Source organism: Salmo salar, chromosome 07 (assembly GCF_965601325.2).
Source record: "Salmo salar chromosome 07, fSalSal1, whole genome shotgun sequence".
In the NCBI taxonomy this organism is placed as follows: domain Eukaryota; kingdom Metazoa; phylum Chordata; class Actinopteri; order Salmoniformes; family Salmonidae; genus Salmo; species Salmo salar.
In genome coordinates, this window is record NC_138297.1 from 13,087,277 (window position 1) to 13,150,000 (window position 62,724).

Consider the following 62,724-nt stretch of genomic DNA (forward strand, 5'->3'; position numbering starts at 1 on the left):
AGACAACAGGAGAGACAACAGGAGAGACAACAGGAGAGACAACAGGGGAGAGACAACAGGGGAGAGACAACAGGGGAGAGACAACAGGGGAGAGACAACAGGGGAGAGACAACAGGGGAGACAACAGGGGAGACAACAGGGGAGACAACAGGAGAGACAACAGGAGAGACAACAGGGGAGAGACAACAGGGGAGACAACAGGGGAGACAACAGGGGAGACAACAGGAGAGACAACAGGGGAGAGACAACAGGGGAGAGACAACAGGGGAGAGACAACAGGAGAGACAACAGGGGAGAGACAACAGGAGAGACAACAGGGGAGAGACAACAGGGGAGAGACAACAGGAGAGACAACAGGAGAGACAACAGGGGAGACAACAGGGGAGAGACAACAGGGGAGAGACAACAGGGGAGAGACAACAGGAGAGACAACAGGAGAGACAACAGGAGAGAGACAACAGGGGAGAGACAACAGGGGAGAGACAACAGGGGAGAGACAACAGGGGAGACAACAGGAGAGACAACAGGGGAGAGACAACAGGAGAGACAACAGGGGAGAGACAACAGGGGAGACAACAGGGGAGAGACAACAGGGGAGACAACAGGAGAGACAACAGGGGAGAGACAACAGGAGAGACAACAGGGGAGAGACAACAGGAGAGACAACAGGGGAGACAACAGGGGAGACAACAGGGGAGACAACAGGAGAGACAACAGGAGAGAGACAACAGGGGAGAGACAACAGGAGAGACATCAGGAGAGACAACAGGAGAGAGACAACAGGGGAGGCAACAGGGGAGAGACAACAGGGGAGACAACAGGGGAGACAACAGGAGATACAACAGGAGAGACAACAGGGGAGACAACAGGAGAGACAACAGGGGAGACAACAGGGGAGACAACAGGACAGAGACAACAGGAGAGACAACAGGGGAGACAACAGGGGAGAGACAACAGGGGAGACAACAGGGGAGACAACAGGAGAGACAACAGGAGAGACAACAGGGGAGACAAAAGGGGAGACACAAAAGGGGAGACAACAGGGGAGAGAGACAACAGGGGAGAAAACAGGGGAGACAACAGGAGAGACAACAGGGGAGACAACAGGGGAGAGACAACAGGGGAGCCAACAGGGGAGACAACAGGAGAGACAACATGGGAGAGACAACAGGGGAGACAACAGGAGAGACAGCAGGGGAGAGACAAAAGGGGAGAGACAACAGGGGAGAGACAACAGGGGAGACAACAGGGGAGACAACAGGAGATACAACAGGAGAGACAACAGGGGAGACAACAGGAGAGACAACAGGGGAGACAACAGGGGAGACAACAGGACAGAGACAACAGGAGAGACAACAGGGGAGACAACAGGGGAGAGACAACAGGGGAGACAACAGGGGAGACAACAGGAGAGACAACAGGAGAGACAACAGGGGAGACAACAGGGGAGACACAAAAGGGGAGACAACAGGGGAGAGAGACAACAGGGGAGAAAACAGGGGAGACAACAGGAGAGACAACAGGGGAGACAACAGGGGAGAGACAACAGGGGAGCCAACAGGGGAGACAACAGGAGAGACAACATGGGAGAGACAACAGGGGAGACAACAGGAGAGACAGCAGGGGAGAGACAAAAGGGGAGAGACAACAGGGGAGAGACAACAGGGGAGACAACAGGAGAGACAACAGGGGAGAGACAACAGGGGAGAGACAACAGGGGAGACAACAGGAGAGACAACAGGGGAGAGACAACAGGGGAGACAACAGGAGAGACAGCAGGGGAGAGACAAAAGGGGAGAGACAACAGGGGAGAGACAACAGGAGAGACAACAGGGGAGAGACAACAGGAGAGACAACAGGGGAGAGACAACAGGGGAGACAACAGGAGAGACAACAGGAGAGACAACAGGGGAGAGAAAACAGGGGAGACAACAGGAGAGACAACAGGGGAGACAACAGGAGAGAGACAACAGGGGAGACAACAGGAGAGACAACAGGGGAGAGACAACAGGGGAGACAACAGGGGAGACAACAGGAGAGACAACAGGGGAGAGACAACAGGGGAGACAACAGGAGAGACAACAGGGGAGACAACAGGAGAGAGACAACAGGGGAGACAACAGGGGAGACAACAGGGGAGACAACAGGAGAGACAAGAGGGGAGAGACAACAGGGGAGAGACAACAGGGGAGAGACAACAGGGGACAGACAACAGGAGAGACAACAGGAGAGACAACAGGAGAGAGACAACAGGGGAGAGACAACAGGGGAGAGACAACAGGGGAAGGACAACAGGGGAGACAACAGGAGAGACAACAGGGGAGAGACAACAGGAGAGACAACAGGGGAGAGACAACAGGGGAGACAACAGGAGAGACAACAGGGGAGACAACAGGAGAGACAACAGGGGAGACAACAGGGGAGACAGCAGGGGAGAGACAAAAGGGGAGAGACAACAGGGGAGAGACAACAGGGGAGACAACAGGAGAGACAACAGGGGAGAGACAACAGGGGAGAGACAACAGGGGAGACAACAGGAGAGACAACAGGGGAGAGACAACAGGGGAGACAACAGGAGAGACAGCAGGGGAGAGACAAAAGGGGAGAGACAACAGGGGAGAGACAACAGGAGAGACAACAGGGGAGAGACAACAGGAGAGACAACAGGGGAGAGACAACAGGGGAGACAACAGGAGAGACAACAGGAGAGACAACAGGGGAGAGAAAACAGGGGAGACAACAGGAGAGACAACAGGGGAGACAACAGGAGAGAGACAACAGGGGAGACAACAGGAGAGACAACAGGGGAGAGACAACAGGGGAGACAACAGGGGAGACAACAGGAGAGACAACAGGGGAGAGACAACAGGGGAGACAACAGGAGAGACAACAGGGGAGACAACAGGAGAGAGACAACAGGGGAGACAACAGGGGAGACAACAGGGGAGACAACAGGAGAGACAAGAGGGGAGAGACAACAGGGGAGAGACAACAGGGGAGAGACAACAGGGGACAGACAACAGGAGAGACAACAGGAGAGACAACAGGAGAGAGACAACAGGGGAGAGACAACAGGGGAGAGACAACAGGGGAAGGACAACAGGGGAGACAACAGGAGAGACAACAGGGGAGAGACAACAGGAGAGACAACAGGGGAGAGACAACAGGGGAGACAACAGGAGAGACAACAGGGGAGACAACAGGAGAGACAACAGGGGAGACAACAGGGGAGACAGCAGGGGAGAGACAAAAGGGGAGAGACAACAGGGGAGAGACAACAGGGGAGACAACAGGAGAGACAACAGGGGAGAGACAACAGGGGAGAGACAACAGGGGAGACAACAGGAGAGACAACAGGGGAGAGACAACAGGGGAGACAACAGGAGAGACAGCAGGGGAGAGACAAAAGGGGAGAGACAACAGGGGAGAGACAACAGGAGAGACAACAGGGGAGAGACAACAGGAGAGACAACAGGGGAGAGACAACAGGGGAGACAACAGGAGAGACAACAGGAGAGACAACAGGGGAGAGAAAACAGGGGAGACAACAGGAGAGACAACAGGGGAGACAACAGGAGAGAGACAACAGGGGAGACAACAGGAGAGACAACAGGGGAGAGACAACAGGGGAGACAACAGGGGAGACAACAGGAGAGACAACAGGGGAGAGACAACAGGGGAGACAACAGGAGAGACAACAGGGGAGACAACAGGAGAGAGACAACAGGGGAGACAACAGGGGAGACAACAGGAGAGACAAGAGGGGAGAGACAACAGGGGAGAGACAACAGGGGAGAGACAACAGGGGACAGACAACAGGAGAGACAACAGGAGAGACAACAGGAGAGAGACAACAGGGGAGAGACAACAGGGGAGAGACAACAGGGGAAGGACAACAGGGGAGACAACAGGAGAGACAACAGGGGAGAGACAACAGGAGAGACAACAGGGGAGAGACAACAGGGGAGACAACAGGAGAGACAACAGGGGAGACAACAGGAGAGACAACAGGGGAGAGACAACAGGGGAGACAACAGGAGAGACAACAGGGGAGACAACAGGAGAGACAACATGGGAGACAACAGGAGAGACAACAGGAGAGACAACAGGAGAGACAACAGGGGAGAGACAACAGGGGAGAGACAACAGGGGAGAGACAACAGGGGAGAGACAACAGGGGAGACAACAGGGGAGACAACAGGGGAGACAACAGGAGAGACAACAGGGGAGAGACAACAGGGGAGAGACAACAGGGGAGACAACAGGGGAGACAACAGGGGAGACAACAGGAGAGACAACAGGGGAGAGACAACAGGGGAGAGACAACAGGGAGAGACAACAGGAGAGACAACAGGGGAGAGACAACAGGAGAGACAACAGGGGAGAGACAACAGGGGAGAGACAACAGGAGAGACAACAGGAGAGACAACAGGGGAGACAACAGGGGAGAGACAACAGGGGAGAGACAACAGGGGAGAGACAACAGGAGAGACAACAGGAGAGACAACAGGAGAGAGACAACAGGGGAGAGACAACAGGGGAGAGACAACAGGAGAGACAACAGGGGAGACAACAGGGGAGACAACAGGGGAGACAACAGGAGAGACAACAGGAGAGAGACAACAGGGGAGAGACAACAGGAGAGACAACAGGAGAGACAACAGGAGAGAGACAACAGGGGAGGCAACAGGGGAGAGACAACAGGGGAGACAACAGGGGAGACAACAGGAGATACAACAGGAGAGACAACAGGGGAGACAACAGGAGAGACAACAGGGGAGACAACAGGGGAGACAACAGGACAGAGACAACAGGAGAGACAACAGGGGAGACAACAGGGGAGAGACAACAGGGGAGACAACAGGGGAGACAACAGGAGAGACAACAGGAGAGACAACAGGGGAGACAACAGGGGAGACACAAAAGGGGAGACAACAGGGGAGAGAGACAACAGGGGAGAAAACAGGGGAGACAACAGGAGAGACAACAGGGGAGACAACAGGGGAGAGACAACAGGGGAGCCAACAGGGGAGACAACAGGAGAGACAACATGGGAGAGACAACAGGGGAGACAACAGGAGAGACAGCAGGGGAGAGACAAAAGGGGAGAGACAACAGGGGAGAGACAACAGGGGAGACAACAGGGGAGACAACAGGAGATACAACAGGAGAGACAACAGGGGAGACAACAGGAGAGACAACAGGGGAGACAACAGGGGAGACAACAGGACAGAGACAACAGGAGAGACAACAGGGGAGACAACAGGGGAGAGACAACAGGGGAGACAACAGGGGAGACAACAGGAGAGACAACAGGAGAGACAACAGGGGAGACAACAGGGGAGACACAAAAGGGGAGACAACAGGGGAGAGAGACAACAGGGGAGAAAACAGGGGAGACAACAGGAGAGACAACAGGGGAGACAACAGGGGAGAGACAACAGGGGAGCCAACAGGGGAGACAACAGGAGAGACAACATGGGAGAGACAACAGGGGAGACAACAGGAGAGACAGCAGGGGAGAGACAAAAGGGGAGAGACAACAGGGGAGAGACAACAGGGGAGACAACAGGAGAGACAACAGGGGAGAGACAACAGGAGAGACAACAGGGGAGAGACAACAGGAGAGACAACAGGGGAGACAACAGGGGAGAGACAACAGGGGAGACAACAGGGGAGAGACAACAGGGGAGAGACAACAGGGGAGACAACAGGGGAGAGACAACAGGAGAGACAACAGGAGAGACAACAGGAGAGACACAACAGGGGAGAGACAACAGGAGAGACAACAGGAGAGACAACAGGGGAGAGACAACAGGAGAGACAACAGGGGAGACAACAGGGGAGACAACAGGGGAGAGACAACAGGGGAGACAACAGGAGAGACAACAGGGGAGACAACAGGAGAGAGACAACAGGGGAGAGACAACAGGGGAGAGACAACAGGAGAGACAACAGGGGAGACAACAGGGGAGAGACAACAGGAGAGACAACAGGGGAGACAACAGGGAGAGACAACAGGGGAGACAACAGGAAAGACAACAGGGGAGAGACAACAGGGGAGACAACAGGGGAGAGACAACAGGGGAGAGACAACAGGGGAGAGACAACAGGAGAGACAACAGGAGAGACAACAGGAGAGACAACAGGGGAGACAACAGGGGAGACAACAGGAGAGACAACAGGGGAGACAACAGGAGAGACAACAGGGGAGAGACAACAGGGGAGACAACAGGGGAGAGACAACAGGGGAGAGACAACAGGGGAGAGACAACAGGAGAGACAACAGGAGAGACAACAGGAGAGACAACAGGGGAGACAACAGGGGAGACAACAGGAGAGACACAACAGGGGAGACAACAGGAGAGACAACAGGGGAGACAACAGGAGAGACAACAGGGGAGACAACAGGGGAGACAACAGGAGAGACACAACAGGGGAGACAACAGGAGAGACAACAGGGGAGACAACAGGGGAGACAACAGGAGAGAGACAACAGGGGAGAGACAACAGGAGAGACAACAGGGGAGACAACAGGGAGAGACAACAGGGGAGAGACAACAGGGGAGAGACAACAGGGGAGAGACAACAGGGAGAGACAACAGGAGAGACAACAGGAGAGACAACAGGGGAGACAACAGGGGAGACAACAGGAGAGACAACAGGGGAGACAACAGGGGAGAGACAACAGGGGAGACAACAGGGGAGAGACAACAGGGGAGACAACAGGGGAGAGACAACAGGGGAGACAACAGGAGAGACAACAGGAGAGACAACAGGGGAGAGACAACAGGAGAGACAACAGGGGAGAGACAACAGGGGAGAGACAACAGGGGAGACAACAGGAGAGACAACAGGGGAGACAACAGGAGAGAGACAACAGGGGAGAGACAACAGGGGAGACAACAGGGGAGAGACAACAGGAGAGACAACAGGGGAGACAACAGGGGAGAGACAACAGGGGAGAGACAACAGGAGAGAACAACAGGAGAGACAACAGGAGAGACAACAGGGAGAGACAACAGGAGAGACAACAGGAGAGACAACAGGGGAGACAACAGGAGAGAGACAACAGGGGAGAGACAACAGGGGAGAGACAACAGGAGAGACAACAGGGGAGACAACAGGGGAGAGACAACAGGAGAGACAACAGGGGAGACAACAGGAGAGACAACAGGGGAGACAACAGGAGAGACAACAGGGGAGAGACAACAGGGGAGACAACAGGGGAGAGACAACAGGGGAGAGACAACAGGGAGAGACAACAGGAGAGACAACAGGAGAGACAACAGGAGAGACAACAGGGGAGACAACAGGGGAGACAACAGGAGAGACAACAGGGGAGACAACAGGAGAGACAACAGGGGAGAGACAACAGGGGAGACAACAGGGGAGAGACAACAGGGGAGAGACAACAGGGGAGAGACAACAGGAGAGACAACAGGAGAGACAACAGGAGAGACAACAGGGGAGACAACAGGGGAGACAACAGGAGAGACACAACAGGGGAGACAACAGGAGAGACAACAGGGGAGACAACAGGAGAGACAACAGGGAGAGACAACAGGGGAGACAACAGGAGAGACAACAGGGGAGACAACAGGAGAGACAACAGGGGAGACAACAGGAGAGAGACAACAGGGAGAGACAACAGGAGAGACAACAGGGGAGACAACAGGGAGAGACAACAGGGGAGAGACAACAGGGAGAGACAACAGGGGAGAGACAACAGGAGAGACAACAGGAGAGACAACAGGGGAGACAACAGGGGAGACAACAGGAGAGACAACAGGGGAGACAACAGGGGAGAGACAACAGGGGAGACAACAGGGGAGAGACAACAGGGGAGACAACAGGGGAGAGACAACAGGGAGACAACAGGAGAGACAACAGGAGAGACAACAGGGGAGAGACAACAGGAGAGACAACAGGGGAGAGACAACAGGGGAGAGACAACAGGGGAGACAACAGGAGAGACAACAGGGGAGACAACAGGGGAGACAACAGGGGAGAGACAACAGGGGAGAGACAACAGGAGAGACAACAGGAGAGACAACAGGGGAGACAACAGGAGAGACAACAGGAGAGACAACAGGGGAGACAACAGGAGAGACAACAGGGGAGACACAACAGGGGAGACCACAGGAGAGACAACAGGGGAGACAACAGGAGAGACAACAGGGGAGACAACAGGAGAGACAACAGGAGAGACAACAGGAGAGACAACAGGGGAGAGACAACAGGGGAGACAACAGGGAGAGACAACAGGGGAGAGACAACAGGGGAGAGACAACAGGAGAGACAACAGGAGAGACAACAGGGGAGACAACAGGAGAGACAACAGGAGAGACACAACAGGGGAGACAACAGGAGAGACAACAGGGGAGACACAACAGGGGAGACAACAGGAGAGACAACAGGGGAGACAACAGGGGAGACAACAGGGGAGACACAACAGGGGAGACAACAGGAGAGACAACAGGGGAGACAACAGGAGAGACAACAGGGGAGACAACAGGGGAGACAACAGGAGAGACAACAGGGGAGACAACAGGAGAGACAACAGGGGAGAGACAACAGGGGAGACAACAGGGAGAGACAACAGGGGAGAGACAACAGGGGAGAGACAACAGGAGAGACAACAGGAGAGACAACAGGGAGAGACAACAGGGGAGACAACAGGGTAGACAACAGGGAGACACAACAGGGGAGACAACAGGAGAGACAACAGGGGAGACAACAGGGAGAGACAACAGGGGAGACAACAGGGGAGACAACAGGGGAGAGACAACAGGGGAGACAACAGGAGAGACAACAGGGAGAGACAACAGGGGAGACAACAGGGGAGAGACAACAGGGGAGAGACAACAGGAGAGACAACAGGAGAGACAACAGGAGAGACAACAGGGAGAGACAACAGGGGAGAGACAACAGGGGAGAGACAACAGGGGAGAGACAACAGGAGAGACAACAGGAGAGACAACAGGGGAGACAACAGGAGAGACAACAGGAGAGACAACAGGGGAGACAACAGGGGAGAGACAACAGGAGAGACAACAGGGAGAGACAACAGGGGAGACAACAGGGGAGAGACAACAGGAGAGACAACAGGAGAGACAACAGGGAGAGACAACAGGGGAGAGACAACAGGAGAGACAACAGGGGAGAGACAACAGGGGAGAGACAACAGGGGAGACAACAGGAGAGACAACAGGGGAGACAACAGGAGAGAGACAACAGGGGAGCCAACAGGGGAGACAACAGGGGAGAGACAACAGGGGAGACAACAGGAGAGACAACAGGGGAGAGACAACAGGGGAGAGACAACAGGAGAGACAACAGGAGAGACAACAGGAGAGACAACAGGGGAGACAACAGGGGAGACAACAGGGAGAGACAACAGGGGAGACAACAGGGAGAGACAACAGGGGAGAGACAACAGGGGAGACAACAGGAGAGACAACAGGGGAGACAACAGGAGAGACAACAGGGGAGACAACAGGAGAGACAACAGGGGAAAGACAACAGGGGAGAGACAACAGGGGAGAGACAACAGGGAGAGACAACAGGGGAGAGACAACAGGGAGAGACAACAGGGGAGAGACAACAGGGGAGAGACAACAGGAGAGACAACAGGGGAGACAACAGGGGACACAACAGGGGAGAGACAACAGGAGAGACAACAGTGGAGACAACAGGGGAGAGACAACAGGGGAGACCACAGGAGAGACAACGGGGGAGACAACAGGGGAGACAACAGGGGAGACACAACAGGGGAGACAACAGGAGAGACAACAGGGGAGACAACAGGGGAGACAACAGGGAGAGACAACAGGGGAGACAACAGGAGAGACAACAGGGGAGACAACAGGGGAGAGACAACAGGGGAGAGACAACAGGGGAGAGACAACAGAGACAACAGGAGAGACAACAGGGGAGAGACAACAGGAGAGACAACAGGGGAGAGACAACAGGAGAGACAACAGGGGAGACAACAGGGGAGAGACAACAGGGGAGACAACAGGGGAGACAACAGGGGAGACACAACAGGGGAGACAACAGGGGAGAGACAACAGGGGAGACAACAGGGGAGACAACAGGAGAGACAACAGGGGAGACAACAGGGGAGAGACAACAGGGGAGACAACAGGGGAGACAACAGGGGAGACACAACAGGGGAGACAACAGGGGAGAGACAACAGGGGAGACAACAGGGGAGACAACAGGAGAGACAACAGGAGAGACAACAGGGGAGACAACAGGGGAGACACAACAGGGGAGACAACAGGGGAGACAACAGGGGAGACACAACAGGGGAGACAACAGGGAGAGACAACAGGGGAGACAACAGGGGAGACAACAGGGGAGACAACAGGAGAGACAACAAGGGAGACAACAGGAGAGACAACAGGGGAGAGACAACAGGGGAGACAACAGGGGAGAGACAACAGGGGAGAGACAACAGGGGAGAGACAACAGGGGAGACAACAGGAGAGACAACAGGGGAGACAACAGGAGAGACAACAGGGGAGACACAACAGGGGAGACAACAGGAGAGACAACAGGGGAGACACAACAGGGGAGACAACAGGGAGAGACAACAGGGGAGACAACAGGAGAGACAACAGGGGAGACACAACAGGGGAGACAACAGGAGAGACAACAGGGGAGACAACAGGAGAGACAACAGGGGAGACACAACAGGGGAGACAACAGGAGAGACAACAGGGGGAGACAACAGGGGAGACAACAGGGGAGACACAACAGGGGAGACAACAGGAGAGACAACAGGGAGACAACAGGGAGACAACAGGAGAGACAACAGGGGAGACAACAGGAGAGACAACAGGGGAGACAACAGGAGAGACAACAGGGGAGAGACAACAGGGGAGACAACAGGGAGAGACAACAGGGGAGAGACAACAGGGAGAGACAACAGGAGAGACAACAGGAGAGACAACAGGAGAGACAACAGGGGAGACAACAGGGTAGACAACAGGAGAGACACAACAGGGGAGACAACAGGAGAGACAACAGGGGAGACAACAGGAGAGACAACAGGGGAGACAACAGGAGAGACAACAGGGGAGAGACAACAGGAGAGACAACAGGGGAGAGACAACAGGGGAGAGACAACAGGGGAGAGACAACAGGGGAGACAGGCCTATAATTGTCCTCTTCTTTTGTCAAAAGTGAATTATAGTATAACTATAATTGTGCAATAGGCTCACACAGCATTTACCATGCAATCCAAACATACATTCCAGATGTCTGGAGTGGACAAGACAACACTATAGAAGGACTCCAGAGGACACAAACACAAGCTCCATGTTCTTCTAAACCTCTCCTCTCTTACAAGAAAAGCCCAAACTATCTGATCCATCCATCTAAAAACATTCAAACAAATGGTAAATGGGATATAAAACAGTGAATACTTTTCCAACCATACAATCATTCATACACACACGTGCATGCACACATACACTGCTACTGTTCTCTGCAGCTTGCCACCCCTCCAATCTCTTGAAGATATAATCTGTAACACACACACACACACACACACACACACACACACCACACACACACACACACACACACACACACACACACACACACACACACACACACACCACACACACACACACACACAGCCCCAGCCCCAGCGAGCTCAAAGGCAATACCGAGCACCCCCAACACAGGCAGACTGCCGCATACCAAACCAAACCAGCAATGCCATCATACCTCACTCTCCTCCTTCCTATCCACACCATTGTTCTTCAAACAATGGGCCCTGTCCAACATCCACCGTTAGCCTCTCTATCCGCCTGTAATTACAGGGCAATCTCAACCATGCCAGGAGGCAGAGAGAGGCAGACGGAGGCAGAGAGAACTCCACTTCTGGTATGGTCCCCTGCCCGTCTGGGTTTCTACACAGAAATATGTGGTTAGTGTTTCTTTCTCTGAATGTAGGGGAGGAGAAGGACGAGGGAAGGGAAGGAGGGAGGGAGGTAGAGAACATAGAGCACTCGGGTACAGAGGAAGATGGCTTGAATGTTCAGGTGGGATGTTTCACTTCTATTCAGTGAGGAAAACTCCTCTTCTGCAATGGCACCAGTACAGTTAGTATCCTCTATATGGTACGGCTTCACACTTTGTGAATGCTTCTATAGAAGGGGATAATGATGCATAGCGAATGAAGTTAACAACACTTCATTACTGTATTGTAACGTCACTTCATAGATCATGTCTGTTGCTCTACCGACTGAACTATCCTGGCTCTTTGACATAACTGGTTACAAAAGCCAGAAACAATGCTTTGAGAGGATGTCAGAAGCTGTTTTAAAAACAGTTGTTAAATGTAAACGAGTCATTATGCTGGGTCAGATTGTTCTGGTCTGGAAGCCTAACTAAACCCAGCACTGTGGCCGCTCCACCAGTATGCACAAAGAGAAGGACAGGCCAGGCCAAGAGCAGACAGCCTGTGTTCCATCAACAGTTCCAAAATTACATTATTTTCCCAGAATCCTCAGTCCAAGCCAAGTCATATATTCTGTTGTCATCCACAGGGCTCGAATGAAAACCCATGAGAAATAGAAAATGTGTGTGTGTGTGTGTGTGTTTGTGTGGTTTAGGCTTGGTGGCTTCGATAGAAACAGATACCGTTATATGATTCACGATAATTCATCATCGATATTAAAACATCCATTAGCTTGTTTCATTTTGTTCTGTCAGTGGTATGTAAAACAGCGTGGTTGGAGTTATTGAATTAGCCAGTAATCTGTGCTTATCACTAATAATAGGGTACATTGTTGGACAAGACAGACCTGCGTACCAGAGACCTGCGCACCAGACACCTGCGTACCAGACACCTGCGCACCAGAGACCTGTGTACTGCGCACCAGAGACCTGCGCACCAGAGACCTGTGTACTGCGCACCAGAGACCTGCGCACCAGAGACCTGCGCACCAGAGACCTGCGTACTGCGCACCAGAGACCTGCGCACCAGAGACCTGCGCACCAGAGACCTGCGTACTGCGCACCAGAGACCTGCGCACCAGAGACCTGCGTACCAGAGACCTGCGTACTGCGCACCAGAGACCTGCGCACCAGAGACCTGCACACCAGAGACCTGCACCCCAGAGACCTGCGCACCAGAGACCTGCGCCCCAGAGACCTGCGCCCCAGAGACCTGCGCCCCAGAGACCTGCGCCCCAGAGACCTGCGCCCCAGAGACCTGCACACCAGAGACCTGCGCCCCAGAGACCTGCGCACCAGACACCTGCGCACCAGAGACCTGCGTACCAGAGACCTGCGTACTGCGCACCAGAGACCTGCGCACCAGAGACCTGCGCACCAGACACCTGCGCACCAGAGACCTGCGCACCAGAGACCTGCGCACCAGAGACCTGCGTACTGCGCACCAGAGACCTGCGCACCAGAGACCTGCGCACCAGACACCTGCGCACCAGAGACCTGCGCACCAGACACCTGCGTACCAGACACCTGCGCACCGAGACCTGCGCACCAGAGACCTGCGCACCAGAGACCTGGGAACCAGAGACCTGCGCACCAGAGACCTGCGCACCAAAGACCTGCGCACCAGAGACCTGCGCACCAGAGACCTGCGCACCAGAGACCTGCGCACCATAGACCTGGCAACCAGAGCCCTGCGTACCAGAGACCTGCGCACCAGAGACCTGCGCACCAGAGACCTGCGCACCAGAGACCTGCGCACCAGAGACCTGCGTACCAGAGACCTGCGCACCAGAGACCTGCATACCAGACACCTGCGCACCAGAGACCTGCGTACCAGAGACCTGCGCACCAGAGACCTGCATACCAGACACCTGCGCACCAGAGACCTGCGCACCAGAGACCTGCGCACCAGAGACATGTTTACCATGACTGGTTCAGTCCAATTCAAACAAAGTGTTCAGTAACATACTATCTAAAACAGTGGAGGCTGGTGAGTTAAAATTAAGGAGGATGGGAGACCCACGGTATAGGCGCGTAACACACGGAGACGACAAATTGTGTTTCAAAATTGTCAAAGACTAATTCTTTTAACCTAAAGCATATAATAAAGACATTTAAAGTGCAATATTATGGGGAATGGGAATGAGGGGGCTACTTACACCGTGTTGGAAAGGGATCACAGCAGTGATTAAATGAGGGTATGAGGCGTGAGATGAGGTGTTCAGAGGCTTGACAAGTGCAGGACAGGATTTGACTGGGAAGACAAAAACAATAACACAACACACTAAACAGTTAGACAAAAGAGGTAAGAATGAGTTAGTCCAAACAAGTAGTAAAATCATTGATGTGTAATAATGTGTTTGTGTTTGTGATTGACTCTACATACAGTAATGAGAGAAAATGTATAGGGGTACTCACAGTGCTTGGAGGGGAAACATGCAATGTGCCAGGGGATGAGCGGGCACATGAGACATGGCTTCAGTTCATGTCAGGAGAAAGTTGACAATGGTAGGGGAGTAGTCATCACCTCTTAAATCAGGGAACTAAGCTGTAAATACAAACAGCAGATCTATTCCATTACAGCTGCACCATCATAGGTTTGGACAACACGTTTCTCTATGAAGATAAACTCAGATATCTCAAAATTCATAAAGTCAAACACAGACTGCGCATCTTGCCCACTTGAAACAAAGTATCCCAAGAAATGTTCCTGACTAAAGTCCTGATCATCCACATACAAGACGATAACTGACAACTGCAAGCAGACTGGTGGCACCATAGGTCCCAGAGCAGTCAGACTGGTGACACCATAGGTCCCAGAGCAGTCAGACTGGTGGCACCATAGGTCCCAGAACAGTCAGACTGGTGGCACCATAGGTCCCAGAGCAGTCAGACTGGTGACACCATAGGTCCCGGCGCAGACGGGGCACCATAGGTCCCAGAGCAGTCGACGGGGCACCTGGTCCCGCGCGACGGGGCATAGGTCCCGCGCAGACGGGCACCATAGGTCCCAGAGCAGTCGACGGGGCACTGGTCCCGGCCCAGGCCCGAGCGTCGACGGGGCCGGTCCCAGAGCAGTCAGACTGGTGGCACCATAGGTCCCAGAACAGTCAGACTGGTGGTACCATAGGTCCCAGAACAGTCAGACTGGTGACACCATAGGTCCCAGAGCAGTCAGACTGGTGGCACCATAGGTCCCAGAGCACCATAGGTCCCAGAGCAGTCAGACTGGTGGCACCATAGGTCCCAGAGCAGTCAGACTGGTGGCACCAAAGGTCCCAGAACAGTCAGACTGGTGGCACCATAGGTCCCAGAGCAGTCAGACTGGTGACACCATAGGTCCCAGAGCAGTCAGACTGGTGGTACCATAGGTCCCAGAGCAGTCAGACTGGTGGTACCATAGGTCCCAGAACAGTCAGACTGGTGGTACCATAGGTCCCAGAACAGTCAGACTGGTGGTACCATAGGTCCCAGAGCAGTCAGACTGGTGGCACCATAGGTCCCAGAGCGGTCAGACTGGGGACACCATAGGTCCCAGAGCACCATAGGTCCCAGAGCTGTCAGACTGGTGGCACCATAGGTCCCAGAGCAGTCAGACTGGTGGCACCATAGGTCCCAGAGCAGTCAGACTGGTGGCACCATAGGTCCCAGAGTGGTCAGACTGGTGGTACCATAGGTCCCAGAGCGGTCAGACTGGTGGCACCATAGGTCCCAGAGCAGTCAGACTGGTGGTACCATAGGTCTCAGAGCAGTCAGACTGGTGGCACCAAAGGTCCCAGAACAGTCAGACTGGTGGTACCATAGGTCCCAGAGCAGTCAGACTGGTGGTACCATAGGTCCCAGAGCAGTCAGACTGGTGGCACCATAGGTCCCAGAGCACCATAGGTCCCAGAGCAGTCAGACTGGTGGCACCATAGGTCCCAGAGCAGTCAGACTGGTGGTACCATAGGTCCCAGAGCAGTCAGACTGGTGGTACCATAGGTCCCAGAGTGGTCAGACTGGTGGCACCATAGGTCCCAGAACAGTCAGACTGGTGGTACCATAGGTCCCAGAGCAGTCAGACTGGTGGCACCATAGGTCCCAGAGCGGTCAGACTGGGGACACCATAGGTCCCAGAGCACCATAGGTCCCAGAGCAGTCAGACTGGTGGTACCATAGGTCCCAGAGCAGTCAGACTGGTGGTACCATAGGTCCCAGAGCAGTCAGACTGGTGGTACCATAGGTCCCAGAGTGGTCAGACTGGTGGCACCATAGGTCCCAGAACAGTCAGACTGGTGGTACCATAGGTCCCAGAGCAGTCAGACTGGTGGCACCATAGGTCCCAGAGCGGTCAGACTGGGGACACCATAGGTCCCAGAGCACCATAGGTCCCAGAGCAGTCAGACTGGTGGTACCATAGGTCCCAGAGCAGTCAGACTGGTGGCACCATAGGTCCCAGAGCGGTCAGACTGGGGACACCATAGGTCCCAGAGCAGTCAGACTGGTGGTACCATAGGTCCCAGAGTAGTCAGACTGGTGGCACCATAGGTCCCAGAGTAGTCAGACTGGTGGCACCATAGGTCCCAGAGCAGTCAGACTGGTGGCACCAGTTAATCATTATGGATTAAAAACGGTTAGGCAGCCTAGCCAGACCAATTTTGAATATAAACTGAATTTGATCACGTTCACATTTTTTCCTGACACACAAATGGACCATAAATACATAACGTTACCAATGAGTTTACCCTGACCAAATGGACAGCGAACATAGGTTGTATGCATCTGCTCTTGTTAGTAGCCTACAGTCGTGGCCAAAAGTTTTGAGAATGACACAAATATTAATTTCCACAAAGTCTGCTGCTTCAGTGTCTTTAGATATTTTTGTCAGATGTTACCATGGAATACTGAAGTATAATTACAAGCATTTCATAAGTGTCAAAGGCTTTTATTGACAATTACATGAAGTTGATGCAGAGTCAATATTTGCAGTGTTGGCAGCCCATTTTTGTTTGTCCACCTGCCTCTTGAGGATTGACCACAAGTTCTCAATGGGATTAAGGTCTGGGGAGTTTCCTGGCCATGGACCCAAAATATCGATGTGTTGTTCCCCGAGCCACTTAAGTTATCACATTTGCCTTATGGCAAGGTGCTCCATCATGCTGGAAAAGGCATTGTTCCTCACCAAACTGTTCCTGGATGGTTGGTAGAAGTTGCTCTCAGAGGATGTGTTGGTACCATTCTTTATTCATGGCTGTGTTCTTAGGCAAAATTGTGAGTGAGCCCACTCCCTTGGCTGAGAAGCAACCCCACACATGAATGGTCTCAGGATGCTTGGCATGACACAGGACTGATGGTAGCGCTCACCTTGTCTTCTTCGGACAAGCTTTTTTCCGGATGCCCCAAACAATCGGAAAGGGGATTCATCAGAGAAAATGACTTTACCCCAGTCCTCAGCAGTCCAATCCCTGTACCTTTTGCAGAATATCAGTCTGTCCCTGATGTTTTTCCTGGAGAGAAGTGGCTTCTTTGCTGCCCTTCTTGATACCAGGCCATCCTCCAAAAGTCTTCACCTCACTGTGCGTTCAGATCCACTCACACCTGCCTGCTGCCATTCCTGAGCAAGCTCTGTACTGGTGGTGCCCCGATCCCGCAGCGGAATCAACTTTAGGAGACGGTCCTGGCGCTTGCTGGACTTTCTTGGGTGCCCTGAAGCCTTCTTCACAAGAATTGAACCGCTCTACTTGAAGTTCTGGATGATCCGATAAATGGTTGATTTAGGTGCAATCTTACTGGCAGCAATATCCTTGCCTGTGAAGCCCTTTTTGTGCAAAGCAATGATGACGGCACGTATTTCCTTGCAGGTAACCATGATTGACAGAGGAAGAACAATGATTCCAAGCACCACCCTCCTTTTGAAGTTTCCGGTCTGTTATTCGAAATCAATCAGCATGACAGAGTGATCTCCAGCCTTGTCCTTCTCAACACTCACACCTGTGTTAACGAGAGAAACACTGACATGATGTCAGCTGGTCCTTTTGTGGCAGGGCTGAAATGCAGTGGAAATGTTTTTTGGGGGATTCAGTTCATTTGCATGGCAAAGAGGGACAATTAATTGCAATTCATCTGATCACTCTTCATAACATTCTGGAGTATATACAAATTGCCATCATACAAACTGAGGCAGCAGACTTTGTGAAAATGTATATTTGTGTCATTCTCAAAACTTCTGGCCACGACTGTACAGTTGATCATACTGAAAAATTGTCTAGTTTCATCCCATACAGCATGTCAGATTTCTAATGTCGAGGTGTAGCCTAGGCTGCTGCACCATTTATATAATGAGTTTTTGCTTGTGTCTGTCCGGAGTGATTATGTGTTATCATCTTTGCTAAATAAATACCGGAGGAAAGTGGAAAGCCTACTTGAGTGCACACGGAAAAATGCGCTGCATCAACCTCCCTCTTTAATCTAACTTTTAATGGATGATGCGATGGAAGCTATCAAATCATTCGGAATTGTTTTCAACATCCCAGAAAAGACAGTTGAAAGTTTGATATGTTCAGCAAGTAAAGCATTGTTACGTGCAATTACCTCTGCAACCTCATTGTAGTTTTCCTTGACGGTAGAACGTTCCCTCTCGTAGTGTCCTCTAAAAGCAAATTCTTGCATACCCAAAAACGCAGGCAAGGCCAGCAATACAGTAGACTTGATGAAAGGCTCCCTGTTAACCAGCTATACTTTTGATACCAGGTGGTACTGAACGCCCTCACCTTTCATCTTTCTTCATGAAAGTGATCTCAGGCAAAGGTCAACGCTCGCTTTTAATTCACACCTTTTCTGTGTATCCCAGAGAATGAAAGGGGTTCTTCAACAAAAAGTCAACAACAATTTCGGCAGCGTAGACCATTCTGGCGCAGAAAACTGCACACTCGTGCTGGTAGCTAGCTACTTAAGTGAGCAAGAACAATTTAAATAAATTGCACTAACAGGACACAAAAATAAAGTTCTAAAACCAAGAAAACTATTTATAATATACCTCCTCAGTATCCTATAATTTGAAAAAACTAATTTGAAATTAATAATATTGTAAGGACCCTGGGTTTATAAGCGCGGATATCGAATCTGGCGCTCGAGTATGCTTTTGCGGCACAGTCGATAGCGCGCTGGACTTCGGGCTAGAAGGTCGAGGGTTTGAGGCCTGCTCTCTGCTGTTTCATTACAATATCAAAAAATTGCTCAACTATCACTTTTCACTCTTAATGTCACCAAGCTTCTCAACACATAGTGCTCTGTGGCATAATGCTCTGTGGCACGATCCCAATACAACTCAATAGGTCCGTAATCTGATCCTAATTCTATGATTGGATGGACAACATGTCAGTTCATACTGCAAAAGCTTTCATTGGTTGGAGGATGATCATAATTACCATGTAGGTCTATGGAAGGGGGTGAGGCCTACGAGCCTCCTATGTTTTGTATTAAGATCAATGTAGCCAGAGGAGGACGGGGGCTAGCTGTCCTCCGGCTGCATTGTGGTGCTAGCCCAGACAGTGCTGTTGAAGTTACTGTAGACCTTCATTGCAAAAAAAGTGTTATTTAATCAATTATTTGGTGACATATGAATATATTTAATATAGTTTTATCTAAAAAGGATAACTTTTTTAATGTTTCACAATTTTTATTTGTATGAAATTTCACTGAGGAGGATGATCCTCCACTGATCCAAAAGCACCGTCTAGAGGCTTTGCTATCAATTTTTATTTAGTTCCTGTGACTTCTGAAAAAACGCCCTTGCCAGGAAATATGAATACAAATCAGCTGAGCGCGTGTAAAGTCGCTTTTATTAAAGAGCTTTCCACAACAAGTAATGTGGGCGATCGCTTTGATTACGACGTGGAATTACTTTCACAAATTAAAGTGTGAAGTCTTAATGCTCCTAGTAAATCACAACTCATTTTCTTACCTTTATTGAGAACGTTCATGAAAGTTCAGGAATGCTGCTAAATGTATGATGGATATAAAGATTCTAATGGAACTGTATTAAAATGGAACTGTGTAGAGCAGTTTGAGTGACAGCCAAGCCGCACCTAGCCTGATACATCAGTGCTGCAATGGTGTGTATTGGACAAGAGACAGAACTACTTCAATCAGCTATGTTCTGACAGAATATGTTAATGCAGAAAAACTACAGACACAGATTTAGTATATTGTAAAACAGTAATATTCTGTGGCGATGTGGAAAATAGTTAGGTAAATACACGTTATCAACAAAAGAAATTGTGTTGACACTGAGACATTGTTGACACGTTTCAAAACACTTGGCAGCGTTCAAGACCTCAACTCCCTTTTCACCTCCGTCTTAAGTCTCATTCACCAGCTATATGGTGTCACAAGCGTCGTATTGAATAGACCAAGGCGTAGCGTGGATAGTGCTCATTCTTAATTCTTTAATGAATAACACTTTACAAAATAACAAAAACGACCAACAGTTCCGTCAGGTACAACAACTAAACGGAAAATAACCACCCACAAAACCCAAAGGAAAACAGGCTGCCTAAATATGGCTTCCAATCAGAGACAACGAAAGACACCTGCCTCTGATTGGAAACCATACTCGGCCAAACATGGAAAATGAAACATAGAAATAGAAAACTATAACAAATTACCCTAGAAACAAAAAACACCAAAACACACAAAACAACCCCCCTGCCACGCCCTGACCATTCTACTATGGCAAATTACCCTTTTCACTGGTCAGGACGTGACATATGGAGAGCCTAGGAGCCTACCTTCCTCCCACTTACGTCTATACAATGTAGCCTTAAAACGTGCCATCAACTTCCTTTAAGAACCCTTCTGAGCTTAACCCATATAATTCCATAGAATGGCGAAGGAGAACCTGTTTTACATGAGTAAGAGGTTGCTGAGTGTTGTTTCTCTCACATTTGTCTGATTTTTGAAATCAGGGTGAAAGAGAGAAATAGTTATTCTGTGTGGAGGGTGGTTGTTATTGTGTAGGTGACACACTTACGAAGCTAATGGGCCGGACAGGTCAGGAGGTCAGTTGTTGGGACTAGAAGAGAGTGAAAAATCACCTTTTATTGTGCTCACACAAATGTGCTCGGGCGCATGACACATGTACACACACGAACAAACACACACACACAGAAAACGTAGGTACAGACACACACACACACACACACACACACACACACACACACACACACACACACACACACACACACACACACACACACACACACACACACACACACACACACACACACACACACACAAGAACACACACATAGACTCTTCCATGATGTTTCCACGGACCTCAGCATGTGTCTAATCATTTCAAAAAGACCTCAAAACACAAACAAACACAAACAGTAAGAAAAGGGAGAGCATCAATACGTCAGTCACATTTCAAAGTCTCTGCCCATGCACATGGCTTCCATTAAAGATTTGCTGAAATAAACAAATTACAGATCTCCACAAACAGAGCAGCAGAGATGGAACCCAACACTGACCATAATTATGTATTGCGGTTCTTCGCAGAATTTTTTTTAACATTGTTCAACACAAGCACACACACAGGACAACCATGATGGCCTTCCAGTAAGTCTAACATTATTGTTTAGTTTAGAGTTTCTGTTGTCATCCACAGTGCTCTGATTAAAACCCAGGAGAAACAGAAAATGTATGTGCGTGTTTGTGGGAGGTGTGTGTGTGTGGTGTGTACGTGCGTGAATGTGTGTTCCAAGATGCTTCTTTCTATTTTTCTGCCAGTGAGATTAAGTAATGTTATGTAGCTGTTAGCTCGTCCAGGACCACACTGTCACTTGACCTGTTAGACTGCTTGCTAGGATGTGCTTTTTCCAGACATTGTTAAATACTTACGGTATCAGTTTCCACAGCGTTTAGGCCTGGTAACCCAAGGATGTGGCCCAGCGCTACGGTACATTGTTTTTGAGGGCAAGGACCATGGACCATGGTTAATTGGCCGTGTGTGAAATGGAGAGTGTGAGAGAGAGCGAAAGCTCAGGCGAGAGAGAGTGAGATAGCAAGAGAGCGAGAGAGAGCGAGAGTGTGTGTGTGCATGTGTGTGATAATGAATGGAGATGTGGTGTGTGTGTGTGTGTGCATGTGTGCGTGCGTGTGTACGGACGTGTGCATGCCTGTGTTTTGTGACAAAAAAAACATGTCGACACAAATGTCCTCACAATAACCGAAACTTGGATACACGTGTTCCATTGATCCAAAGGATCCTCCAAAGTGACAGTTGACAACAAAGTGTTCACAGACTGTAGAGCTGTAAAAGTCATCCCAATTTGATTGGAAAACTTCCCCAACAACAGAAGCAACATGCCTCAAAGCTCGCTCTGTCTTTCATTAGCGACTGTTAGAACTCTTTACAGTTGTTTGGTTTGTTTATTCTCATTCCCTGTATCCACTAATTTCACTCTGTCAGTTCATCTCCATTCATCTCCATGCATCTCCATGCATCTCCATTCATCTCCATTCATCTCCATGCATCTCCATGCATCTCCATGCATCTCCATTCATCTCCATGCATCTCCATGCATCTCCATGCATCTCCATGCATCTCCATTCATCTCCATTCATCTCCATGCATCTCCATTCATCTCCATGCATCTCCATGCATCTCCATTCATCTCCATGCATCTCCATGCATCTCCATTCATCATCATTCAGGGTGTAATTGTGTTAGTCTTGGTCAGGATGTGGCAGGGGGTTTGTGTTTGTTAAATGTTGTGTGGGTGATTGGACTCCCAATTGAAGGCAGGTGTGTTGAGTTGCCTTTGATTGGGAGTCCTATATAGGAGTGTGTGTTTTTCTTTGGGGTTGTGGGTAGTTGTTTGTGAGCACTGCTTGTTTAGCCTGTCACACTGTTGCCGTCGTGAGTATTGTTTTTGTTGGTTTTCATGTGGATGTTTTACTTGTTTCTCATCAATAAACATGAGTATCCACATTCCCGCTGCGCCTTGGTCCATTCCTAATGACGGATGTTACAGAACTACCCACCACCAAAGGACCAAGCAGCGGAAGAGGAAGGAGCATCGGGTGGAGGAATGGACATGGGAGGACATCCTGGATGGCAAGGGATGCTACACCTGGGAGGAGATCCTGGCCGGAAGGGATCGCCTCCCATGGGAACAGGTGGAGGCACTGAGAAGAGCGAAGGCAGCAGGAGAAGGGAGCGAACGTTATGCTGGAACACGGCTGGGTAGGAAACCCGAGAGGCACCCCCAATACATTTTTTTGGGGGGGCACACGGGTAGTTTGGCTAGGCCAAGGAAGTGCCGTAAGCCAGCTACCCGTGATTACAGGGAGGTGCGTATGAGGTGGAGGGCGCCATGTTACGCTGAGGTACGCACCATCTCGCCTATACGTAAGCACAGGCCAGTCCGCCCTGTACCAGCGCCCCGCATGTGCCAGGGTGAGGTGAGCATCGAGCCGGAAGGGGTGATGCCAACCCTGCGCTCAAGACCGCCAGTGCTCCTCGACGGTCCGGTGTTTCCCGCTATACGCACTAGCATGGTGGTGCATGTCTCCAGGCTGGCACGTCCAGTACCAGCCCCCCAGAGCCGCCCGCCAGTCAAGAGTCACCAGAGCCGCCCGCCAGTCAAGAGTCACCAGAGCCGCCCGCCAGTCAAGAGTCACCAGAGCCGTCCGCCAGTCAAGAGTCACCAGAGCCGCCCGACTGTCCTCCGGGTCTGCCAGAGCCGCCCGACTGTCCTCCGGGTCTGCCAGAGCGGCCCGACTGTCCTCCGGGTCTGCAAGAGCGGCCCGACTGTCCTCCGGGTCTGCCAGAGCGGCCCGACTGTCCTGTCCTCCGGGTCTGCCAGAGCGGCCCGACTGTCCTGTCCTCCGGGTCTGCCAGAGCGGCCCGACTGTCCTCCAGGTCTGCCAGAGCGGCCCGACTGTCCTGTCCTCCGGGTCTGCCAGAGCGGCCCGACTGTCCTGTCCTCCGGGTCTGCCAGAGCGGCCCGACTGTCCTCCGGGTCTGCCAGAGCCGCCCGCCTGTCCTCCGGGTCTGCCAGAGCTGCCCGCCTGTCCTCCGGCCCGCCCGAGGGCCCGAGGGCCCGCCGCCTCCGGCCCGCCCGAGTGGCCCGCCGCCCCGGCCCGCCGGTGGCCCGCCCCTCCGGCCCGCCCGGTGGCCCGCCGCCCCGCCCAGCCCGAGTGGCCCGCCTGTCCTCCGGCCCGCCCGAGGGCCCGCCGCCCCGGCCCGCCCGAGTGGCCCGCCTTTCCTCCGGCCCAGCCCGAGTGGCCCGCCTGTCCTCCGGCCCAGCCCGAGTGGCCCGCATGTCTTCCGGCCCAGCCAGAGTGGTCCGTCTGCCAGGGTCAGCCCGAGTGGCCCGTCTGCCCGGTGCAGCTATCGGCGCCACCGAAGTGGGCGACGCCGAAGGTGGAGCGAGGTCCACGTCCTGCACCTGAGCCACCTCCAGGATAGGTGGGTTGGGGAGGGAGGGTGTAGCACAGTGCCGTCGGTGACGGCAGCCACCCTCCCTTCCCTCCCTTATTGTTTAGGGGTTATTGTTTATTGGTTTTGTTGGGGTATTGGGGATTTTTTTTGTGTTTTCTTTTTTTTAGGTGCATTCCGGGGTCTGCACCTTGAGGGGGGGGGGGGGTACTGTCACGTCCTGACCAGCAGAGGGCGTAATTGTGTTAGTCTTGGTCAGGGTGTGGCAGGGGGTTTGTGTTTGTTAAATGTTGTGTGGGTGATTGGACTCCCAATTGAAGGCAGGTGTGTTGAGTTGCCTTTGATTGGGAGTCCTATATAGGAGTGTGTGTTTTTCTTTGGGGTTGTGGGTAGTTGTTTGTGAGCACTGCTTGTTTAGCCTGTCACACTGTTGCCATCGTGAGTATTGTTTTTGTTGGTTTTCATGTGGATGCTTTACTTGTTTCTCATCAATAAACATGAATATCCACATTCCCGCTGCGCCTTGGTTCATTCCTAACGACGGATGTTACAATTACCAACATATTAAAATGATTGCTAGATTTTCATAAAAACATGTATTTTGATGAATTTATTCATACTATTTCACCCTACCAAAATATAGTCCCGCAATGACGTGTCTTTCTGTTCAGTGTGCGTGGAGGTGACGCGTACTCCGCAAGAATGTGGTTCTCTTCCTCTCGCAGCACTGATTTCCCCTCTGTCGTATTACTTCACTCACACATGCCGGGAGCTGTCATTGGAAGAATCTGGAAAACACCAGCAGGGAATGAGAGTAATTTCGCCTTTCCTTTTTCTTCCTTTCTCTCCGCTCTTTATTTGGAAGTGGCTGCGCTCACTGGGCTCTTTGCGTTTTCCTTTGTTTCTGAAAGCAGACGAACAATAACAACATCTCATAAACAATGGGGCTTGTTAATTGGGGGGGGTTTGAGAGGGTGAGTGTAAGGCCTTGGCACTGGGTTTTGTTGGCAGAAGGCCCCAACTGAAAGTTTTAGACGTAGGCTACATTGTAGTGTGGACTGGACTGCTTATAACTTAGAAATGTGCCATCTCTTTAGGGGGGTAATCAAATCCCATAATTTATCCAGACCTCTTTTATTTCTCAAAGATTCTGCAGGACTGTTCTGGGTCCTGCATTCTGATGGGAAAGTTAGGGTCAGTCACAGTGAAACATCACAAGGCAAAGCCAACATTTTTCAGATTAGTGCCTTTCTTAGATCGCATGGGCCATGATGTTTTTGTGCATGAGATAGAGTTGAAGTCAGAAGTTTACATACACCTTAGCCAAATACATTTAAACTCCGTTTCTCACAATTCCTAACATTAAATCCTAGTAAAAATTCCCAGTCTTAGGTCAGTTAGGATCAACACTTTATTTTAAGAATGTGAAATGTCAGAATAATAGTAGAGAGAATGATTTATTTCAGCTTTTATTTCTTTCATCACATTCCCCGTGGGTCAGATGTTTACATACACTCAATTAGTATTTGGTAGCATTGCCTTTAAATTGTTTAACTTGGGTCAAATGTTTCTGGTAGCCTTCCACAAGCTTCCCAACATAAGTTGGGTGAATTTTGGCCCATTCCTCCTGACACAGCTGGTGTAACTGAGTCAGGTTTGTAGGCCTCCTTGCTCACACACACTTTTTCAGTTCTGCCCACAAATGTTCTACAGGATTGAGGTCAGGGCTTTGTGATGGCCACTCCAATACCTTGACTTTGTTGTCCGTAAGCCATTTTGCCACAACTTTGGAAGTATGATTGTGGTCATTGTCCATTTGGAAGACCCATTTGCGACCAAGCTTTTAACTTCCTGACTGATGTCTTGAGATGTTGCATCAATATATCCACATTATTTTCTTACCCCATGATGCCATCTATTTTGTGAAGTGCACCAGTCCTTCCTGCAGCAGAGCACTCCCACAACATGATGCTGCCACCCCCGTGCTTCAAGGTTGGGATGGTGTTCTTCGGCTTGCAAGCCTCCCCCTTTTTCCTCCAAACATAACGATGGTCATTATGGCCAAACAGTTCTATTTTTGTTTCATCAGACCAGAGGACATTTCTCCAAAAAGTACGATCTTTGTCCCCATGTGCAGTTGCAAACCGTAGTCTGGCTTTTTTATGGTGGTTTTGGAGCAGTGGCGTCTTCCTTGCTGAGCGGCCTTTCAGGTTATGTCGATATAGGACTCATTTTACTGTGGATATAGACACTTTTGTACCTGTTTCCTCCAGCATCTTCACAAGGTCCTTTGTTGTTGTTCATCTCTAGGAGACAGAATGCATCTCCTTCCTGAGCGGTATGACGGCTGCGTGGTCCCATGGTGTTTATAATTGCGTACTATTGTTTGTACAGATGAACGTGGTACCTTTGGAAATTGCTCCCAAGGATGAACCAGACTTGTGGAGGTCTACAATCTTTTTTCTGAGGTCTTGGCTGATTTCTTTTGATTTTCCCACAATGTCATGCAAAGAGGCACTGAGCTTGAAGGTAGGCCTTGAAATACATCCACAGGTATACCTCCAATTGACTCAAATTATGTCAATTAGCCTATCATAAGCTTCTAAAGCCATGACATAATTTTCTGGAATTTTCCAAGCTGTTTAAAGGCACAGTCAACTTAGTGTATGTAAACTTCTGACCCACTGGAATAGCGATACAGTGAATTATAAGTGATATAATCTGTCTGTAAACAATTGTTGGAAAAATTACTTGTGTCATGCACAAAGTAGATGTCCTAACCGACTTGCCAAAACTATAGTTTGTAAACAAGAAATTTGTGGAGTGTTAATGACTCTAACCTAAGTGTATGTAAACTTCTGACTTCAACTGTATCTCACTAATCTCATTATCACACAATTTCCATTTGTGAAGCAAAAGTATCCGATTCCGCAAACTGGGCCTTCTACCAACTACGGAATGGTTGAGTGTGCGAGAGTTTGAAGTGGGCGGAGGTTTTGAAAGATCTGCAGGTGTTCCAAGTGTTGGTGCATTCCCGTTGTCGTGGATACAGTGCTTGCCTCTAGCAGCACTTGTCTAGATGAGCTTGGCTCAAGTTTAATTAAATCATTTGCCTTTTAGTTGGTTCTAAAGCATGTGCACCTCTGTCTAAAACATTGTTCATGTGAAGTGGACATCTGTCAATACAAATGTATTGACAAATATAAACTGGGTGGTTCTCTGAATGCTGATTGGCTGACAGCCATGGTATATCAGATTGTATACCACAGGTCTGACAAAACTATTTTTACTGCTCTAATTACATTGGTAACCAGTTTATAATAGCAATAAGGCACCTCTGGGTTTGTGATATACGGCCAATATACCACGGCTAAGGCTGTTCTAATCCACGACGCAACTCTTCGTGCCTGGATACAGCCCTTAGCTGTGGTATATTGGCCATATGCCACACCTCCTAAGGCCTTATTGCTTAAATATACCCAAAAGAATAAAAAACTAATTGGTTTTCTTTGAAAGCAATACATCTAGGATATAGGCCTACTGAGCACATAATGTACAAAACTGCCTCTCTGCCACTGTCTGAGCAAATAGTGACACCTTGTGGTCATGTGTATCACATCCAATGCACTTCAAGTAGCCTAAAGAAATTAAGTGGCCAATTTAATTCCCAAATACATAGGCCCAAACAGTTCCAAAAACAAAGAAAAAAACACATTGGTCTTTAAACTTTATTCATAGGATAAAGTGGTAAGCATCCATCCACCACACCTAAGCATCCACTCATACAAACACACTCCAATTGGGATTCAGCATCATCTTCAGTGGACAGTCTTCATCAGCATAGCGTCTTCTTTTCCATACCAGGGACAGTTGTCTCAGGCATCACTTTGGCTTGTAGGGATCAGACCATACTTTGACACCTGAAAATACACCAAATTATAACTGATTTATATATGGTTAGTGAAAAATTCAAGTCTGCTGACAGGACAGGGGATGGAACAATACACTATGGCAACAACAAAGAAGAACCATTGCATGACAGAAGTTAGTAGGCTACTTACCCACTGGTTGCACGTCTGCTTGATTGATTCCTGCTCGGTTTGCTCTCTGGACTTGATCTGCAGAGAAGTGAGTGGGGTTTTCAATTGTGTTGCGGGGGACTGGGGTGGGTTTGAACCAGGATCCTTATAGACAAGGCAAGTGCACTACCACAGGCATTGTCCACTGGTGCAATCAGACCACTGTTTGACAGAACTTGTAGTATGATCACAATTGTACAGCATTAAAATAACAGTGTATATTTAAAAACAGAAAACTGTTATACTGAGACCATGGTGCTACGTTATCGCATGGGTTTTTAGAAGACACGGCTACAGCTACAAACAAATGGCATAGCTAATTTGTCAATGCAATTTTTACGGTCCGACTGGCCAGGGCAAAATTGTGTCCACATTAGGATAATAGCAGCTAGTTTAAAAAAAAAGTAACCTAACAAGACTTCCTAGCTAGCATGTCGTTGTATAACAAGACATGGATGCGCTCTTGTGACAGAGTCGACTAGTACATTCCTCGAGTAACGATCGTTACTTACTGTAGTCAGCTGTGTGAGTGAGTGGATGGAAAAATATAGGGTAAAATGCAGCAGCAATTGCTGTTATAAATCCTCCAAATATTAACGTGATTCTTCTGTTTCTTGACATCTTTGTTGCGCATTCACCTCCAAATGCACAATATGTGTGTTTTCCTGAATGTTTTCCGGGGTAAAGTTTACCAGTGAACTTTGTTCACGATCACGAAGTTCTGCGCTGTTTAAAATGGTTGGTTTTAATTTGCGGTTTCACATGATTTTTTTACCTCTGTGCTCACCGTACCTCCAGGGGCGGGGCGCCGCGTGATTGTCACATGCTGCAAAACCATAATAAGGACGTGGGCTAGCGTGAACTTGTAGAACAGCTCATGTTTTGACAGAGATGGGGTTTTTAATTTTCACACTGTTTTTATTTTTCACGGTTATCTGTGCAGAGAGAAATGGACCAATTCAGACGTTTGTTATCCCGCACAGTCACATGGATGTTGGCTGGGTATATACCATTCAGGTTTGTTACTAGCTTACCGAGCTAACGTTAACTCCTGTACTATTGTATTATGTTGGTTTCTTGGACGTTAGAACTAGGGATATTATATTATTTTGTGAGGTTCAAGAATGTCACAAAATGAAATGTCAGTCCAAATATAGCTACAACTCTATACTGTCAGTGTTCACAGTTGACTGCATTGAACATGGGTGTTATTCTGTCTCTTGTCTCTTCAAACAGGAGAGCATGCATGCCTATGCAGCGAACGTGTACTCCAGTGTGACAGAGGCGCTGACACAGAACAAACAGCGCAAGTTCATCGCAGTAGAGCAGGAGTTCTTTCGGCTGTGGTGGGATTCTGTGGCTACAGACAAGCACAAGAAACAAGTAGAATACTATAGAATAATCTTATATACCCCCCCCCCCCCCCCCCCCCCCCCATGTGAATTCAGTGCTGCTCATGCAGAAGTCTCATCTTTGTATGACTGTATTTCCCTCCCCCAGGTGCGACAGCTACTGAAGGAGAGTCGACTTGAGTTCGTCATCGGTGGGCAGGTGATGCATGATGAAGCTGTAACCGATCTAGATGATGAGATACTGCAGCTGACGGGTAAAGTGGTTTCATACTTGATGTAGAATATTTGTTTCGTTGGTTGGTTTAAACACGCATGGACTCAATTTCCCTTTCTGTCTCACACACACTGTAATTAGAGGGCCACGGGTTCCTGTACGAGACGTTTGGGGTGCGTCCCCGGTTTTCGTGGCATGTGGACCCGTTTGGAGCCTCTGCCACCACCCCTGTCCTCTTTGCCCTGGCTGGGTTCCATGCCCACCTCATCTCACGTATTGACTATGACCTCAAAGATGGCATGCAGAAGAGCAAGGTATGGTAGTCACCATCGTTTCAGCTACAGCCTACCAGGCAGGTTACCATCTCTATTGAGCAGTCTTGACCATGATCAGTCACTTATAAGCAGTTAACTGGTTTAGAGGCATGACTTAATAATATATGCCATTTAGCAGATGTCTTTATCCAAAGCGACTTAGTCATGCATACATCTTATATACGGGGGATCCGAGGAGTTGATCCTACTATCCTGGTGTTGCAAGCACCATGCTCTATCAACTGAGCTACACTAATGTTTACAATATATTTACATGAAGTTATTGTCATGGTCTTGATGTTTGGAACAGAAACTACAGTTTGTTTGGAGAGGCTCCCCCTCCTTGAAAGAGCAGCAGGAGATCTTCACTCACACCATGGACCAGTTCAGCTACTGTACTCCATCTTACCTGCCTTTCTCTAACAGGTCTCCTACATATCTCCTTTCCCCTCTCTCCATTTTCCATGTCATAACTCTCCTAGCATATTCTGCTCACTTAGACTTACCCCTACAGGCTGTAATTGAATTAAGTCTCCAAATCGTTTTTTGAGTAAATCTCCATTTTGATCAGTTTTGCCTATCACAATGGGCTCTTAATAGATTACAAGCACATGTTTGTCTCAGTGAAACTAATCAGTTGTTCTCTCTCAGCTCTGGTTTCTATTGGAATGGCGTGGCTCTGTTCCCTGACCCCCCTAAAAACGGCATCTACCCCAACATGAGTCTGCCTGTCACCAAAGAGACGCTGCACTCCTATGCCAAGACCATGGTGCAGAACATCCAGCAGAGGGCAGTGTGGTTCAGGACAAACCATGTCCTCTGGCCCTGGGTGAGTCAACATGGATGTACAGAGATCAGGAAACTGTTTCCAATCACAAGTTAATGAGTGTTCTTTCTAGTAACTTCACCATTGAGCAATATGTTTCTCCTGTTATTTCACTCCATAGGGTTGTGACAAGCAGTTCTACAACTCCTCTGTGCAGTTTTCCAACATGGATCCCTTAGTGGAATACATCAACCAGAACAGCAAGGAGTTTGGAGTGACAGTCCAGTACGCCACTCTCAGCGAGTATTTCCAGGCTGTCCACCAATCAAATCTCACTTGGGAGGTGAGGGGAAGTGAGGACTTCCTTCCTTACTCCACTGGTGGGTTTTTCCATAAATGTGCTTATCTATTATACATTTCAAACATGTAAATGGAATATGATTACAACTTCTATAGGAATATGTATATATCAATGGTTCCAGTGACCAAGAGTTGGCACACTCAAAACATGTAGCAGTAAAAACTATTATGAAGCCAAGGGACAAAAAAATGCTTTTTTCACATAATTCCAATCTGGTTCTTGTAGTTCTAAAAAGGAACCTTTTATGTCTCCAGAACCTTTCCAGGCGTGGACTGGGTTCTATGCCTCCCGGAATGTTCTGAAGGGGATAGCCAGGAGAGCTAGTTCCCAGCTGCATGCTGTAGAGACTCTGTTCACTCGGTACCGGGTCAACTACCCAGATGGACCGGTCCCTAAAGAGGAGGCCCTGCAGAAGCTGAAGGCCCTCCGCTGGGCTGTCTCTGAGGTGCCTGATCAAAATACTCATTGTGATTCATTGTGTATTTGTCTGTATTAATTATAGCTATCATTGTAACCCAGTGATTAAACGTTTTCATATCCCCATTTGTCACACAAATTTAGAAATAAGACCCACAAAATGAATTATGAAAACAGTACTTTTTATATTATTCTCTCTGTCTTATCTCCAGGTGCAGCACCATGATGGGATCACAGGGACAGAGTCTCCCAAGGTGTCTGACATGTACATAGAGCACCTAACCCAGGCTATGATGGGAGTAGAAGAACTCCTAGCTGCCCTCTTCCTCCTGCCCCAGGCCCTGGGCACTGCTAGCAACTCTGAAGCCTTCAATAGACAAGACTCTCATAGCAAGGGTAAAGTACTGTACTTCAAAATAATAATGGATAATTGAAAAATATTTATACTTAATTATTTGACATGAACTCAGAGATGTGGATTTGTGAAAGTAGTAGGATGGGAAGCGGGTTTTCACTTATCCAATCACACACTACAGATCAGTGAGTACTCATCAAGGAAGGGGCTACAAAAGGATATATTTTGTATTCTAACAAGGCCCAAGGTTCAGCTTGGTCCAAGGCATCATTTCATGACGATCTTCATCAACTACAACATGGGTCTTTTTGACATAAATCAACATTTTGATAATGAATGTAATTGCAGGCTCCCATCAGGACCTGGAGCAGCACATCATTGTGTACAACCCCCTGGCATGGAACACCACTGCCATCATCAACGTCACGGTAACCTTCCCCATGGCAACCGTGTTCGACGACCAAGGACAGCCCGTACCTGCACAGGTAGTGTGGAAATACAGAGTGGATTTATCCGGTTAAACATTTTGTAAAACAATGAGTCACCATTATCACGTAAAAGCCATGTGTATATCTGCAGATATACATCATACCTTCTAAACGCACTCGGTTTTCAGATAACTGATTGTGTTCATTGGGCACGCAGCAAAAAACATTTTGCAACGGAAGATGAAAATGTGTGTTTCTTATTGGACAAGTCCAGGTATTCCCTCTGTCTGTTTTCTCCTGTTTAGTGTCTAATGAACACGGCCTGCGTCTCTCTGCTCCCAACAGACCCAGAGTTCAGCTGACTCCAACATGACCTATGACCTGTTCATCGTGGTGGACCTTGGCGGTCTCCAACACAGGAAGTACCTCATCAAGTTCTCAGAGAAGCCGAGTAAAGAGGGGTCCTTGACCCACCAGGCCTGGGTTGTGTCGTTCAAGAGACTAAATGTTTCACAGGAGTTGAAGACAGGAAGGAGACTCTTACCGGTTCTGAATGAGTGTTATAAGATCATGCTGGACCAGGATACTAACCTACTGCATAGCATCACCGACAGGTAGTTATAGTCAACAATCACATTAGGGGCACATTCAACAGGCAAACGTTGTGGAACGTTGCAGATACAAAGGTCATTAATAGAGCTGATGTGATTTCTTCTACAGAGAAGAGAAGCATGTTTATTTTACTGAACGTTGCACAAAGTTTTCCTTTCAAATGCAGCCCAGGTGTTAGGTTAACAATGCCCCCTGTGACCTTTCTGTGACCCTGACAGGCATGAGAAGAGAACGGTGAGAATGAGTCAGGATTTCTGGGAGTACCAGGTCAATGGGAATGTCAGCGCAGGGCCCATCTCTGACAACTACATCTTCAGTGCTAACGGCTCGGCAGTGAGGGCGTACAAGGCCGTCAAGATGGACATTGTCCCTGGGAAGATCATCACTGAGATCAGACAGTACTTCTACAGGTGGGAATGTGAACAACTCCTTTCTGTCAGTCTTTGGTTTCCATGCACCCTCCTTCCGTGGCTACTATCTCTTTTATATTCCATCTATCACCTCTCGTTCTCACACACGCACACTCATACCACACTACACCTTAGTAAGGTGCAGGTGTAATATTGGGTGGCTCACATTAACAATGGGTTCTGTCTGCAGGGAGGAAGCAGATGCGGAATACACCTACTCTGTCACCACCAGAGTACCACAGAGTTTCCCCAGGGGCAGGCTGTGTTACAGGCTGGAGCAGAGCTACTCGCTGGGCCCCCTGGTGGTCAACACTGAGGCTGTCCTCAGGACCAAGACCAGCCTGAAGAACAACAGGACTCTGTTCACTGACGACAACGGGTACCAGATGATGAAGAGGCCTTCCAGGACGTTTGTCAATGATACTGTTGCCAGAGTGAGTGGGTTGTATTTAACCTCTCTAGGGTAGGTGGGACGAAATCGTCCCACCTACTCAACAGCCAGTGGAATCCCGTGGCGCGTTATTCAAATACCTTAGAAATGCTATTACTTCAATTTCTCAAACATATTACTATTTTACACCATTTTAAAGACAAGACTCTCGTTAATCTAACCACACTGTCCGATTTCAAAAAGGCTTTACAACGAAAGCAAAACATTAGATTATGTCAGCAGAGTACCCAGCCAGAAATTATCAGACACCCATTTTCAAGCTAGCATATAATGTCACATAAACCCAAACCACAGCTAAATGCAGCACTAACCTTTGATCTTCATCAGATGACAACCCTAGGACATTATGTTATACAATACATGCATGTTTTGTTGAATCAAGTTCATATTTATATCAAAAATCAGCTTTTTACATTAGCATGTGACGTTCAGAACGAGCATACCCACCACAAACTTCCGGTGAATTTACTAAATTACTCACGATAAACGTTCACAAAAAACATAACAATTATTTTAAGAATTATAGATGCAGAACTTTTTTATGCAATCGCTATGTCCGATTTTAAAATAGCTTTTCGGTGAAAGCACATTTTGCAATATTCTGAGGAGATAGCCCAGCCATCACGAGCTAGCTATTTAGACACCCACCAAGTTTAGCCCTCACCAAAGTCAGATTTACTATAAGAAAAATGTGATTACCTTTGCTGTTCTTCGTCAGAATGCACTCCCAGGACTTCTACTTCAATAACAAATGTTGGTTTGGTTCAAAATAATCCATAGTTATGTTCAAATATCCTCTGTTTTGTTCGTGCGTTCAAGACACTATCCGAAGGGTGACGCGCTGTACACTGAACTTCCACAGTACCTTGCCAGCCAGAAGAAGATGGGCTACACTTTATGAGCCTGGTGCCTCAAGGTTTCTTCCTACTTGGGTGTTTGGTCTCCTCAGCTTTCCTTTTTGGTGGTTCAGGCCTGGGTTACTGTTCAGGACTTTGTGACAATTGCTTTTGTTTCTTCCCGTGTTTGTGTACTGCAGAACTACTACCCCATGGTTCGAATGGCCTACATTGAAGATGACTCTAGCAGACTGGTCCTCCTCAGTGAGAGAGCTCATGGTGTATCCAGCCAGAGTGAGGGAGAGCTGGAGGTGAGTGTGTTTTATGTATGAGATGCGTACACACACACACACACACACACACACACAACCTCAACCCCTTGTATCTGTCCCAGGTGATGCTCCACCGACGTCTGTGGAACAACCAGGAGTGGACTCTGGGTTATAACCTGACCCTGAACGACAGCTCGGTGGTGAGGCCTGTCCTGTGGATGACACTGGGCTCCCTGGCTGCTACCTCCTCTCTCTACCAGAGGGAGGCGCTAGAGCTGCAGCACAGACCTGTGGTCATGCCCATCGACAGGCCACGTGAGTCCACTCCTTATAGCTCTCCTGTTTCCAGGCTCGCAGGTTGAACTTTATTGTCATGAATCTTGACCTGGAGGCAGAACTGAGCAATTTTCCTCTAGATGCTCCAGCTGCAAAGTGAAAATTAGCTATATCGTAAACATTCATGAAAACAAAATGTGCATTTTGGTCTTAATTTAAGGTTAGGGTTAGCAGTATGGTTAGGTTTAAAATCAGATTGTATGACTTTGTGGCTGTGCCAGTTAATGACCAGTCTGCAGAGCTGCCTTCAGGACAAGATTCATGACAGTAAATACCAACCTGCTTAAAGCACGCACAGCTACTTTCCACTAAACTTTCCCTGGAAATCCATAAAGTGGAATCCATTCTAAAAACAAATACACAATTGAAACGTTCCCAAATGGAGTCAACCATGTTTTTGCTCACCTATACTATGCATTGTCACAATGTACGTGTAGTCTCATACCCACAATGCCATTCACTGCCCCCTCTAGAGAAGGCCTGGAGGAAGGAGCCTCGGACCAGATCTCCGATTCGCTCCGTGGTCCTGCCTGACAACCTCCACCTGCTGACGCTTAGTGTCCCGGGCTGGGTCTACAACTCCAACCACACCCTGCACCTCCGCAACATAGAGACCGGTACCCCTGGTTCCACACAGCCGGACTACGATCGGGTCCTACTGAGGATCATGCATCTGTATGAGAAGGGGGAAGACCCGGTTCTGTCTCAGCCATCTACCATTAACATGAAGGTAAGAGAACACCGCTAGATGAGATCAATATGAAGATGAGACTTCGATAACAGATGTTTGTGTATTAAATGCTAAATTAAGTGAACAAATAGATGTGATTTTGACATTTGGTGGTCTCTCCTTGGGCTGTGGCGGTTACGAAATTTCGTCAGTCGGTGATTGTCAAGCAAATAACTGTTGGTCTCACGGTAATTGACCGTTAATTAACATAAACACATGTAGCATCTCCTGGCTTCCAGACACAGCCTACAAGCCACTGATGCAGATCTATGGAACATCTACATATTATAAAGTCTAATAAATCCATGTAATATAGCCTACACCTTCACAATAAACCCATTATTTATTTTAGACAGGTCTAAAGAAGCATGATGTAGTCTATTTCATATGAACAGAATAACATATTCTGAGTTGTTCTAATGTTAGGTCCTGATGTGGCTATGCCATATGGCTGTGGGCTACACTAGTTCATTTAGCAAACAAGATTTGCTTAGAATTCAGTGGTATTATTTTATATTATAGTTTGAAGAAAACAATTGAACAAAGCTGAATAAAATAGATATTTTCTCAACGATTTGAGGGAGTGCGTACATGCAGCTTTTCTGAGTTGAGAGGTTACCAAAGAAATGGGTACTCCTACAATACCAGTCAAATGTTTGGAAACACCTACTCATTTAAGGGTTTTTCTTTAGTTTTACTATTTTCTACATTGTAGAATAATAGTCAAGGCATCCAAACTATGAAATAACAGTTATGCAATCATGTGGTAACCAAGAAGTATTTCAGATTCTTCAAAGTAGCCACCCTTTGCCTTGACGACAGCTCTGGACACTCTTGGCATTCTCTCAACAAGCTTCACCTGGAATGCTTTTCCAACAGTCTTGAAGGAGTTCCCACATATGCTGAGCACTCGTCTGCGGTCCAACTCATCCCAAACCAGGTCGGGTGATTGTAGAGGCCAGGTCATTTGATGTAGCACTCCATCACTCCTTCTTGGTCAAATAGCCCTTACACATCCTGGAGGTGTGTTGGGTCATTGTCTGTTGAAAAACAAATGATAGTCCCACTAGGTGCAAACCAGATGGGATGGTGAATTGCTGCAGAATGCTGTGGTAGCCATGCTGGTTAAGTGTGCCTTGAATTCTAAATAAATCACAGACCGTGTACCCAGCAAAGCACCCCCACACCATCACAATACCTCCTGCATGCTTCACGGTGGGGACCACACATGCGAAGATCATCCGTTCACTTGCTCTGCGTCTCAAAAGACTTGGCGGCTGGAACCAAAAATCTCAAATTTGCACTCGTAAGATCAAAGGACAGATTTTCACCGGTCTAATGTCCATTGCTCGTGTTTCTTGGCCCAAGCCAGTCTCTTTTTCTTATTGGTGTCCTTTGACCATAAAGGCCTGATTCAGTCTCCTCTGAACAGTTGATGTTGAGATGTGTCTGTTACTTGAACTCTGTCAAGCATTTATTTGGGCTGCAATTTCTGAGGCTGGTAAGTCTAATGAACTTTTCCTCTGCAGCAGAGGTAACTCTGGGACTTCCTTTCCTGTGGCAGTCCTCATGAGAGCCAGTTTCATCATAGCGCTTGATGGTTTTTGCAACTGCAGTTGAAGAAACTTTAAAAGTTCTTAATTTTCCTTATTTTTTATTTTTTGGTTACTAGTTGATTCCATATGTGTTACTTCATAGTTATTCTACAAAGTCGAAAATAGTAAAAATATCAAAATACCCTGGAATGAGTGTCAACTTTTGACTGCTTCTGTATATGCTTAATTTAGTTATTTATGCAAGTTTAGTTGTGATACAAACGTATGTTTAGATTTTTTTTAAATATATTCTAATTGTGCACGATGTGACTATAATGACTTGAAAAAAGTTGCTTGAAAGGCATGAGCTCTGCTTTGTTTTGCTCATGCTGTACACCCTTCATTAGTCTCTCTCATTCACAATTTGACAAGCACTTGATAATGCCTCATGTCACTGCCCCATCCCCTTTGTGTCTGTAATGCACCCTATGAAAATCCATGCCTTTTGCGGCCATTGTGCGCTTGCCCGGGAATGCTGCGTTGTGCCCTGTGCTTTCCTAAGCACCTGTCACTCACATGGCTTTGTTACATTACAGCCTTGTTCTAAAATGGATTAAATTGTTTTTGTTCCTCGATCTCCACACAATACCCCATAATGACAAAGCAATAACAGGTTTTTTCTTTGGCAATTTATTTTTTTAAATTCAACTGGGCTATACTCCTGTTGTAAAGATGCAATGTGTTTAATATTAGTAAAGTTGAGAAATATAGTAGACCTAGCCTATAGAAAGCTGATGGGATCATTCTCTTTAAGAGGCCATCACCCTGTTTTCTCGTGCGATTGCATAGCTTATAGAAATTTTGCGCAACATGGGCACTCATGAAGTGTTTGATTAGATTTTCAATGACATTTGCATTGATATCGGAGTGATTAGCGGGACAATGGAGAGCTGAGTACCAGGCAGTTAGCAAGTTTGGTAGGCTCATAACGACCAACAGCATCATAGCTTGGAGATGCCTAATTACCGTGACTAAACGGTCACATTTGTTCGTTTATCATATATGCATAGTCACTTTAACGATACATTCATGTACATACTACTTCAATTGGCCCGACCAACCAGTGTTCCCGCACATTGGCTAACCGGGCTATCTGCATTGTGTCCCACCACCCCCTCTTTTACGTTACTGGTACTCTCTGTTCATATATGCATAGTCACTTCAACCATATCTACATGTACATACTACCTCATCAACCCGACTAACCGGTGTCTGTATGTAGCCTCGCTACTCTGTATAGCCTGTCTTTTTACTGTGTTTAAAAAGAAGACTTATTGTTCACCTAATACCTTTTTTCCATTATTGGTTAGAGCCTGTAAGTAAGCATTTCACTGTAATACTGTTGTATTCGGCGCATGTAACAAACTTTGATTTGACATGGAGTTTGACTGCCGGTAATACGGTCACCGCAACAGCCCAGGTCACTACTCCATTTACACTGTATTTCGTTTGAAAATCCATTTCCTGTGTGAACCAGGAAGTGCTGCGGGGCATGGGGGAAGTGAGAGCGTTGGAGGAGCGCTCTCTCACAGGAACCTGGGATATCGCTGACCTCCAGAGGTGGAAGTGGAAGGCTTCAGAAGACCCAGGGAGGGGTGTGAGTGTTGGTAAGCTTCAGTTCAGCATTGGTGGGGGTGAAATATTACATCTGGATACATACCTTTTGTTAAAAGATGAGAAGTTACTGTATCAGTGTACCTTTGAGATTCAGGAGCTGTCAATTCAGTTCACAATGGAGTAGGCTGTAGTGTTTGTTAACCACCTGTGAGATCTGAAGAACAAAATGTCTTTAAAATTGTTTGTTTTTGTCTATGTCCTGAGTGTTGGTATTTGTTTGTTTCAGGGGTCAAGAGGTCAAGTGTTGGTGTGAGAGGAGAGTTCAACGTGACCATATCACCCAAAGAAATCAGGACCTTCTTTGTTTACTTCAAGCTCAAGTAGAAAGTTCCAGTTCCCCTTCAGTCTTCTGTGAAGATGGATAACTAGTCTGCAGAGAGGCCTTCTGACATGTAGAACATGGGATTAAACATTCTGTAATGTACATTTTGTCTTTCTTTATTTTCCTCAGTTGAAGTGCTTCTGTTTTAAGGCCTTGGAGAGGGGAAGGTCATTATTGATGCCTCAAAGCATCTGATACCCTCATAACTACTGGGTTAGGTTCTCACTGTTTAAGTAGCGGTAAGGTTGTTCATCTGTACGCCGTAGGTGAGAAACGTTCTTCCTGTTTGCAAGTGAGCACAGTGCTGACAGTCCACAGTAGACCACACGGCCACTTCCTGTTATTGGCCTTAGAGAATAAGAACTTTCCGTAGGGTGACATCAGTCTTTAAATCAAATATTATTGGTAACACATGGTTAGCAGATGTTAATGAGAGTGTTGCGAAATGCTTGTGCTTCTAGTTCCGACCATGCCGTAATATTTAGCAATTTCACAACTACAAGTGTAAAGGTAGGGTGACATCAGTCTAGAGCTGCACTTGGTTCACTTGAATTGTCCCTTTCCAGTGGCTCTAAAATGCGACGTTCAAATCAAGAGCACCCAGTGATCAATCTGAAAGTTCAAATATAAAGTCATCCAGGGTTTCTGTTCAGAACCATTAATAAAGGAGTTGTGGAAATTCACTGCTAAAGACATGCCTAGTTAAAAAAAATATATATAAGTCAGTAAAGGACAAATTCTTATTTACAAGGACTGCCTACCGGCGAACAGTTGGTTAACTGCCTTGTTCATGGGCAGAATGACAGATTTTTAACTTGTCAGCTCGGGGATTCGATCCTTTCGGTTACTGGCCCAACGATCTAACCACTAGGCTACCTGCCGCCCCAAAAGTCGAAGTAAGTTAAGCAATCTTTAATGCACAGAGGTTCATTAATTCAGTACAAGCCTGATGAAACTCTAAAGAGTAGATTCCCTTTATACTGCAACACAAACAAGTCCTCTAAGCATGGTTGGTTCCTGCATGTGACTGACTGATGGCACACCAGGCTTCTTACCTTAAATGGGATATTGTGTCACTCCTTGTTCCCAGAGCAATGTTCTGGGCGTACTGCCAAATTGCTTATGAGTGTGGTTTACTCCTTTGTGCAGTCAACTCGCCACTCGCATGAACCCAACCAAGTCAGGTTATTAGAAAAGCAGCATTGTGCCAAACATGATCACACACACACAGAGAAATTTCCATTAAATGCATTGCTTTTTCTTGTGACGTCTACAGCGGTGACTCATAGGATTTTGCATCTGTTCAATGGAGAAAGACAATGAGATGAGCAAGTGTCATTTTGAAGGGGCAGTTTTGGGCAAGCATGCAAATAGTACGAAGTGATCAAACTAAAGGATAGAGCTTTGCCACTTTACCTGACATACGTTTTATCACATTTGCAAAAGGATGATGGGATATACTTTGCTTGGTTACTGTGGAGATACTGAGATTTCAGAAAGGACATGGTGCTGGGACCACACTCTAGGTCAGGGCTGTCCAACCCTCTTCCTGGAGATCTACAGTCCTGTGGGTTTTCAGTTCAACCCTAATTTAACACCTGTTTCTGCTAATTAGCTGGTCAACACTTTAACTAGCTTAATCAGATATGCTAAATTAGGGTTGGACTGAATCTACAGGACAGTAGGTCTCCAGGAAGAGGGTTGGGCAGCCCTGCCTAGGTCAATGGTGCCAAACTCATTCCTTGGCCTAGTCAAAGATGGATAAATGAAGATGGTTCACTCAAGCCATTTACCATTGTAAAAAATATGAAATGTTCCTGTCTAAGTGGGTGTTCCCTCTTGCGTAAGCATGCTTTCCCATGTAAGCTCACGGTTCATCCAAATGGGGCTTGTTCCTCTGCCCAGGTGTTGCTGATGCCAGATCTCACAACACCTGGATAGGTATTTTACAAATTACTGGTTGATGCATGCAACATCTGAGCAGGGGAACGCAACCAATATCTGGCATGCTCACGCCAGAGAGGGAACATCAGGCTCCACTTGTTGTCTGCTCGCCCGCCCCGACCCACATTTCTTTGCCAGTGAGATGTCTTGCTCTGAGACACCCCCATAGTGGACCAGAGTGGTTTCACCCCAATCAGAAAAATTAGACGGAGGGATGTCTTGGTTTCTATACCGTCTCTGGCCTAGTGTTTGCTGGTTTTTGGTGTTTACTTTCAGTTAAGACCTAGACAACCAAGTGAGGAGAGTTTCTTACTAATCAATGATGTACAAGGGAGGAGGGAAAACCAGCAGACAATCGGCCCTCCGTGTGGAATGAGTTTGACATCCCTGGTCTAGGTGAAGCCTCTGAAGGTTGACGTGTGGGATACCAAGGAGATGGGCCCTGGATATACTCTGGGCCCTAGTTAAGATTCCTTTAATACAGATCGTATGACTGTTACATTTCTCCAGTCTACAGAATTTTTTTCCAAGCTTACTGTAATTTTGAGGTCAATTTTCACTATACTTACGCAAGGGGAGATGGGTAGTGGAGTCCACAGCAGTGTTGCCAGTACAAAGGGGAGAGAGAAATGCCAAGCTGTGATTGGCTGTGAAAGTGTGAAATAAATAAATACGGAGAGAGAGGGAGAGTCAGAAAGGTGTTGGTATAAGTGAGAGAACAGATCACCCCATCAGTCATCTGACATGAGGTGCTTGTATAACTTGTTGTGTTGCTGCCTGTGTAACCGATGTGAAATGGCTTGCTAGTTAGCGGTGGTGCGCACTAATAGCGTTTCAATCGGTGACATCACTCGCTCTGAGACCTTGGGTGTCAGTTGTTGATGTGTGCAGAGGGTCCCTGGTTCGAGCCCAGGTTGGGGCGAGGAGAGCGATGGAAGCTATACTGTTACACCTGCTCTGCTCGTCAATCTGTTTTCTCTCATCCTGCGGTAAGTGCAGACCGTTCATATTGGGTTAATCAAAACCTAACTTATACATTAGAAATATTTTGAAAATAACTGGTAAAAACAAATTATTGTATCCTCCCTCATGCTTGTTTTACGTGTAATATGTAGAACTCATAAAACCGGTTTGTTTGGAAGGGGTTGTGTGTTTGTTAAAAAATGGTGGTGTGATTCTTATTGATTATATCGACTCAATAAAAATCAATTGTTGACAAAAAAGAAAACCTTGTTTATACCATGGTAAGAATGAGTGAATAATGATTGATGTGGGTGTGTTATAAGGATCTATACATTACATTGGATTTTATGTGTATCCTTGTCATTTGATACTTTAGTAATATGTTATTTTCTCAGTCTCTCCACAGGTATAAGCAGCACGTTGGTGGTGATCCAGTCTCCTCATAATGTAACAGTAACAGAGGGTGACACTGTTCAGATCCACTGCTGCTGGAATACAAATGTGTCAAGAGCGACAGTTAATTGGCATAAAGAAGGACACACCGAGATAAAATATAATAGTTTACGGGTCAACAACAGGCAGTGTCATGACAGGGCATCTCAACAGACTGTAGCCTGTAACTGCTCACATTGGACCATCTCAAACCTCACTAGAAATGACACGGGTACTTACATCTGTAAAGTTACTATGGAGATACCATCTCATATTGAATCTGTGGGGAATGGGACACGGATAACAGTTACAGTCAGAGAGCATAAAAGCCAAGGTGAGTAGTCTGATTTGGTCTATATCTTTGTCAAGCATAATGTGTACCACTGATGTACAGTAGCTCTGGTTTGCTAAAGAGTAAGGTTTTGACTTATAGGCTATTACACAGATCAATCACTTTACAACAATATACAGTTCTCAATTCTCCTGAATACCAATATTCCATGTGTAGTCTGTCAGGATTTGTATAATAACTTGTGTGTATTGACACCATGTATGTGTTTACAGTGATTATTGAGACCTCGGAGGACATAGCAGTCCCCTACACCTTGAGATGTCTCCCAGTCATTATACTGGTGGCCATATTCTGTTACTATAGCTACCAGTGGAAGAAAAGTCAATGTAAGTCTGTCAATAATTTGAATTCATAACGTATGGATCCACAAAAATATTATAAACTGAACAACAATATAAACGCAACATGCTACAATTTCAACGACTTCAATGATTTTACTGAGTTACAGTTCATATTAAGAACAGTCAATTGAAATAAATTAATTGGGGCTCCCGAGTGGCGCAGGTGTCTAAGGCACTGCATCTCAGTGCTGGAGGCGTCACTACAGACCCTGGTTCAATTCCAGGCTGTATCACAACCGGCTGTGATTGGGAGTCCCATAGGGCGGCGCACCATTGGCCCAGCGTTGTTAGGGTTTGGCCGTTATTGTAAATAAGAATTTGTTCTTACATATTTTTGTCATTTAGTGGACGCTTTTATCCAGAGCGACTTACAGTAGTGAATGCATACATTTCATGCATTTTTTTTCTCCGTTCTGGTCACCCGTGGGAATCAAACCCACAACCCTGACATTGCAAACACCAAGCTCTACCAACTGAGCCACACGAGTCTTAACTGACTTGCCTTGTTAAATAAAGATTAAATAAAATTAGGCCGTAATCTATGGATTTCACATGACTGGGCAGGGGCACAGCCATGGGTGGGCTTTGAAGGGAATAGTCCCCCCCATTGGGAGCCAGGCCCAGCCAGTCAGAATGAGTTTTTCCCCACAAAAGGGCTTTGTTACAGATAGAAATACTCCTCAGTTTCATCATCTGTCCGGGTGGCTGGTCTCAGACGATCCTGCAGGTGAAGAAGCCGGATGTGGTATCCTGGGCTGGCTAGGTTACACGTGGTCTGCAGTTATGAGGCCGGTTGGACGTACTGCCAAATTCTATAAAACAACGTTGGAGGTGGATTGTAGTAGAGAAATTAACTTTAAATTCTCTGGCTATAGCTCTGGTGGACCTTCCTGCAGTCAGCATGCCAATTCCATGCAGAAATGTTTGCTTTATATTTTGTCTTTGCTAAATTTTTACATCAGATGTTGTTGGAATGAAGTTAGACTTGTGACAGTGAGTGACACAACAATGGAAATTTCACAATCTTCACATTTAGTTCTCTGCTTTCCCCATAATTTTGCCAACGATTAAACTTTTGACTAGATCTTTAATCAACAAATAAAGCTGGTTCAGAACTGCAGATACTTGAAATCAACTGGTATGGAGCAGACAGCAAGACCAAAAGAAGATGACATTACTGGGTCAAAGGTTAAGCATGAAGAAAGAACACATTACGCACATAAAGAAGAGAGAGAAAGATGGAGAGAAGTGACTCTGTGGTTAACATTTCAGTGCATCATGTGTCAAAGGAAGTACCCACAGCGAGTGTGTGTGTGTGTAGAGGGGGAGGCCACAGCACCTGAAGGCTGAGTGACTGGGTTCATTCTCATATCCTCCCAGAAAGATGAAGCATCTGCTGGTCTGGCTGCTCCTCTCCTACTTCTGTTTCTTCTCTTCTTGGGGTAAGTTACAAAATATTGACTTACACATTTATTTGGACCATCATTATCTTAGATTAAACCAACACCATATTGGCTCACCGGGCAAAGACATCACAATGTTTTTAAAGGGACGGTAATTTACATACTCTACTGGTCTGGACATTACATTTTAACATTTACATTTACGTCATTTAGCAGACGCTCTTATCCAGAGCAACTTACAGTAGTGAATGCATACATTTCATTTCATGCATTTAAAAAAAAAAAAAAATTGTACTGGCCCCCCGTGGGAATCAAACCCACAACCCTGGCGTTGTACACACCGTGCTGGCGTTGCAAACACCATGCTCTACCAACTGAGCCTCTTAACTTGTTTTTAATTATTTCACTGTAGTTGATGCATTTATTTTGGTATCATTAACAACAACAACAATGCTTGTAGAATTCATAAAACTAAGTTTTATACCCCATTTCATACCATGTTTTATACCATGTATTATTTAGATTTGGTAATGGTACCACCCTAATATGAATACATTACATCAGCTTCATGCATATCATACTATTTAGCCCTGTCATTTGATGTTTCACTAATATGCTGTTTTCTCTATCTCTCCACAGGTATAAGCAGCACGTTGGTGGTGATCCAGTCTCCTCATAATGTAACAGTAACAGAGGGTGACACTGTTCAGATCCACTGCTGCTGGAATACAAATGTGTCAAGAGCGATAGTTAATTGGCATAAAGAAGGACACACCGAGATAAAATATAATAGTTTACGGGTCAACAACAGCCAGTGTCATGACAGGGCATCTCAACAGACTGTAGCCTGTAACTGCTCACATTGGACCATCTCAGACCTCACTAGAAATTACACGGGTACTTACATCTGTAAAGTTACTATGGAGATACCATCTCTTATTGAATCTGTGGGGAATGGGACACGGATAACATTTACGTCCCAAAATACGACAAACAATGGTGAGTATTGATTAGAGACAGTTAACATTTCTTTGGTGAAAGTTATACATTAAGAACAAGTTAAACTGGTTATAGATCCAATCTTATTGCAATAGTTTGCTAACTCCACTCTTTCTGCACAGCAGATTCCTCCGAAAAAAGTCCGGCCCAGCTGTCTGTCATGATTCCACTTACTGTCCTGCCACTGTTCCTCATCGCTCTCATCTGCCTGTACATGGCATGGAAAAAACACCAAGGTCAGAGGGTATTGTGATATTATGTTTATTTTACAACTTTACATCAGTGCTTGACTGGAGCTGAGTACCGACACCTCACATGTTCTACTGCTTGAACTCATGTTCCTCTTATAGAATATCAGCTCAGAAGTATTGTGGAGCACCTGCACCTAAATATAAACAGTACCGCCACCCACAATGAGAACCGGCACCTATTTCAGTCCAAGTCAAACACTGCTATAGGATACTACACTTGTGTGCTTATGAAAGAGTTGGTAGCTTGTCAAACAACGATAACATATGTTTACATTCATAGAGTAGATCAGAACCTACAATCCGACAATGTACATTTTCATTTCTATAGAGCAGCCACGGAGTCTTGTCTTGGAAGCCGTTTCAACCTAAACTTGCAACAGTCCCTAGTTTTGCATTTCAAGCCCATTTCGCAACAGATCAGAGTTACAGTATACACTGCTCAAAAAAATAAAGGGAACACTTAAACAACACAATGTAACTCCAAGTCAATCACACTCCTGTGAAATCAAACTGTCCACTTAGGAAGCAACACTGATTGACAATAAATTTCACATGCTGTTGTGCAAATGGAATAGACAACAGGTGGAAATTATAGGCAATTAGCAAGACACCCCCTATAAAGGAGTGGTTCTGCAGGTGGGGACCACAGACCACTTCTAATTTCCTATGCTTCCTGGCTGATGTTTTGGTCACTTTTGAATGCTGGCGGTGCTTTCACTCTAGTGGTAGCATGAGACGGAGTCTACAACCCTCACAAGTGGCTCAGGTAGTGCAGCTCATCCAGGATAGCACATCAATGCGAGCTGTGGCAAGAAGGTTTGCTGTGTCTGTCAGCGTAGTGTCCAGAGCATGGAGGCGCTACCAGGAGACAGGCCAGTACATCAGGAGACATGGAGGAGGCCGTAGGAGGGCAACAACCCAGCAGCAGGACCGCTACCTCCGCCTTTGTGCAAGGAGGAGCAGGAGGAGCACTGCCAGAGCCCTGCAAAATGACCTCCAGCAGGCCACAAATGTGCATGTGTCTGCTCAAACGGTCAGAAACAGACTCCATGAGGGTGGTATGAGGGCCCGACGTCCACAGGTGGGGGTTGTGCTTACAGCCCAACACCGTGCAGAACGTTTGGCATTTGCCAGACAACACCAAGATTGGCAAATTCGCCACTGGCGCCCTGTGCTCTTCACAGATGAAAGCAGGTTCACACTGAGCACGTGACAGACGTGACAGAGTCTGGAGACACCGTGGAGAACGTTCTGCTGCCTGCAACATCCTCCAGCATGACTGGTTTGGCGGTGGGTCAGTTATGGTGTGGGGTGGCATTTCCTTGGGGGGCCGCACAGCCCTCCATGTGCTCGCCAGAGGTAGCCTGACTGCCATTAGGTACCGAGATGAGATCCTCAGACCCCTTGTGAGACCATATGCTGGTGCGGTTGGCCCTGGGTTCCTCCTAATGCAAGACAATGCTAGACCTCATGTGGCTGGAGTGTGTCAGCAGTTCCTGCAAGAGGAAGGCATTGATGCTATGGACTGGCCCGCCCGTTCCCCAGACCTGAATCCAATTGAGCACATCTGGGACATCATGTCTCGCTCCATCCACCAACGCTACGTTGCACCACAGACTGTCCAGGAGTTGGTGGATGCTTTAGTCCAGGTCTGGGAGGAGATCCCTCAGGAGACCATCCGCCACCTCATCAGGAGCATGCCCTGGCGTTGTAGGGAGGTCATACAGGCACGTGGAGGCCACACACACTACTGAGCCTCATTTTGACTTGTTTTAAGGACATTACATCAAAGTTAGATCAGCCTGTAGTGTGGTTTTCCACTTTAATTTTGAGTGTGACTCCAAATCCAGACCTCCATGGGTTGATAAACTGGATTTCCATTGATTATTTTTGTGTGATTTTTGTTGTCAGCACATTCAACTATGTAAAGAAAAAAGTATTTAATAAGATTATTTATTTCATTCAGATCTAGGATGTGTTGTTTAAGTGTTCCCTTTATTTTTTTGAGCAGTGTATATTCAATGCTTTATCACCTTGTTACCATGCAAGACAGTGAGTTGACGCATCCTGTTATTTGGTTGTTTTTCTGTATACGCCCTTGATATCTACAAACCCGTGAAAAAGTATAAACCTGTGGAAAAAGTATTGCACCCTTTCTGATTTTCTCTATTTTTGCATATTTTTAATACTGAATGTTATCAGATCTTTAACCAAAACCTAATATTAGAAAAAGGGAATCTGAGTTTACAAAAAATGAAAAATGGATGCTTATTTTATTTACGTTTACATTTTAGTCATTTAGCAGACGCTCTTATCCAGAGCGACTTACAGTAGTGAATGCATACATTTCATACATTTCATTTCATGCATTTTTTTGTTGTTGTACTGGCCCCCCGTGGGAATCGACAGAAACCACAAAACAAAAGGGAGGGTGATAACTGTCTATGGCGGCTCAAATGGAATCGAACCCACAACCCTGGCGTTGCACACACCATGCTGGCGTTGCAAACACCATGCTCTACCAACTGAGCCACATTTATTTATCAAAGTTATGCAATGCCCAGTTCCCCTGTGTGAAAAAGTAATTGCCCCTTTACACTCAATAACTGGTTGTGCCACCTTTAGCTCTAATGACTGCAACCAAACACTTCCTGTAGTTGTTGATCAGTCTCTCACGTTGCTGTGGAGGAATTTTGGCCCGCTCTTCCATGCAGAACTGCTTTAACTTAGCGACATTTGTGGGTTTTCAAGCATGAACTGCTCGTTTCAAGTCCTGTCACATCTGAATTGGGGTTAGGTCTGGACTATGACTAGGCCATTCCAAAACTTCATATTTGTTGATTTTTTTTGTTGTTGCCATTTTCATGTAGACTTGATTGTGTGTTTTGGATCATTGTCTTGCTGCATGACTCAGCTTCAGCTCACAGACGGATGGCCTGACATTCTCCTGTAGAATTCTCTGATAACAATTCAGTGTTTGGTTTTCGCCAGACATAATGGGACCCATCTCATCCAAAAAGTTGACTCAAGTTTGCCAGGAAGCACCTGGATGATCATCAAGACTCTTGGAAGAATGTTCTATGGATAAATGAGTCAAAAGTATAACTTTTTGGACGACATTGTTACAGCTGTCGAAAGGAGCAGACCAAAGTGCAGCGTGGTTGTAGTTCCACATTTTATTAAATCCGTGAAACTTTGCAATACATAAATAACTGAAACTGACAAAACAACAAACCGTGACGCAGAGAGAAACAAACACTACTCAAAATAAAATAACCCACAAAAACAGGAAAAAAAAACCTACTTAAATATGATCTCCAATTAGAGGCAACGAGGACCAGCTGCCTCCAATTGGAGATCAACCCCCCCAAAAACAACATAGAAATAGAAACCTAGAACTAAACATATAGAAAAACACAAAACACCCTCTGTCATGCCTTGACCTACTCTACTATAGAAAATGACATCTTACTAGGGTCAAGACGTGACAGACATGGGTCCCATTATGCCTGGCAAAAACCAAGCACTGCATTCCACAGTAAAAACCTTATACCAACGGTCAAGCATGGTGGTGGTGGTGGTAGTGGGATGCTTTGCTGCCTCAGGACCTGGACGACTTGCCTTAATAGAAGGAACCATGAATTCTGCTTTGTATCAGAGAATTCTACAGGAGAATGTCAGGCCATCTGTCTGTGACCTGAAGCTGAAGCGCAGCTGGGTCATGCAGCAAGACATTGATCTAAAACACACAATCAAGTCTACATGAAATTGTCTAAAAAGAAACAAATTTGACATTTTGGAATGGCCTAGTCAAAGTTCAGACCTAATCCCAATTCAGATGTGGCAGGACTTGAAACGAGCAGTTCATGCTTGAAAACCCAGAAATGTCGCTGAGTTACAGCAGTTCTGCATTGAAGCGTGGGCCAAAAAGCCTCCACAGTGACGTAAGAGACTGATCAACCACTACAGGAACCGTTTGGTTGGAGTCATTGCAGCTAAAGATAGCACAAGCAGTTTTTTTGTGTAAGGGGACAATTACTTTTTCATACAGAGGCATTGGGTGTTGCACAACTTTGTTAATGGAATACATGAAATAAGCATGTAATGTTGTGTTATTTGTTCACTCAGGTTCCCTTAATCTAATTTTAGGTTTTGATGGAAGATCAGATAACATTCAGTATGAAAAATATGCAAAAGTAGAGAAAATTAGAAAGGAGGCAAATATTTTGTTTATAACACTGTATGTGTATGGTGTGTACAGGTGGTGCCCCAGACAGAGCGGCCAGGGTGATCCACGAGGCCCCCAACCATGAGGACGAGGAGTTGAAGATGGAGGAGCTGGAAGAGGCCGCCAAACAGAGCTCTTCCTCCTCCTCCAGAGGATCCACCCAATGGGTGAGTCTCATAATCAGTACACACCATACCACCTACCGCCACGATACACCGTCCCACACCCTACTCACAGGCTAATCACATCATACCACCTACCGCCACGATACACCGTCCCACACCCTACTCACAGGCTAATCACACCATACCGCCTACCGCCACGATACACCGTCCCACACCCTACTCACAGGCTAATCACACCATACCACCTACCACCACGATACACCGTCCCACACCCTACTCACAGGCTAATCACACCATACCACCTACCGCCACGATACACCGTCCCACACCCTACTCACAGGCTAATCACATCATACCACCTACCGCCACGATACACCGTCCCACACCCTACTCACAGGCTAATATTCCTATCCTGATTTAGTGGAGTAAGTTCTATAGGCATGGTGATCTCACTTAAGATGTTAGAACGTTTCTGAAGTCTGTGTTATTCTATATGCATTGCTGACTTTTTTTCTCTCTCTCTCGCTCTCTCTCTCTCTTGCTCTCAGTGTCAAGTCCAGGTGTATGAATCACTTGATTACTTGGCTTTACCAACCCAAGACAAAGGTTAAGGACTGGCTCAGCCCAGTCTGTCAATGTATTTTTCTATTACATTTCATGTGTCAGTCATTTCTGTATGAATTTTACAGTATGTATGTACAGTGTATTTTTGATGTGTGTGTTTTTGTATTTGATTGCAGTAGGTAATTACTGCTATTGTTTCTTCTATAAACCATTTTTACTGTGTGGAATGTACTTTATTCTCCAGTGAGGGAGCAAAACAGAAAGTCATGTAAATCTAGATTGTGCGATGAGGTACTTTTATAGAGATCTGTGAATAGTTAGTCTTTATTTAACTCTGGTTTGTATCTTAAACCTACGCAAAAGCCAGTGTTCACATGAAAAGTGTGTGTGCGCACGTATGCATGTGAATGTGTCCATGTGCCTGACAAGAGAAAGTGAGTAAAAGAGAAAAAGTGGAAATTATACTACACAAGAGACATCAATGAGTGCGTTTTGACAATAATAATGACTGCAAATGAAAATACAGTAGAATTGAAAAAATGCCCAATGATTGAGCATCAGACAAAAATCATACAGTCCAGAGATGTAGCCTTAAGATTCTTGGTATGACTGGTTTATGTCACCAGTGGAAATGATGGTATCTCGTGGCTCTCTCATAGGTCAGTGGCAGGAAATGGAAACAGAGCAGACGGTGGTGACAGTATATGCTTATACCTCAGGTAGTAACCATGGCCCCCCAGAAATGAGAAACAGAACAGTATTTACAATAACAGTAGATGTGATTGACACACACTCATACACATTGTGAAAGTATTTGAGGAACAGATCAGGAAAGTGGACACTTAAATGTACATTTCAGCTATTTAGAGATGTTTAGCTGACACTTATCAGTTGCTCACAGCTAACAAATGATATGCTCACCGTAGTCGTAAACACTTAATATATTATATATATTAATATAGTATCCTACAACTTGCCCCAATGAGTCACTAGGTCCTGCAGTTTCAAAGTAAGCAGACACACACCTACTCACATCTTATAAGAACAAACAACAGTTTGTAACCATGGCTGCACTCCTACCAAGACAGAATTGTTAGGCACAGTAACACATTCTCACTGCTTCTGCCGTCTGGCAAGATCCTTGGTTTCCTATTTACACGCTTACTTGTTATCATCAGAGATGAATCTGATATATGAAGTTGTGTTTTGATATTGAACAAACATGTTTAATTCAGGGGATTGATTACTGTAAGATGTAGAAGACTGAAAATGTTTTGATTTTGCGATGCACACAGACACACAGGTTGTCTTTTAAAGAAAGCGTCACTATGCAGGGATCATAAATGTTTACCAGAAAAGAGAGCAGCATTTCCAGGAAACAGTGCTATAGAAGACCAGATACACACACAGAACAGAGATACCCAAAGATTTTCATAACTTAAGCAAGATAGACCACAACTTGTCGTTTCAAACGCCAACAAATGAGTCATAGTGGGCAGAACAAACAAGGAGGTGGGCAGAGCCAAGCACATATCCTGTTGGCACATTCTAGAATTATCAGCATATTTCCGTTACGGAATGCCTACTCTGTGAAGTGCGCGTGTGCAATAACTCAATTCACCTTTGCATTTTTTCAAACTTTTGAAAAGAGTAAAGTCTATAAATCTTAGTCCACTCTGTTCTTTAACAGATTCTAGTTTTGGGAACAGAAAACTGTATTAAGATCAAATGTTTAATCGATGAGAAAATGGGCAGAATGTCGGCCAAAATCCATCTCGTTCCATCTTCTCCCACTGCTGGCCAGTGGGCTTCCTCTCACTACCATATTTGGAAGTGAGTGGAAACACCAACCGGGTGCTTCACATTTATACATCCAGTGAAATATCTGTCTCATTGTTCAATCTGTGGAGATACCCTCTTCTAGCCTGGTCCCAGATATGTTGGCTATACAGCACAAACAGATCTGGGACCGGCTAACACTTCATCTAAGACTAGGGAAACTACACTAAACAAAAATATAAACACAACATGCAACAATTTTAAAGATTTTACCGAGTTACAATTCATATAAGAAAATCAGTCAATTGATATGAATTAATTAGGCCCTAATCTATGGATTTCACATGACTGGGAATACAGATATGCATCTGTTGGTCACAGATACCTTTAAAAAAAAGGCAGGCGTGGATCAGAGAACCAGTCAGTATCTGGTGTGACCACCATTTGCCTCATGCAGCGTGACACATCTCCTTCACATAGTTTATCAGGCTGTTGATTGTGGCCTGTGGAATGTTGTTCCACTTCTCTTCAATGGCTGTGCGAAGTTGCTGGATATTGGCGGAAACTGGAACACGCTGTCGTACATGTCAATCCAGAGCATCCCAAACATGCCCAATGGGTGATATGACTGGTGACTATGCAGGCCATGGAAGAACTGGGACATTTTCAGCTTCCAGGAATTGTGTGCAGATCCTTGCGACATGGGGCCGGGCATTATCATGCTGAAACATGAGGTGATGGCTGCGGATGAATGACATGACAACGGGCCTTAGGATCTTGACACGGTATCTCTGTGCATTCAAATTGCCATCGATAAAATGCAATTAATTGAAAAATGCCTGCCCATACCATAACCCCACCACCACCATGGGGCACTCTGTTCACAACATTGACATCAATAAACCGCTCGCCAACATGATGCCATACACTTGGTCTGCGGTTGTGAGGTCAGCTGGACGTACTGCCAAATTCTCTAAAACGTCATTGGAGGCGGCTTATGGTAGAGAAATGAACATTAAATTCTCTGGCAACAGCTCTGGTGGACATTCCTGCAGTCAGCATGCCAATTACACGCTCCCTCAAAACTTGAAATATCTGTTGCATTGTGTTGTGTGACAAAATGGAACATGTTAGAGTGGCATTTTATTGTCCCCAGCACAAGGTGCACCTGTGTAATGATCATGCTGTTTAATCAGCTTGTTGATATGCTACACCTGTCAGGTGGATGTATTATCTTGGCAAATGAGAAATGCTCACTAACAAGGATGTAAACAAATTTGTACACAGAACCTGAGGGAAATAAGCTTTTTATGCGTATGGATTTCTGGGATCTTCTGGGATCTTTTATTTCAGCTCATGAAACATGGGACCAACACTTTACATGTTGCATTTATATTTTTGTTCGGTATATAATCTATATTCTCTCATACACTGGAACTATAGCCCAGAATTTTGCCTGGTCAGGTCATGTGGTATTGATCAAAGAACATGATGTGATCTTTTCTCACCTCTAGTTAGAGAATGTTCACGCTCCTACAGGAACACTCTAATCATAGTGTAACCATTTAATGTAGCCAACCAAAACTCATTAGGCCTGTGTTCAAAAAGCCACTCAAAGTAAGCTAACAGCAGCTCTGAAGGAAAACAGCAACAATGCACAAGGATCCAAACACCTTCCTAAGAACACGTTAACTATTCTTGAATCAAATCCAATTTGACAAAGTGGCACGACAGAATTCTATGGAACCAGACATTGAGGTAATGTTTGCAATAGGCGTTTTGATGTTAAGATAATGTTGACACAACCGTAAACTCCCCCAAATCAAACACTATCGGTCACTGCCACCTCCCAAGCACTGAGCCAACAGTGGCTTTAGTAAGTTCCTTGATTCAAACATCAGTCAACATTAATACATGAGCAGAATATAAAGCAGACTTCAATTCCACTCGGTCTGTACCTTCACCTCTCCTCCTGTCCGGTCGTCGAAACGTTGCCTTGGAGTTTTTGCCTTAACTTTATCATCACCAGTAGCAGTCATGTCCCAACTCGAGACAGCGATGGCCATCCTCCTGAAGACCTTTGACAAGTACTCTGGAGCCGAGGGCAACAAGGGCACGCTGAGCAAGGCTGAGCTCAAGACCATGATAGAAAAGGAGCTGCCTTCTCTCCTGAAGGTACTGTACACTGCACTGTAGGCCAACGCTACACTGCAGCAAATGTATTAGATTCAACAACTCTTTATTTTCCCATCCAAAGGGCAAACTGTTTTCAGATTTACTGATTTATCATGAAGTCAATTCTAGTTTAAATATCACGCTATTTGTGTGAATAACAGTCGTTGAGATGAATCCTGGTTTTGTGGGACCTCCTCATTCTCCTCTGTCTCTCTGCAGGCCTCTAAGAACCCTGGGGACTGTGACAAGCTGATGAAGGCTTTGGACCATAATGGAGACTCTGAGGTGGACTTCAATGAGTTCGTAGTCCTGGTCGCTGCTCTCACCTGCGCCTGCCACGACCGCAGCCCCAAGAAATGAGCTCCTCATGCAGAATTGTGGTCGAGTCACGCCCAGCTGCAAGTAGCAGGTGCCTCCCTGCAGGACCAGAGTTCCCCCAATCTCCCTGTTTCTGTTTATAATCAGTTAATAATCATTTTCTTACTAAATGCATCTTATCCATTTGTGTGGTTGTCTTGTCTTCCAATTGTGGCTGAAAATGTAAGTAATCCCTGTGCCAGTTAGCTGGGAGCATTTAGAACTGTGACTATCGAGTAGGCCTATATTTACTCACTTTTACAAAATACATTTATTTTGTCTTTTCAGTCTTTTTTTCTTTATTTTGTGCACCACTTTAAGAACAAGTCATCATATACGAGAATTTAGAGGTGTTTATATTACTTTAAAAATGTTTTTTCTTTAAATATCTGAGTCACCTCAGACATTTTATAAATGGTTGGCTGTTAAGTAGGGAAAACTACAAATAAAGGCAGGAGTTTTGGCATACAGGCTATTCATGGCCATCTTGTGGCCACAGGTGACCTGTGAATGGAAAGAAGCAAAGATTATTTTGGCCTCTGGTGCAACAGGTATGTTTAAAACTGAATTAAATTAGCGGCACTCTGCTCACCCCATGAGATGAGAGACATTATAGAGACAATACTTCTGCAGAACGACAATCTTTCACATGAATTGAACATGCAGCCAGAGGCTTTACACCGAATTGAACTTTTCAACCACACTAAAGAGAATAGAAGAACATAATGATCAGCTGAAAACTATCCGTTCAGATCCCATGCCTATTTTTAGCGTGTGTTGTTGTTAACATGCATGTTACACCTTGAAACAAACCACTTAGGAAGTGAACTTTAATCAAACCACAATGGTATCATATCTCCTACACAGCATGTGAACCAATATTACACCTCAGAGCTATTTCCTTGCATATTTCCTTTATAAATGTGAACATGAAAAGCTGCATGCATATACGTGATGTAAAAAAATTGTACTTTACATTGTTGTACACTATTTTGTTGAAGCTGTAACTATAAATATAGACATTGAGGATCTATTCAAGACTGGCATGTCCTGTCTACATACCCTTTATCATAGACAATCAGTGATGTAAAATACTTAAGTAAAAATACTTTAAAGTACTACATAAGTCATTTTTTGGGGGTATCTGTACTTTACTTTACAATTTATGTTTTTGACAACTTTTACTTTTACTTCACTCTACATTCCTAAAGAAAATAATGTACTTTTTACTCCATACATTTTCCCTGACACCCAAAAGTACTCGTTACATTTTGACAGGAAAATGGTCCAATTCACACACTTATCAAGAGAACATGCCTGGTCATCCCAACTGCCTCTGATCTGGCGGACTCACTAAACACAAATGCTTCGTTGGAAATTCTGTCTGAGTGCTGGAGTGTGCCCCTGGCTATCCACCAATAAAAAAAACAAGAAAATTGTGTGATCTGGTTTGCTTAGTATACGGAAGTTGAAATTATTTATACTTTAACTTTTACTTAAGTACATTTTAGCAATTCCATTTACTTTTGATAATGAAGTATATTTAAAACCAAATACCTTTTGACTTTTACTCAAGTAGTATTTTACTGGGTGACTTTCACTTTTACTTGAGTCATTTTCTGTTAAGGTCTCTTTACTTTTACTCAAGTATGACAATTGAGTACTTTTTCCACCACTGTAGACAATGGCTATAAGGCCCAATCCACAAATTGCCCCCTAACTCATTATGTACTTGTGGAGAACGGTTAGTATTGTTGGTGAACATTAATCAATTTCCGTATTGATTATCTTGCATATTGATCATCATTGGCATACAGGTGACACACTTCTATAGTTGTACAATGAATGCAAAAAGACCATGCAGGTGCTGCCCTCTTGTGGTACACTGCCCTCATGCTGTGTAAACATTTTTTTAATAAAATATAATCGGCACATACCATGTGTTCTAAATCATGCTAGTGTAATGCAAAGTAATTGGAATTGAGAATCAAATTCCCTTTTGCAAATAACACTGTACTAGATTCTTGTTTGAGAGGGAGGGATAAGCAAATTCCTTAAATTCCTCTAACTTCTCCGCGACTTACCGGGACCTTGAACGATTGTTTTGAAACGTGCTGAGACTGTAATCGGATTGCAAAGTTGTTAAGCGCAACCTCACTCTCACATATCCTCTCTCTTTCTCTCTCTCTCTCGCTCTCTCTTCTCGCTCCACCTCTTTCTCTAAATCTCTCTCTCACACACACAAACACACAGACACACAAAGCAAGTGAAATAGATAATAAATAAAAATGAAATTAACAATACAAAAATGAACAGTTAACATTACACTCACAGAAGTTTCAAAAGAATAAAGACCTTTAAAATGTCATAGTATGTCTATATACAGTGTTGTAATAATGTGCAAATAGTTAAAGTACAAAAAGGAAAATAAATATGGTTATATTTACAATGGTGTTTGTTCTTCACCGGCTGCCCTTTTCTTGTTGAAACAGGTCACAAATGTTGCTGCTGTGATGCCACACTGTGGTATTTCACCCAGTAGATATGGGAGTTTATCAAAATTGGGTTTGTTTTTCGAATTCTTTGTGGATCTGTGTAATCTGAGGGAAATATGTGTCTCTAATATGGTCATACATTTGGCAGTAGGTTAGGAAGTGCAGCTCAGTTTCCACCTCATTTTGTGGGTAGTGCACATAGCCTGTCTTCTTTTGAGAGCCAAGTCTGTCTATGGCGGCCTTTCTCAATAGCAAGGCTATGCTCACTGAGTCTCTACATAGTCAAAGCTTTCCTTAAGTTTGGGTCACTCACAGTGGTTGGGAATTCTGCCACTGTGTACTCTCTGTTTAGGGCCAAATAGTATTCTAGTTTGCTCTGTTTTTTTGTTGATTCTTTCCAATGTGTCAAGTAATTATCTTTGCTTTTCTCATGATTTGGTTGGGTCTAATTGTGTTGCTGTCCTGGGGCTCTGTGGGGTCTGTTTGTGAACAGAGCCCCGGGACCAGCTTGCTTAGGGGACTCTTCTCCAGGTTCATCTCTCTGTAGGTAATGGCTTTATGGTTTGGGAATCGCTTCCTTTTAGGTGGTTGTAGTCACTCTCCCTCTCTCTCTCTTCTCTCTCTCCAGCGGCATTAGGAGCTTATCTCTGGATTAGGGACCAGAGGGGAGAAGGTTTGGGAGGCAGGAGATACAGGTGATGGGGGAGGGAGCAGGGAGCAGGGGTAGAGGCAGGGAGAGTAGAGGGGGGCGGGGGGTAGAGGGAGGGAGAGACCAGACCAGAGGAGAGAGGGAGGAGCTAGGCCAGAGGAGAGAGAGAGAGACCAGACCAGAGGAGAGAGGGAGGAGACCAGACGGGAGGAGAGAGAGAGGAGAGACCAGACCAGAGGAGAGAGGGAGAGACCAGACCAGAGGAGAGAGAGAGGAGACCAGACCAGAGGAGAGAGAGAGAGACCAGACCAGAGGAGAGAGGGAGGAGACCAGACCAGAGGAGAGAGGGAGGAGACCAGACCAGAGGAGAGAGGGAGAGACCAGACCAGAGGAGAGAGAGAGGACACCAGACCAGAGGAGAGAGGGAGAAGACCAGACCAGAGGAGAGAGAGAGGAGACCAGACCAGAGGAGAGAGAGAGAGGAGACCAGACTAGAGGAGAGAGGGAGGAGACCAGACCAGAGGAGAGAGAGAGGAGACCAGACCAGAGGAGAGAGAGAGGAGACCAGACCAGAGGAGAGAGAGGGAGGAGACCAGACCAGACCAGAGGAGAGAGGGAGGAGACCAGACCAGAGGAGAGAGTGAGAGGAGACCAGACCAGAGGAGAGAGAGAGAGAGAGGAGACCAGACCAGAGGAGAGAGAGAGAGAGGAGACCAGACCAGACCAGAGGAGAGAGAGAGGAGACCAGACCAGAGGAGAGAGGGAGGAGACCAGACCAGAAGAGAGAGAGAGAGAGGAGACCAGACCAGAGGAGAGAGAGAGAGAGGAGACCAGAGCAGAGGAGAGAGGGAGGAGACCAGACCAGAGGAGAGAGAGAGAGGAGACCAGAGCAGAGGAGAGAGAGAGAGGAGACCAGACCAGAGGAGAGAGAGAGGAGACCAGACCAGAGGAGAGAGGGAGGAGACCAGACCAGAGGAGAGAGAGAGGAGACCAGACCAGAGGAGAGAGGGAGGAGACCCGACCAGACCAGAGGAGAGAGGGAGGAGACCAGACCAGAGGAGAGAGTGAGAGGAGACCAGAGCAGAGGAGAGAGAGAGGAGACCAGACCAGAGGAGAGAGGGAGGAGACCCGACCAGACCAGAGGAGAGAGGGAGGAGACCAGACCAGAGGAGAGAGTGAGAGGAGACCAGACCAGAGGAGAGAGAGAGAGGAGACCAGACCAGAGGAGAGAGAGAGAGAGAGAGAGAGAGAGAGAGAGAGAGAGAGAGAGAGAGGAGACCAGAGCAGAGGAGAGAGGGAGGAGACCAGACCAGAGGAGAGAGAGAGGAGACCAGACCAGAGGAGAGAGAGGGAGGAGACCCGACCAGACCAGAGGAGAGAGGGAGGAGACCAGACCAGAGGAGAGAGTGAGAGGAGACCAGACCAGAGGAGAGAGAGAGAGGAGACCAGACCAGAGGAGAGAGAGAGAGAGAGAGAGAGAGAGAGAGAGAGAGGAGACCAGAGCAGAGGAGAGAGGGAGGAGACCAGACCAGAAGAGAGAGAGAGAGGAGACCAGACCAGAGGAGAGAGAGAGAGAGAGAGAGAGAGAGAGAGAGAGAGAGGAGACCAGACCAGAAGAGAGAGAGAGAGGAGACCAGACCAGAGGAGAGGAGAGAGAGGGAGGAGCCCAGACCAGAGGAGAGAGAGGGAGGAGACCAGACCAGAGGAGAGAGAGAGAGGAGACCAGACCAGAGGAGAGAGAGAGAGGAGACCAGACCAGAGGAGAGAGAGAGAGAGAGAGAGAGAGGAGACCAGACCAGAAGAGAGAGAGAGAGAGAGAGAGAGAGAGAGAGGAGACCAGACCAGAAGAGAGAGAGAGAGGAGACCAGACCAGAGGAGAGGAGAGAGAGGGAGGAGCCCAGACCAGAGGAGAGAGAGGGAGGAGACCAGACCAGAGGAGAGAGAGAGAGGAGACCAGACCAGAGGAGAGAGAGAGAGGAGACCAGACCAGAGGAGAGAGAGAGAGAGAGAGAGAGGAGACCAGACCAGAAGAGAGAGAGAGAGAGAGAGAGAGAGAGAGAGAGAGGAGACCAGACCAGAGGAGAGAGAGAGAGGAGACCAGACCAGAGGAGAGAGAGGAGACCAGACCAGAGGAGAGAGAGAGGAGACCAGACCAGAGGAGAGGAGAGAGAGGGAGGAGACCAGAGACACACTTTTCGCTCCTCTCTGCCAGTGTGCACACACGTACACACACACACACACGCGCACACACACGTACCACACACACACACGCGCACACACACATGTACACGCCACACACACACACACACACACACACACACACACACACACACACACACACACACACACACACACACACACACACACACACAGCCCTCCTCTGTCTGCGTTCCCTTGTGTCTGCCTCAAAGTACGCTTTACTTCAGGGTGACTGTCACGAGACGTCCCAATGCGTCTGCATAGTGAAACCCTTCCGTACTACCCAGGCCAACGACGGTTTAAACATTCCAATGGGAGTTAGCTGCATGTATCTCGTGGTTTATCATGAACCAGTTTGAGTGGATATAAAGCCTGCTGATATGTGTCATTAAGTCAGATGTAATTTAGTCATCATTGCTAATAAAAAGCAGTGAGAGCAACCATTCATTTATAGCAGAACACATATGACTGTTAAAACAATAGGGCTGGTGAGTCATTATATCATTTTCATATCTTATTAAAAGCTTAACCAGTGTTATTTCTTTGGCTGCATTAGTCTGACATGCAGGCCATAAGGGGAGGGCAATACAAAGTGGAGTGCAAGGGCATCAATCATTTACTAACCAAATAGGCTAGCCAGTATTAGTAGACAGATAGGCTAGCCAGTATTAGTAGACAGGCTAGCTAGTATTAGTGGACAGATAGGCTAGCCAGTATTAGTAGATAGGCTAGCCAGTATTAGTAGACAGATAGGCTAGCCAGAATTAGTAGACAGATAGGCTAGCTAGTATTAGTAGACAGATAGGCTAGCCAGTATTAGTAGATAGGCTAGCTAGTATTAGTAGACAGGCTAGCTAGTATTAGTAGACAGATAGGCTAGCCAGTATTAGTAGACAGATAGGCTAGCTAGTATTAGTAGACAGATAGGCTAGCCAGTATTAGTAGACAGATAGGCTAGCCAGTATTAGTAGACAGATAGGCTAGCTAGTATTAGTAGACAGATAGGCTAGCCAGTATTAGTAGACAGATAGGCTAGCTAGTATTAGTAGACAGATAGGCTAGCTAGTATTAGTAGACATATAGGCTAGCCAGTATTAGTAGACAGATAGGCTAGCCAGTATTAGTAGACAGATAGGCTAGCCAGTATTAGTAGATAGGCTAGCTAGTATTAGTAGACAGATAGGCTAGCTAGTATTAGTAGACAGATAGGCTAGCCAGTATTAGTAGACAGATAGGCTAGCCAGTATTAGTAGACAGATAGGCTAGCCAGTATTAGTAGACAGATAGGCTAGCTAGTATTAGTGGACAGATAGGCTAGCCAGTATTAGTAGACAGATAGGCTAGCCAGTATTAGTAGATAGGCTAGCCAGTATTAGTAGATAGGCTAGCCAGTATTAGTAGATAGGCTAGCCAGTATTAGTAGATAGGCTAGCCAGTATTAGAAGACAGATAGGCTAGCTAGTATTAGTAGACAGATAGGCTAGCCAGTATTAGTAGACAGATAGGCTAGCCAGTATTAGTAGACAGATAGGCTAGCTAGTATTAGTAGATAGGCTAGCCAGTATTAGTAGACAGATAGGCTAGCCAGTATTAGTAGA

The 62,724-nt window shown here is 46.7% G+C and overlaps 3 protein-coding genes across 7 annotated transcripts; 2 read left to right on the forward strand and 1 right to left on the reverse strand.

The window, feature by feature from the left end:
* Positions 1-28,117: 28,117 nt before the first annotated feature.
* On the reverse strand, positions 28,118-29,251 carry smim20 (small integral membrane protein 20). Its single transcript, XM_014206519.2, has 3 exons — positions 28,995-29,251; positions 28,465-28,521; positions 28,118-28,323 (listed from the first exon to the last, which is right to left on the reverse strand). Exons 1-3 carry the CDS (start codon positions 29,101-29,103, stop codon positions 28,286-28,288), a joined length of 204 nt encoding a protein of 67 aa, XP_014061994.1. The 5' UTR covers positions 29,104-29,251; the 3' UTR covers positions 28,118-28,285.
* On the forward strand, positions 29,252-51,694 carry man2b2 (mannosidase, alpha, class 2B, member 2). 5 transcript variants are annotated; one of them, XM_082977199.1, is made up of 25 exons: positions 29,252-29,499; positions 29,719-29,865; positions 29,983-30,088; positions 30,190-30,362; positions 30,673-30,788; positions 31,014-31,191; positions 31,310-31,508; positions 31,744-31,934; positions 32,119-32,302; positions 32,610-32,746; positions 33,035-33,303; positions 33,520-33,711; positions 33,902-34,145; positions 35,199-35,309; positions 35,393-35,585; positions 36,080-36,336; positions 39,409-39,538; positions 39,775-42,803; positions 43,173-43,543; positions 43,774-43,887; positions 45,224-45,344; positions 45,945-46,304; positions 46,427-46,548; positions 50,817-50,950; positions 51,457-51,694. In XM_082977199.1, the coding sequence occupies exons 1-18, from the start codon at positions 29,374-29,376 to the stop codon at positions 39,870-39,872; spliced, it is 3,051 nt and encodes a 1,016-aa protein (XP_082833325.1). In that variant the 5' UTR covers positions 29,252-29,373; the 3' UTR covers positions 39,873-42,803; positions 43,173-43,543; positions 43,774-43,887; positions 45,224-45,344; positions 45,945-46,304; positions 46,427-46,548; positions 50,817-50,950; positions 51,457-51,694.
* Positions 51,695-55,116: 3,422 nt separating this feature from the next.
* Positions 55,117-57,222, forward strand: LOC106608552 (protein S100-P). The gene is made up of 2 exons (XM_014206517.3): positions 55,117-55,426; positions 55,646-57,222. Exons 1-2 carry the CDS (start codon positions 55,289-55,291, stop codon positions 55,784-55,786), a joined length of 279 nt encoding a protein of 92 aa, XP_014061992.1. The 5' UTR covers positions 55,117-55,288; the 3' UTR covers positions 55,787-57,222.
* The last annotated feature ends 5,502 nt before the right edge of the window (positions 57,223-62,724 follow it).

Coding starts and splice junctions, on each gene's coding strand:
- LOC106608552 (XM_014206517.3), top strand. CDS start 55,289: ATGTCCCAACTCGAGACAGCGATGGCCATCCTCCTGAAGACCTTTGAC. Junction 55,427..55,645: donor AGCTGCCTTCTCTCCTGAAG/GTACTGTACACT, acceptor GTCTCTCTGCAG/GCCTCTAAGAACCCTGGGGA.
- man2b2 (XM_082977199.1), top strand. CDS start 29,374: ATGGGGTTTTTAATTTTCACACTGTTTTTATTTTTCACGGTTATCTGT. Junction 31,935..32,118: donor TCCGCTGGGCTGTCTCTGAG/GTGCCTGATCAA, acceptor TCTTATCTCCAG/GTGCAGCACCATGATGGGAT. Junction 39,539..39,774: donor AGGGAGGGGTGTGAGTGTTG/GTAAGCTTCAGT, acceptor TGTTTGTTTCAG/GGGTCAAGAGGTCAAGTGTT.
- smim20 (XM_014206519.2), bottom strand. CDS start 29,103: ATGTCAAGAAACAGAAGAATCACGTTAATATTTGGAGGATTTATAACA. Junction 28,522..28,994: donor CACTCACACAGCTGACTACA/GTAAGTAACGAT, acceptor ACTTCTCTGCAG/ATCAAGTCCAGAGAGCAAAC. Junction 28,324..28,464: donor AGCAGACGTGCAACCAGTGG/GTAAGTAGCCTA, acceptor GTGTATTTTCAG/GTGTCAAAGTATGGTCTGAT.